Source organism: Camarhynchus parvulus, chromosome 9 (genome assembly GCF_901933205.1).
Source record: "Camarhynchus parvulus chromosome 9, STF_HiC, whole genome shotgun sequence".
NCBI lineage: Eukaryota > Metazoa > Chordata > Aves > Passeriformes > Thraupidae > Camarhynchus > Camarhynchus parvulus.
The window spans coordinates 6,185,370-6,257,458 of record NC_044579.1 but is presented as its reverse complement, the minus strand read 5'-3'; positions in this window follow the sequence as shown (position 1 = coordinate 6,257,458).

The window sequence follows — 72,089 nt, the reverse complement described above, 5'->3', positions numbered from 1 at the left end:
GTCCCAGCTGAGCATCCTGCTTCATCTTGGGCTTCATTTCAGGCTCAGGACAAAGGAGGATGACTCTTTAGCCTGGAGGACACACTTTAGTCTGTAAGAAGTTCAATGCTTTTTGCCTACACTAGAAACCTGTTCTAAAAACCCTGTATTTCAAGAGAGAAGAGCAAAAGAGATTGGAATGTCAGGGTGATGTTTGGAACCCAACAAATACTGGGAAGGACAAGTGTCTCTTTTCTACTGGTGACAGAATTAATATATTTTCATTGTTATTTAATTAATATATTTTCATTGTTATTTAGTTTAATAAATTGTTATTTAATGTGTAGGCAGGGAAGATGGCAAAGATGGGAAAACTCCCCTTGATCTCACCTGTGCTTTTTACAGTGCTTCTGGGTATCTTGCAATTTTTAATGTATTTATTTTTATAACACATACAAGACATAAGACATTTGTCCATGACCTGGAGAAGGAACTGAGTCACAGAGAGAGAGTACCAGCTCTTAAGGAAAGCTTGTTGGGAGAAGGTGCAATTTCTTGTGCACTGGGTGTTGGCACTCTGAAACAAATTCCATAAGGCTCCTGAAAAGTCCCTGTGATGATCCCAGGAGACACATCTGCCCTGGCAGACACTTGTGCCTGTCTCAAAGGGAGCTGGAGAGGGGTGGAGGCACAAGCTGCTGGATGGGACACCTCCACTCCACCACATCCCTGGCGCTCCGCCGTGCCCTGCTCCGCTTCCATCTGCCGAACATTTCCATGAGCCATCAGCACTGCAAGTGGATTAGGTTTCCCAGGCTCAAAAGAGAACTTCTTTGTGGCAGAAAAATGCCTCCATTTGTTAGTTAAACCTCAGAAGTTTTCCCCTGGCAGGAGTTCAAATATGTGCTGCAGGAGCGATGGTTTCACTGCTGTCTGTGAGGCCTCAGGTTTTCCAGGTCTCTAAGCCCAGCCGTATTGCTTCTCTTAGGTTTCCTCTTGGTATTTCCCAACATCTCTATCTGATTTTTGGAGACCACACCTTCTGAAAGCCATGCTTTTAACCCAGGAATCCAGCAAGTGCTGCCCCAGGTGCCCAAGCCATACAAAATGCCCAAAACAGAGCAGGGACCAGCCTGACCCTCCCAGGGCGTACATAAAAATAGAATAAAAGTCAGGTGGCTTTACCAGGGGTTAACCTCATGGTTTTTTGCAGTCCTCTAACCTTCTCCCTGCCTTCCTAGCCGCCTTGCTGCCTGAGAGGAAGCCCTGCCAAAAGCCTCTGGGGACAGCAGGCACTGCCACGTGCTGAGGCTGGCCAGAGCCAGGGTGATAGACAGTCTGAGATGCTCTCCTTCCCTCGGGAAGGGGATTTAGTGAAGCTCCAGTGTATCTGCCAAGGCCATATTTAGCACTGGGAGCTGATTGCAACACTCACACTGCTCACTGCAGTTTTATAAATAAAACCAGCCCAGACAGAATCTCTGCTGACAGTGAGGGAGGAGATGCAAGGAGAGGCCCTGACATCCTGCCTCACTGAGGTGTTTGGAGCTTTCATCTCTAGCAATGCTCCCTTAGCATACAGACCATGGGGGGTGGGTGCAGGGGCAGGAAGGAAGGCCAAGGTGGTCTCCTTTGCTTTCCCTGTCTGCCCAGAGCAGGAGGATTTTCTTGCTTGTCTTCCACATTGCTTGACTGGGTGTTTGCTCCTGAAATTTGCTCCTGGGCCAAGTTCAGAAGTCACAACCAAGATTCCCTTTCCCACATCCATCTGTGTCTGACCACAGGCATGTATCTTGGGGCAGAAACCTTGGGCTGTCCTAATGCATACTGCAGAAGGCACTCAGAGACTGCTTCCTTAAATACCTCCTGATCAGGCAGCACTGCTAATCAAGGGGAGCCCTTTCCCTGTACTAACGAGCTGACACTGTGACATTGAAGCATCTGATGCACTGGTGATCACACAGGGCTGAAGGTCTGGGAGAGACACTGCTGCCCTGGCACAGTACCAAGCAGGAGCAGGGTCCATACTCTTTTAAAAAGTGCAGATATTTTCCCTTGCAAAAGTCAGGGTTCGTCAGCAGCTGCTTGCAGGCTCAGCTACAGAGTATCCCAAGGTTTGGTCTCTTTCTCCTTAAGCTTAAAGGTGATTCTGGGCTGTATTGATTGCAGACACCAATTTCCAGTGGAGCTGCAGCTACAGTTGCAGTAAATTGAAGCCAACTGAAAGCAGAATCTGTCTTAGCTGTCTTTCCCAAATGCCCCCAAAGCAGTTGATGGAGCCCAAGGGGTCACAAGCTGTGAGCTGCTCTGTGTGAGAGTGGTCCCTGCTGGGGTTGTGTCCTTCCCAGTTGCCACAACCAGAAGGACCACAGCACTCCTGGTGCACCATCCACCCCAAAGTGTCTAAAACATTGTGGGATAAATGAGAACATTTAGGCAAAAAGGAGAGGAAGTGTCATGCAACCAGAGAAAGCTTCTTGCTCAAACACGCGTACCTGTTTGTAATGCCTAATGGAGATAGACACCTAATGGTTTCCAGAGCTCAGTAGCCAGACAAAAACAGAGTGCAGAGGTGGTGGAGTGACAATCTCTGTTAATGACAAACCAGGATATACAGCTGGGGCTGTTGGGCACTTGGCCCAGCACTTGGCCAGAGCAAACGGGCTGAGCCACGCCGGGATCGGCACCAGCACACTCAATTCTCCTCCTTGTCAAACACCATAAATTAAAAACAGAATAAAAAGCTTTTAAAGGATGTGCTCACTGACAGTTTAATATAAGTGGCTGTGGCATCATTTTCTACAGACAGGTTTATATGGGGAAAGAAATTGCAACTTGCTCCTAGCAGGTATTTTACTGTTATTGCAGAGTTCCCTGCCGCGCTTATTCATAAGGGGAGATGTCCCAAATGAGCATCGTGTGGAAGTGGGTGGGGAATGGGTTACTGTGACTTCTGCCAGGCTAGGATGGGGCAAGGGCAGCCTGAAGGTCAGCAGGGCTTCTCTTGCTCCAGTGGTGGAGCCAGCCTCTGCTCAGGGACACAGCTCAGCATGCCAGCTGACATCCCCAGGCAAACCTTCATCCCCAACCTCCTTCATTGTCACTTCCCTGCCTCCTGCCCAGCCCAGCTGACACAGAGCCCCTCACCCAGATGTGTTGCAGTGCGTAAATCCACTCCCCATCTTACAGTTTGGTTAAGACAAAAAAGTCCTCAGCAAACACAATTTAAATGAACAGAAGCTGTGTATGAAAATGAACTTCTAAAGTTTAAATGATTCATTTTGGCACCCAGACATGAAAATTTCATTCTTTTCTTTGCAGTATTTTAAATTAATTAGTTTAAAAGTTTCTATTTTTAATTCCCTCAGAAGCTTAAGCTGAAGATGGGATGAAACCAGCTTTAGTCAACCAAATATTTGCTTCTGGACCTTTGGGGTTTTGTTATGAGGGGTTTGGGGGGGTCAGGGAGGGAGAGAAGGAACAACTTCATGACAACCTAAAATATTTTCCCTTCAATTTTCCAATTTTAACATTTTGCAAAAATCACACGGTTGAGATTTCTGAATAATATTATTGCATTTTCTTGGCTGTTGATATCCAAGTCTCCAGCACAAACCACTTACAATCTGTGAGGCTCTGGTAAAGTAATTTGTGGTTTCTCTGTGGAACCTACTCCTTTCACTGTGTTTCCATTCAGAATAAATGGAATAGAAGTTCACCATTTTACCCACTTTCCTGCTGCTTTTAGCTCATTGTAGTCAACTCCATGGCTGAGCAGTGAGAGCCCTCTGGACCAAAATTTCAGGAAAACTAAGGCTGTGTCAAATTGAATATTATTGTCCCTGGATTTATAACTAAGGTGACACAACTCATAATGTTGTTATTACTATCTAAGAAATTTCATTAGTAGTATGGACTTGGCTCAGTGCTGATGAATGCCAGAAGAAATCCTTCTACTGAGTCCAGCAGGCTTCACATCAAATCATATTTGCATATGAAGATAGGCATCAGCTAAATACAGTCTGGGATAGAAAAGGGTCAGCTTCTTTGGAAGGAAAAGATTAAGGGAGTACATCCTTCCTTTTATGCCTTTGTATCCATAATATTTTAAAGCACCTCATAACTAATCTTGTTTACTGCAGATCTGACCAGCTCTTTTCTGCCGGGAATATTTTTTTTTCAAATTGGCATTAGGGGAAAAATATGAAGGGATATGTGTTAGAAGTGTCTAGCCAGCAACAAATAGAGTTTTGAGTTATTTTCCAGTAGATAAGTGCTGTAAGTGAAAATCCAAAGATTTCAAAAAATGAACCGGAGGGAATTCCCTTTGCAGGGAAGAGTCAAACCAGCCACCTTCCTTGGCATCTCCTGTAACTGCCTGTGTCACTGAAACGTCTGCTGACTGCCCTTTCTGAGCAGTGATGCTTCACCCAGGTTTGCATTTGAAGTGCTTTGGCTTTCTTTTTCACAAGTCTGAGCCCTAATAGCCCTTGCAATCCTTTCTTCTTTTTTAATTGAAACAAAGTTATTCTGACTGTTTTGTTGGCATCATGAATTGTGAAGTATTCCTTAAACACATGCTACAATCTGGATTTTATTTCCATTAGTTTAATGGAAGTGATGGTGCAAGTAGGGATTTGCAAGGAGACAAGTATGGAAAAAGCCAAGCTGCTACCAGGGATGCCTGGGTCTTGGTGGCATTTGTGCTGCTGCCATGGTAATTGTGTTATTGGAGAATTCACTGCTCATGCCTGACTTGTACCTGATTTGAATCTGCCTGGCTGCAAGTTAACGTTTTTGTCCCACAGTTCTGGTTTTGTTTTCCTGATACAAGTTTTTCTTTAGACTAAGCCTATTTTTGCCATCCATAGCTGCCCCTGCCCTGCAAGGCACCTCTCCCCCTTTGTTTCTGTGCCTGCTCACATGCCCAATTATTGCTCCTCCAGCTTTCAGCAGCCCCTTCACTCTTCCAGATGGGATAATCCATACTCAGCTGCTCTGGCAATGGCAGTGGTTGGCTGGGCCACTCTGCAATGTCAGAGGAACAGTTAAATACCTGTGTGTTCTCATCTGGTGCAGCCCAAGGCTCCTGGCTGCCCGCAGCTCCCAGCTCCTCGCTCCCCTGAACATGAATTTTCCACAAGCCTGTGCTCTGCAATGACCATTCAAGGCAGAGATTCCTTTGTTTCTTTTGTGTATCCTTATCCATGTTTGTTATGTATTACTCATTTTATGGCCATCTCTGTGTGATTCCTTCTATAAATAACATTCTCAAATCTCTCTCCTATCTTGTTTACCGTAGCTAATTCTTTAAGATGGGTGTCTCCACCAGAGCTGTAGTCTAAATGAATGCAGATAAAAATCATAACATTGGCTTGGTTGTAGTAAACCAGGATTTTCTTGGTTCTGCTGCAAATCAAGCCTTTCAAATAATCTTTTTATTCTATCTCCATAAATACTGTACAGGGGTGACAAAAGACAGCTGATAGCTTCAGCCTTAGTTATCATGTTAGTGGCTGGCATTAAATACATAATTCCTGCTGTGTCTGCATCGTCTCTAAATGAAAGTCTGCTGAAGGAGATGTCTCCAGGGAGGGGGAAGAGCTGTGAACCAGTGACTGCAGAGTGTGCCTTGGAGATACGGAGTTAGGAGGAGAAGCTGAAAACATGATATGTCTTTTTCAGTTTGACCTCAGCCTCTAATAGTGTTTGGCAAGTCAGCCTGGCAGATAAATTGGTTCATATTAGAAAATGGGGTTGATTTATTATGAAATTGATTGCAGCCCTGTCCTGTGCTGAAGGCATTAGTGATAACAGCATCGGGTGCCTCAGCTCTTAACTAATGGGTTTTCCCCAGGCTCTCCACTGCTGCCAGGCTTTCACCCACAGCCAGCAGCATCCAAACCACACACCTCTGCTGGTCCCTCCCCACAGGTGCAAACCCTTCCCAGGCAAGGCTGTGTCAGGAAGCTGAGATGCCCTGGAGGAAGCTGGCATTTTCCAGGACATGCAGACCGGCAGGAGCAGGGCCAGTGTGACATTTGCAGTCAGCACTTTAAAATATATCCAAGCCTGGTATCTCTTCTTCTTGTGACTGTCTTCTGGAGGTGGGAAGAGTTACGGGAAATATGGAAAACTATCCATCAAACTCATTCTGTTTATAGAATCACAGAATGGTTTGGGTTGGAAGGGACTTCAAAGATCATCCAGTTTCAATCCCCCTGGCATGGGCAGGGACACCTTCCAGTAGACCTGGCTGTTCAGGGCCCTGTCCGATGTGGCCTTGAACACTTCCAGGCATGGGGCATCCAGAGTTTCTCTGGACAGCATGTCCCAGTGTCTCACCACCCTCTCAGTAATGCATTTTTTTAAAAATACCCAATCTAAACCTACCCTTTTTAACTTTGAAGCCATTCCCCTTGTCCTATCATTACATGCCCATGAAAAAAAGGCTCTTCTTCCTTTCTTTGTTTTCTCTGGTGAAGTTGAAAGCTCTTTTTAGTCACAAAGAAAAGCCACCACCAAATGTAACGAGAGTTTCAGTACTTTTTGCAATCTATTGGTCTCTCTGCGTGTACATTGTATGTACATATGCCGGGTGTGTGTGCATGTGCACCAGAGCCCCTGTTGATGATGGCTTCTTCACAAATGGGTGAAAGTTTCTCATCCCAGAGAATTTATAGCTGGGCAATTAATTATTGCAGTCATTTTGCTTTCTTGCTGCTGCAGGCTAACTACTGCTCTTTAATTCCAGATGCCCTTGGAGTCAGAGCTGGACATCAACATTTCCCATGAGGAGGGTTCACCTGCAGCATTGCCCTGGTGCACAGGGGTGAGTTCTTATCCATCACTGAGCTGTTCCTTGGGTCCTGACTGAGGTACCCTGATCCATACCTTGTGCACCTTGTTGATTCTCTATATTGTCAAGTGAAAACAGGAAAACCACCCATGTTTCACTTGGCACCATGCGCTGAACAGTGACACATCCTTCGGCTTGGCAGTCGATGTTTGTGGTCAGCAGCAGTGTCTTCCTTGGTGCCCCACCTGACACAGAAGATCAGGATATGCCCAGGCTGGCTGGTGTTTCCCAGGGCAGTGTGAAATGGCTTTCTGCTGGCCAGGATCTCTCTGAGTCAGTGCATGCAAAGGACAAGCTCTGCATGGCAGCTGTAAAAGCAAATATATATGAGTGAAAGGACAACATGTGTTTGAAAAAGGAGTTCTGGGGTGGCCAGGTGCAAGTGGGGAATTATATCAACCAGCTTTAGGTAGAACAGCCCAAAGGCTTTTCTTCAGAAATCTCTGAAGTTTCATGGATCAGGTTTTCCTTTTTCTCAGTCATTCTCCTCCTGGCTGTTGATGTCAGTGGATTTGGCACTAGATCAACAGGGAAACAGAGGGACAGTTTCCCCCCCTACACACGCAGAATTAGAGACTCATACCAAGATAGAGGAGCTAGATTTAGATGAGAGGGAATTTCTGGTTGAGGGTGTTCACGTAAAAAGTATTATATAGTATTAGTCTTGTGTGAGATCCTAGTGTAATAAAGGAGAATTGCCTAAGCCTTGGCAGGAACATATCCCTAGGACTTTGTTTTGATGAAAAAAACCATTGGAAACCTGCACTTAGCTTTTCTGCTAGCTGTAATTATCTGGCTGTATTGATCATGGTGCTAAGGTTATCTGATGGGTAGGGCGTGAGCAAAGATCAGCTTCAGTCCATGAATTAAAGCTGCAGACTGTCAGCTCTAATTTACACACACACAGCCTGAAAATTGTCCTCCTGCAATGGCAGAGCTCCCTGAATTGACACAGATAGGCAGCATATGGAGCCTGTGCAGCAGGAAAGGAGGCACCAGCACTTGGCATTGCTGCTCTGCTTTATGCAAATATCTGGGTTACAAAAGCAGGGAACAAGGGCAGAATAAATTGGGGGGGATCTGGTACTGGCAGACGTAAAACCCTTGGTGGCATTAATGAAATTCCCAGGCTTTGGAAAGCAGGACAGGCTCCCCAGCTCTGATTTCAGCCCTACAAGCATGCAATACCTGGAAGGCAAGAGATGGTTGTAGCTGTGGTTCACACATGAGGATTGGCACAGCAGGGGAATCTGTGCAGCCTGCACAGTAAAATATGGAATTTCATGTTCTCCAATGCCACAACCAGAGCCAAGGCACAGGAACCAGCAGTTTCAGGGAGCAGGGCTCTCATTAACATACCATTATTCCCTTTGGAGACAAGCCTGTCCTTTCTGCTGCTGTGCTGTTAGATAGGGTGGGGACAGGAGGAGAAGCAGGAGATGATGCCTCTCCTGGCTGTGCTTTGTACCCTGCACTGCTGTCCTGAATGGATAAAATACAGAGGATCCAACCTGTCCCCCATCCTGTTCCATCAGGGTGCTCTGCAAGTGAGGTGTACAAGACAAATTAGATGTGAAAGATCCCCACAAAAGGCATTCACATCACCAGGAGAAGTGACAGAACAGACCTCAGACCCCACCCCACTGCTGTTATTTGACTTTCACCATGACTGCTATGCAGTTGCCTGTCCATTCACAAGCATTTGTTGTGGGCTTATTTGGGCATATCTTGGCATTTGAGAGGTGTCAATCCGCTAAAACTGAAGTGGCAATAGCTAATCACACTTTATTCTCTGCAGAACATAACAGGAAAGCATATGGCTCAACAGCACAACTTTCTCTCTCTGGGCTAACAGTATGGTCAGTTCTGCAAGAAATTAAAAAATCAAACTGACAGGGGGATACAGTCTCTGGTCCTTGCTGGAAGCTCCAGGGATCCTGTATCCAGAGAGACCTCTAATGAAGGTTAAAAAACCACCCTCCCTCACATCATTATTCATTCAAAAATTGGCAACACCAGGTTTTCTTCTCACCTCTGATATCTTGAGAAAACACTTTGCTTTCAAAAGTGAATTATTTTTGCTGGGCCCTTGAAATTCAGTGCCACTCATTTTGGATTTGAAAACTCTCAGTAAAGGTTTAGAGATGGAAATTTAAATCCCTGGACCCTGGAGGCCACGCAGAGTGGGTGCTGTATTGCATTCATTCAGAACACAGCCATCCCCACCTGTCCATCACAACCACAGGACTCCATGTGTGCATGTGCAGCACAGTAAGCAAGAGCTGCAGACAGTATTTACAAGATTTCCAGCATCCTTCCACAGCCAATTCTTTACAGCACGAATCTTTTCCATCATAATTTACATTTCATACCTGTTTTCCCAAATCTTCAAAGTCAGACGAGCAAATCCTTCTTTTAGCAAGGCTGTGATGAAAGGCACTGACTCACAGGAATAACCAGAGTGCAGGGTTTGGCTTAACTTCTTGGCTTGATGCCGATTTAACATTTCATAGATCTTTTTTAGGTGTTTCCCATTGTCATGGCAACTCTAATCAAAACCCTTTCCATGAATAGCCCTGTCAATTGCAGTACAAGCTCCTGGCTGACTACAACCTGCAGTTCTGCTCCAGTGTGGTTTCACAAGCTCCTCTTGCTTGACCTTTCATCTCTTGGCTTTCCCCAGATCCCTTATTGCTCAAGTCAGAAATATATCTTTAGTTTTGCAATAAAGCTTTAAAAAAATCTTTATAAGTGATAAGTAACAGCCAGATCTTGCAGCTGACTCCAAGGAGGGAGTTGCCTCAGGAGGGATTACAGGCTATAATAAGCACCTCTCCTACACAGCAGAGCATGGACCACAGTAAATCCCTGTGAGCACTGGCTCTGGCAGAGCCTTGAACTCTGCACCTGCCCAAAACTGCCCTCTAACACAGAGGAATGAGCTCATCTCTGGGGAGGGGATGGGCTTGGTAAAGGAGATTCCACTTGGGAGCCAAAAATCCATCAGCAGGATTCTCTGGCAGTGCTATGGTGGAGAAAAGAGACATCACCTGTGTCCCCAAAGTCTCACATCACCCTCCTTGCCCAGCTCTGGGGCAGCAGGGTGAGGAATCCAGGTTTGGCTTTTTCTATCTGATTTTGTTCCTAAGGTGTTTGAACAGCCCCATGGGAAATTGCATCGCTGTGAAAATCAATAGGAGTTTGCCCTTGGATTTCTATGGGGCCAGGATTTCACCAGCTCCCTCTAAGGTATCATTCTTTCCAGGTGCTGAAAGAGTTTATCAGAAATAATGCACATTTTGCATATGCATCTTGTCTGAAGTCAGTATCACCCTCAGGCATGGAAAATAAAGCAAAGAGAGGTGTAATCTCATGCTTTAAGGTCAGTCCATCCCTAACCCCAGGAACACAAAAGACATCTCTAGAGTTTCCACTCCCATGTGGCAGCCACTGCTACAATTCATTAGTTTTAAGCATTCACCAAAAAAAAAAAAATTAAAAAAAAAGGTAGGAAGGAAGGAGGAATACAAATTACAGGGATAAAACTCCTTCTTTATATATACATATATATTATGGATATTCTATATATATAGTTTTGTCTCGTCTTGTACCTTCAACCCTGCTTTAAATAAAAGCTCACAGACTTGTCGGTTTCCATCAGGCAAAAATTATTATTCGGCTTCAGAAAGAACATCTTGCCAAGTGTTGCAGTTCAAAAATAAGGAAAACAGCTCTGCCAAAATGCAGCAAATGTGATTACACAAAGCCAAGAAGACCATAATTAGATCATTACCATGGAAACAACCTAATTACATGTGTAATGCAGCAAGGTCTGAGCTGCGCATCCCAATGTGTTTTGCTATTGTCTAGCAGGGCCACAGCACTGCCATTTGCCTCGTGTTATTAAGCCACCTTGATCATTTTGGATCGGGTTTTCTTGGAATAAGTCCCCCTCCCCACTATGCAAAGAATTAAACTGTGCATGAAATTACTTGAGTGAGACTGCCTGAGGCTCACACAGGATCCTGCCTGTGCCACCACGGGCATGGGCAGCCACCACTGGAGAGAAACTCCAGATCTGGAGCTCCCCAGGTAACAGCCACGTGCAGGAGTTGACATTCAATCATAAGTGCAGCCCTGGACAATAAAGCTGAGCTCCCCAGGGACCTGCTGAGGGTTGCTGCCTTCCTCTGCCTTGTAATAATTTCCCCATTGCTGCAGTAATTCACCAATGGGACAGCGCCCTGTGGAGATGGCATGGACTGGCCAGGCAGAGATGCCCACAGGTCTCTGTGTACTGATCCATGTGTTGCTTTCGTGCATAACTGGACTGTTTTGTGGAAACAGGGATTCAGCAGAGCTGGGTTTTGATGTTGTCTCACCAAACAGTGTCATGGATCATCTCCAGGCAGACAAAATGAGGCAAGGTCAAAGAACATGTTTGTCAGCTTGGAGGATCAAAGCAGAATTGTGAATAAACTGTGTGTAATCCAAAACTGTTTCAGAGAGGAAAGCCAGACCTGTACATACATGGCTTCATGCCTTGCAGCATAAAATTAGATACACAGGGAGAGACTGGAGAGTCATCAGTGAACCTCTGCTATTATGTGCATAAGCCCAGAGCCCAGTGCTGCTGAACCATGTGGTTGTAGTAAATATGACCTGCAGGGTGGATACACAAAATGATGGCAAGCCCAGCCACCCCCTTTCATACACACTGGATTCCTGTGCCCGTTCTCAGTCAGACTGGCCTCACTCAGCAGGAAGGGAAGAGGATGGCTCATTAGCTGAGGGGCAGAGTAACAAGGCAAAAGCCAATGGGACTGTCTGGCAAAGCTACTGCTTCTGCTAATTAATGAGGAGAGGTGGTTGCTGGGCCAGCTGCAGATGTTGCTGCAAATGATGCCATTGCTATCCCTGCCAGTGAGCTCTCGCTGCAGCTCGCACATCTCCAGGTGTTCTTGCCACAACAATAGTCCCTGCTGTTCATTTTGTCTCCTTACAGGGAAAATAAAATACTTCCTTTTGGTGGGGAGAAATGCTCATTTTGAAGAGTTTATCAAGCCCAGACTACACTCCTTTAATTTCTGTCCCATTTTCCTTCCTCAAACTCGCTTCATTTTCTATTCAAATTGCTTTCCAGACCACAGAATAAGGCTGGAGAGAAGCATCCTGAGTGATGCCAATTTCCTGCTCGGATTCCCAGCCAGCAACACCAGGAGGGTGTCTTGAGGGAGCTGCTGACTCCTCTTCCCACCCCAGCTCTCTCCTGTCCCCCATGGGGCCATTGGCAATGTGGCCAGGCTGGTACTGGCTCTGGCTCTGATCAGGCTGTTTCTCCCCCACACATCTCTTATACAAACCCATGTCAGTTCACTGGCTAAAACCTGACATTCAACTTTTGCACAAAGTCAGCAGAATGAAAGGAAAAGAAGGAGAAGCCCAACCCCCACGGCGTTCTCCAGCTTTGCTCCGTATGCAAAACCTGTCTGTGCAGTTCTGCTGAGCGCTGGTGCCCTACTTTCATCCCTCACACAGCTCAACTAAAAATACACTGAGATTTCCAGCAAGGTCCCTGCTGTGCAGTGTCTGAGCGAGCAGGCATTGCTGCAGCCCCAGCCCCAGCCATGCCTGCACCATGCCGTGCTCCCAGCACGGTTTGTACCAACCCTGGGCATCACACAGGATGATAAAAAAAACACCAATCTGGAGAAAATCAATACCCCTCCTCCCCCCAGCTCCAGAAAAATGCCCTGATGTGGTGTTGCAAGGGCAAAATTGAAGGAGGAGGTGAGATAACTTAAGATCTCCTTGCCACTATTGCTACTATTAGTGGTGTTTGTAACAGAGAGGTACCAACAAAACCCTGCTGGTTTGGAGGGTGGGTTAGAGCAGCAACATCTGGAGCTCTGAAACAGTCATGAAAATAAAACCCTGGCCAAAGCTATTCATACTTGCTTTATGGGCTTAAACTGAAAAGAGACTATCAGGCTATTTTTTTGTCTGATTCGTGCAGTCCCGAGGAAGCGGGATAAATAAAAGTTTGTAGAAACCAAATTTAAAAACAAGGGGATCTAATGGTGATTATTTGTGTTGAAGATAGGGTCAATGCACTTTTCTGCCCTGAAAAAAGTGACTGAATTTTAGCAGCTGGTTTCTCAAGTTATCCTGAACAATGGGTTTTTTTGACAAGACTGTGGCTGTCTCAGAGGGCTTCAGCTTGAAATTCGCTTCAGCTGTCTTCTGCCTCATTTTCTGCTACATAGGAGGAAAATTTATTTCATGACACATATGGATTATTTGCAAATAAGGATGTACATACATGAGCCTAATTTATTTGAGGAATGGCCATTACTGCTGTGACAAGTCAGCTGTTTCCACATGCAGAGCATTAACCTCACAGATTCTTTGCATGGGGATGTTCCCTGGTTATGACCATCATCTGCAATACCTGGGATGTGACCCCAAATGTCCCAGCTGTGGGAATGTTAACCTGATAATCCCATGAAATGTGGCATTTGACTCCTGCTGGGGGCACAAATCTCACATGGAGCCACTGCCCACAGCAGGACAGGGGACAAAGGAGCTTCCCTGCCCCCAGAGAGGTGCCCAGGTCCTTGTTTAGGAAGAGGAATCAGGCTCAGAAGGAAAGCCTGATGGAGAGTGCCCTTCCCAGGGCAACACCCTCTGTTGCAGAAAACACCTCTGATGCAATTCCTTGGCAGACTAAATTATGAGTAAAGTACTTGCAAAAGCCATGAAGGCACACACATTTAATTTAGACTTCAGGATGGTGTTGCTTTTTTTAAATTAAATATTAATTCCCTTTAAAAGAGTACTTTTGAGCTGTTTTGAGAACACAACTGGTAATCTAATGTCATCTAATTAATTAAGAATTTCATACTCATATGTATTAACAGTCTGCTGCTATTGCTGAGGACATTTCACTGGTATTTAAATACATTGAAGCAAACATGAATTGCATTTAAATGGCAATGATCCATCCAGCTTCCTGGCAAGGCATGGCTGGGAGATAAAGTCTGACTTTGCCTCCCAGACCTCAATGTCCTGACAGTACACTCAACTTGGATTTCACTCCACAGTGAATCAAGAAATGGCAAGGAAACAACAGTGTTTCTCCCAAGACACAGCATAGACAGGGTGCTTTGTGAGCCCACGGGTGACAAACACAATCTGATCACTGACACCCTCATTAACAGGATCACCTGTCTTTTTTGCTATGCTGTCCTTTCCCACCTGCCTGGTTGATTCTTTTGACATGCATTTTATTGGAGATGCTGACAGGAGCCCTGTAGCCTCCAGAATCGCAGAGGCAGAGGCAGATCTGGTGGGAGGTGGAGATTTGAGCCTCTTTGTTCCCTGAGTCCAGCTCCCATCAAGCTGAGATGGGAACCTTTGGTGCATCCCTGTCTTCTTATGTCCCCAAGGGCGTGTTAGACAGCTGGAGAGAGAAAGGGTGCAGAAAGGAGAAGATGGGCTGTGGGGGTTTAACCACAAGAGATGCATCAGTGGGATGTGCTCTTCCTTCAGAACTATCTCAGCTGTTTCCATTTCCAGGATGAGTTCCCAGCACTTATGTATTACTCTTACACTTGTCTAATACAGCTCACATCGATTTTTTCCCCTTACTCTCTGCTGACTGCACAGTCTGAAACACCAAAGACCTTAAAGTCAAGGTCAAGTTTTTATTCCCTGAGTAAACAAGCTGTGGAGAAGGGGAAAGAGGGAGCAAGCACTTCTACAAAAAGATAGAAAGCTATTGAAGAAATATATTCCTTCTAAAAAACCTCTCCAAGGAAGAAGGCGTACAAAAGATTAATTCTTTCAGCCTGCAAATTCTGCAGGAAATAAAATCCTTACTCCTGAGAAATAAATGTTAAGAGCAGGCCAGTGTGCATGTGATCAAAACAAAGCCATTCTGTAATGCCTGAATTCAAACATGATGTTCAGCACTGTAGTCAAGCTACAATGAAGAATTAAAAATTGTTCCATCTTGCTAGCCAGGAAGCTTTTCTTTTGCCCATGCAATGAATACTTTTTATTCCTCATCATTGTATCTAAGCATTGATCCCATTACATCAAACTCCCAGTGTTATTTTTGAGCAATTAATGACTCCATCCATTATGTTTGCCCATTTGCAATTAGGAGCAAAGTTAGACAGAAAATGTCTGGCTGCTTATCTGTGATTCATGGACTCCCTTGAGCCTACAAATTTGGCTGGAAACTTGGTTAGAAATAATTTTGGCCAAAGATTTTTGGATGATTCTTGCTTGTCCTGAGCTGAAATACGAGTTCAAGCGTTTTGGGGCTTCTGCTTTGGGTTTCTGCCAGACAGAGAAATGGGTCAGTATGAAAATAACAATGCAGCAAGGTGGAGGTGCAGGAGCTGCCTCACTGGGACAGACCTGGGTCCCATTCAGACCCAATGCTGGCACCAAGAACATCCCATGCACAAGTAGGGCTGGACACAACCCTTTCCATCCTCAGCCCTGTCTCTCAAAGATTGATTCAAAGTCTGATGCTTAGTGCTCTTTCTGATTTTCATTATGCTTTATCTGATATTTTTCATTAAAATGAATTAATATATATCTGGTAATAATTGCAAGCTGCTCTTCCAGGTCTGTTTGGAAACAGAGGGTCTCAGCTGGAGCTGACAGCACAGGTTTGGGACAAAACAAATTATCTTATGCAATTTAGTTTAGCTGTTTTCAATGCTAATATAATTAAATTAGACAAATTCTACAAGGAGAGGTAATACATTTTACTAGAACAAACTGATGGTTTTGGGGGGAAAAAGCAGGTATGTTTCCAGGCACACAAACTCTTTTTCAGGCTTACATGCCAGAAAGCCTATCAGTGTATCAGCTCAACAAATGATATTACTTTTCTGTATAAACAGGGCTTCAGTCATATCCTTAGATGATAACAGCAACAATAACATTGCTAACATAATTAAAAGCAGTTGGGGATGATTGAATGCCATTTCACAGCAGCATTGGACATGAAGTTTCCCAAGAATAGCCGGGTGGAGCCATGCTGCAGACACGAAAATATTTGTACTTTTCTCTTTATCTTTACTCTGCAATTCTGATTTTACTCACACCAGTGTAAATGGGAGCCACGGCAGTGATCCCCTTTGGATTTTGCATGTGTTTTAGAGCAGCCTCACAACCTTGTATCTTTAATGCAGAGGATAAAAGTAGGTCATCCATTTTCTCCACCATCCTGCTCTCTCAGTAGCATTAAGCAGAAAGAACAGTTTGTGCACATTTTTAGCTGGCATCACCGTCACCAGATTCCATCAAATTATGACCCTTCAGTCCCACCATTGGAGCGACTCCCAGAAAACAGCAATAATGGAAATAAGGCAATAATGGAAATTATGCAAAAAAAGAGAAATCCTCCTAAGGTGGAAAATGGATTGACAATAAGCCAGCTTAGCTTTCCCTGATGTTGTTTATTTTCTTATTATGTTTTTAAAGCAAATTTCCCCCAGACACCTCACAACTGACTTCACAGACACAAATAGAAACAATTTGTACGTCGCGGTAAATCTCAAAAGAAGCAAATCAAGACTTGTAAGAAGGGAGTCAAGACAGGCAAGATAAGAAGCAGAGAATGATTAAACAAAATAATTTTGGAAATTTAGATATTAGAATTTGTTGTCTGGGTGAGAGCAAAGCATGCCATCAAAGAGCAGGAATGTAAAGGAGTTTTTGCATATAGGATTAGGCGAGGTGTGGAAAAAAACATCTTCCAGAGAGAGAGGAGACAATAAAATGTGCAACAAAGGGGCTGGAGATTTATGAAAGCTGGAGGGAAAAAAAAAAAAGACAAAACCAGGGAGAGAACTGAGGGCATGTGTGGAGGAGCACTTGTCTGCTGGCTGGGATTCAGGCGATGCTGTGGCACATCCAGCACCAGGCTCTGGCCCTGACTGCCCCAGGAGCCACCAGGGTGCCTTGGCTGCAGTGAACACCTGCTGCAGGTGTCTCCCGTGCAGCACTTTGTCTTATTTCCCCTTTTTTAAAATACAGTTTCCAAGCCTGCACTTTTGAGTCGCCAGAGAAAATTGCAAGCTCCACCAGCCTGGGAGAGAGCAGGGCGCGCTGCTGGCATGCGCAGAAAGGCTCCAGAGCGCCCTAAATGAGCACTGCCAATGTTTATTTCTAAACATCAGAGAACCAGGGAAATAGAGTAGCACTTTGACTGTTTTGATTTGGAAACATTTGTGCAGATTCAACACTTGTCTGCAGCACCCTTCTGGGATGAAACCACATAGGTACAGCAAGTGCCAAAAGTGCAGACACAGAATTTGGAGGGGAAATTCCAAAACTCTGTGTAATTTTGAAGAAAAGCCATTTAAAAGAAGTCTGATAAGGCAGAAAATTTGTATTTCAGATAGCTCACTCCCTCTGTAACCATAACTCTCCCAGGAATTTCATGCCTTTGTTTTGTCTTAACAAAAAGCCAGTAAAAGAGTCATGTTTAAAACTATTTTTGACCTAACTTCATTTTAGTTATTACCTACTAAATGCCACTGCAGGCCATGAAAATAATTTTAAATTATTGTTTATTTATATATAAATCCATATTAAATAATTGCTACCTTCATGTTTAAGGGAGGTAACATAAAACGAGGTTCCTGGTGATTCCTATTTCTTATTATAACATCAATTGTGAAAGCAGATCTGCCTAATGGAAGGCCTAGCAGTGAAATTCTCTATAAAAATGTATGAAGATCAGAAATAATAACCATAACTGTTAACATTGCATTATTAATCATTAATTTTCATTACCACTATGGATCATAATTATTATGTAGCCACAATAAACACATTGGCCCTGCCACATCCAGAGTGTGATGACAGGGGGTTTTCTGCCTCTTTTTAAGGACTTTGTTGTGTTCAAAGCAGTTTTTCCAGGTTTTCTTCCTCTGCAAAGGCAATTTGCCCATGCCAGGAGCTGAGCCTCCTCCTCCTCTCCTGGGCTCAGCCCCACCAGGGATGTCCTTACCCCACAGCAGCACACACAGCCAAGCTTGGCATCTCAATATTCTGGATTAGCACCAGGGCAAGTGTTGGGAAAGAGTGAGTTATTTGATGGTTTTTTGCCTCTTTTAAATCTATGGGTTACCCTGAGATAATATTCCTGAGGATGATCCTGAGACTGATGCGGGAAGTGGAGAGTGAAAAATCCCACATATCAAATCACAAACCTGCCCTCTTCTTTAGCATCCCCACACAGGAGCAGATGTTCATGGAAAACAAATAACACAGAGAATATCTTTGGAGGGATTTGTTATTATATATCTACAAATATGGCATTGAGGGGCTGCTCCAACACAGTTTGCAAAGGTGCAAGGAACATTTTGGGTGTTCATCCAGTGCCTGCCTGTCTCCAAACCCATCCTGACTCTGCTAAGAGCAGCAGCAGCACTGCTGTGCACATATCTTCTGCATCTATTTCCTCCTCCCTTGCTGGAGCCTGGATTATACTCATTCTTCAGTGCTGTGATCACAGTGGAAAGCCCAAACTCACCCTTTTCCCCTGAAACATAATTCAGTGGGATATTATTTCATCAAAAAATATGGCTGGTGTATTTTTGTTTCACATGAAAAAGACTGGGATTCAATAATGCAGACATGGTCTCACGGGAATGAAATCCCTGCTTATATTTGGCCATGCAAATTTAATTTTTGTTAACCCTGAAGTGGAAGGAGAACTCAGTATATTTAACAGGAGTGACTGGCAGAGCTGTCTGCACTGAAGACCACAGTACAGTTGCCTTGGGCTGAGAATAATAATAGAACTGGAAATTATTTTTGAATTGTGATGTCTTGGAGAAAGACTTTTTAAAAGCAGCTATGCATACTCTGAGTCACTGCAGCAAGGCCACCAGATTGCAGATTTGTCACTGCTCCATTCCAGCCGCTGAGAGTCAATCTGCACCTGGGGTTACAGGAAACAGAGACAGGTAGGAGGCAAGGGGAACAGACTAAAATATGGAGAAAGGAAAGCTCTGGGGACACCTCATTGTGGCTTTCCCAGGACTTAAAGCTGATAAAAAAGAGGGAGAGCAACTTTTTACATGGCGATGTTGTGATTTGAGCCTTAATGGTCTTAAACTAAAAGAGAGAGATTCAGATTAGATGTTAGGAAGAAATTCTTCACTGTGGGATGGTGAGACATTGGCACAAGCTGCCCAGAACAGTTGTGGATGCTCCATCCCTGAAGTGTCCAAGGGCAGGTTGGATGGGGCTTGGAGCAATCTGGGAGAGTGGAAGATGCCCCTGCTCATGGCAGAGAGAAGGGACAACGTGATCTTTTAAAGTCCCTTCCAACCCCATAAACAGAAAGAAAATGCACTAACAATACACAGTGAATCAGAATTTTCTAATCTCAGTTCTGGGCAGGGCACTGAAATGCATCTTGATCTGGTGCTCACTGGTGTAGCTCATGCATCTCTTTCCTCCTGCAGAGTCTAGAAACAGACAGGTGAAGGCTCTGGTGTCATGAAGGGCATGAGAACCACCTGTAGGAAATGACAGTTTGTTAGGAATTGCTCACTATCCTGATACTTGCAGCAAAATCCCTAAGAGCTGCAGGGAGGGAGGCAAAAAGCAGTGGATGTGCTCCTGGGGCAGCAGGGTCCAGCTACCCCATCATGACAATATTGTTGTGTCTAGATAGGCTCTGGGCAAAAGAACTTTTAGACCAGTTAGATGAGGAGGCCAAGGCCTAGAGAGAGTGAGATTGAAGAGGAGTTGAAGGCCCAGCTGCAGCCCTGGCTCCTCTCCATGGATTGGGATGCGCTTCCAGAGATGCTCACACTGCCACAACGGGGACGTGTGAGTGCTGCAGGCAGCTCACAGCCCTTTCCCACAAAACTGTCCTGTCTGTGGGCATAATAAACCCCAAATTCATCTGCTGCTAATGAAGGGACTTTAGAATAAGATACCCCAAGGCCCTGAGTGGCTTCAGGTGTCTTGGGGAGCTGCAGCATCTAAAGAGCTCCACCACAGGAGATGTCCCTGAGTTGTTTGGCTCTGCAGCACAGGGCTCACCCACCACAACCTCCTGAGCACAGGGATGTGCCTGATGGCTGAGAGGGTCCCTGCTCTGCAGTGAGCACCGTGGGGAGGAAGGTGAGCTTAAACACCAGCAAAACCATGGTCTGAGAGCACCAGAGCCAGAGCAGAAACTGAGCCAGCCATGAACAGGGCCAGTCCCAGAGCTGCTGTTTGATTAAGGCTGTTTTTGGAATCGAAACTCACGAATGGGAAGGGAAGCAGAAAGCAGATAAATCAGCCTTTAAAAGCCACACAGCCTCGTTGCTGAACCCTCTCAGCCATTTCAGGCGGTGAGGAACAGAGAACACAACAAATCCCTCTTTGTTCTTCCGCCCCCTCTGTGTGCCTGATCAGAGATAAGACACAGGCAAGGGTTCACTTTGCTGGTGAACCGTGGGGTTATTCATTAACCTGCTTGGCCAAATAAAACCCTGATAAGGGCAAACCCAGGTGCAGTGGGGCCTGAAGACAACCATGGGGTGGGCAGGAATGTCCATGTCCTGTGCCAGGGCCACCGAGTCACCAATGGTCACACATACCCAGGGTGCCACCAGCAAAAGCTCCATTTCAGCACCCCCTTTTTGCACAGCAAAACCAGGGATGTTGAGGAAAGGCAGAAATACACTGTTGGATGAAGGCATTGCTTCCTTTTAGCAGCTGGAGACGAGACAGGAGTGAAAACAGTGAGAAAAGTAGATGAATATGGATTTTTTAGATTGGTTGTCAAATCCAAAAAAAGGGAGAAAATGAGTAAACTCAAGTATTTTCCTCAACAGGAAGAGAGATGGTCTTTTTTTTTATTATATAATTCTGGTTTAAAAAAATCCTTCCCTAAAATTTAGGTCAGTTTTTGAACAACAAAGCTTGTTTCCAAACAAAAAGTCAAAATATTTTGTTTTGATGATGTTGAAACAAAATGTCTCCATATCTCCAAACCGTTTCTTTCTGACATGTCAGAATGAAACATTTGTACACTTTCTAATTTTTTTCGCAAATACCGTTGGTTCCTGCATTTTTCAGTGAACTTATCCATTCAGGGAATGTCACTCAACTCTAAAAATTACCATACATATAGAGCTACCTCTGTTGCCACATTATGTCTCATGCAAGCGTGCCAAATGTGAATTGCTCACAAGGGAGCTGGTGAGACTTCAAAGCTGACCGATAAAACCTGGGAAGGCACAGTGCCAATTAAAAGGGTCAAAATGTTCCTCAACTTTCCTTCAACCCTCCCCAGGGTCCCACGCTGCAGGTCAGTGCTGTGAGCCACAGGCAGGTGGGTTGTCTTGCTGTCTTTGAAGAGCACATGTCTGAGGGTCAAACCAAACTCAGATTAGTGCTGTAATTCTCATTAAAGCAGCCTGTGTAAATCAGAGTTCTGGGAAATGCATTTGGGGACCCTGTTGATCTGCAGGTCTCTGCAGGTATCTAAAAGAACCTCTCTGCTGGCTTCTTGTGGGATCTAGCCATGAAATCATGGACACACCTGGAAACCTGTGAGTCCTCCAGAGCCAGAAATTTTGTGTAAGGAACCATGAGACAGAAACATCCCTCTACACAGCCCTGAGGAAGGAGCCCCTCAGGAAGGCTGGTAGGTTGCTGTAACGCTTGGGATGACTCTTCTCATCTCACTTGTCTTCAGAAAGCATTTTCCAGCCTTCCTCTGGGGGTCTGGCCATCAGCTCCCTGGTTTAATATTATTAGACTGGGGGTGTTGCATGATTTGTATGCTCCTGGTGTCTGGGTGGGTGAGAGAAGCCCAGGTCCTGCTGGGGTGGTGGGGTTTTATGGACCGTGGCAGCCAAACCCTCCTCAGCACAGCACAGCACATCCATCTGAGGCCACAGCTGGCACACACCAGAGTTTCATTAGCTCCCACTGATTTAAATAAAACCCCCTCTTTGTTGCTAATCACTCCATTCAGGGTTGGAAAGTCCACAGAACCAAAAATATACCCAGTTAGTCAGCAGGTTTGTGAATATTTTGAGATAGTGTAGGTCAAAAGTCAATTTGCCGGCATTATCTTGATTATCCTATGGAAGTCTTCACTCAAAAATAGTCTCCAAAAGTGCAAGTCTAGCAAAACTTGGAGCTGGAATCATTGGAAAACATTAAACGTACTCACCAAGCTAAATCCACATGAGGGCAGTTACTGTGTAATAGACAGATGCTTTTAACTAACCTTTTATGTTTTGGTGCTTATTCACATCCAGGAGCAATATTATAGGTGCAAGGTTAGAATAAAAAATAATAACTTCTTAAAATCATAATGCAGGGGTTTGATATCCAGATCTACCAGGTGCATGCAGAATTACAGAATTATAGAAATCACAGGATGGTCTGGGTTGGAAGGAACCTTTAAAATTATCTTGTTCCAAGCCCCCTGCTGTGGAGAGGGACAACTTGCACTGGACCAGGTGGCTCAGAGCTGCATCCAGCCTGGCCTTGGACACTTCCAGGGATGGGGCATGTGCATTTATCATTTTTTAAAATAAATAATGGGTTAAAACAATCTACAGGGGTTGCTGGTGTCAGGACAGCTGGCAAGCAGGGTACATGGAGAGATTTTTTAGGGAATCTGTTCCTCCAGGGTTATTTTCTTGGTCACCCTTGGCGGTCAGGGATGCAGGGGATGCCTGGGCTGGGAGCACAGACTCCCTGTGCTCTCTGTGCACTGTGACTCCTGGCTGTGGAAAGCACCAAAATGATGCTCCAGCTTTCCTTATCTGCCTGCATGCACACACAGACAATTTGTACACCTTCATCTCATTCTGCCATGCTCCATTACAGTGATTTATGTGCTGTCTGTCATCTGGAGCACTGGAGGAACACAAGTGAGGGAAGAGCAATAAACAAATAATAATCAGCAGAGATAACACTGCAATGAGCCCACAAATGCTACCCCCAAACAGGCAGCAGTGTTAAGGCCCCAGGGAAAGGGGTATTAGGGGGCTCTTAGTTCTCCAGAGAAGGGCAAAAGAGGGAGCCTTGGCAGGGGGATAAATCCTATGGAGGAGTGATCCAGCTCTGCGCTCTTTGGAGGGCACAGGCAGCACCAGAATTGATTGGCTGTGGACATGGAAAAAGAAATCTGATGTTGTGAAATGGAAAAAGGAGAGCTCTGGTAGGGAGGTAAAGAGGGAGATGGATAGTGGCAGGAAACAAGGCTGGGTTGGGCTGCAGTGCTGAATGTGGTGTGAGCACTGAATCCCCCTGCCCAGCCAGGCAGAACAGGTGCTGTGTGTGCCACAGAGCTGATGAGGCCAAAAAACATCCATCCCTCGTACCCTTGTGACCATGGCTTTGATTGCTGCCTGTCACCTCAGGGCTCTTTGTCCCAGCCAAAGCACAGCGCTGTACTGGGGGCTTTGCCAGGGCTGCAGGAGGGTGACATGCCCAGGTCTGTGACAGCAGTGCAGGGAGACAGGTGGCTTTGGGAAAGAGTTTGGGCTGGAAAGGACATGGGAAAGCTCATCTGGCCCATGCTGGGGGGTTCTGTGCAGGGCTGGGAGCTGGACTCCATGATCCTTGTGGGACCCTCCCAGCCCAGGACATTGTGTGATCCTCTCTGCACAGCTTGTGTCACAGAGCACTGGCACTGTGCTGGTCCCCAGGCCAGGGCACACCCCTGTGGGGCCTGTGGGGCTGAACAGGGGCCTCTTGCTCAGCACCCAGCATCCCTGCATGACTGGAGAAGAGCTGGGGCCTTTTCAGATATTAGCGGATGGTAAATTTTTCCCTTCGTTTGTTACTCGTGATGAATAATGAATTATTCTCATAACATTTACTATGCTGTTCATTTATAATACAGGACAGGGGAATGTTTAGAGCTAATTATTGCTAGGAAGGCTCTGCACTTGCAAATATGTGACTTCTGCATGTTTTTGTATCTGTGCTTGAAGTGGGGGAAGGACTGTTTGTCTGTTTTGGCAGGGCTCAGAGCCAGGCATTGCTGGAGAAGCCAGACAGCCAAATCCTGGGGAGCAGGAGGAGATGGCCTCCTGAATGGGGAGAGGCTGGGGACACTGTTTGTTATGCTCTAAATACTGTATTGGGAGACCTAAGTGAGTAATATCCTTAACAGTGATCTACCAAGGGCTGTAAATTGTCACTTGTCAAAACTGACTCTGCTGTGCTGCTGCTCGCCAACAGATTCATCCTGGCCATTTACAGCTGGTGAATAATTTATCCATTATTTTGAGAAATGCTTTTAAGGAGCCTCATGTCCATCTCTGTCCCCTGGGTGCAGCACTCTGCTGGCTCCCCAGGGCCAGCTGTGTCCATGTCCTGCCCTGCACACGAGGGTCATTGTCCTGGTTTGCCTTGGGTGTCCAGTCACAGGAAGCAGAGCCGGCAGAAAGGTTGCAGTGTCCCCTAAGCTCACCCCTGCTTGAAAGGGAGCATCAGGGATGCACCATGGATGCCTGTGCCTTTCCAAGTCCTGTGTGACAGCTTGTGGGTCCAACCCCAGCTGGAGAGAGCTGGCACAGATACCACTGACCTTGGTGGAGCAATGCACGTTTACAGCAGGAGACAAGCTAGTTTGTGCTGTCTAATATCCTCCTTATCTTCATTATGTGCCTAATATCAATGTTCCCTTGTGGCTTCTAGAGATACCCTTACATATCTCTGGATAACTGTTACCAGAGCTAAGCCAGTGAGAGGTTTATAAACCCATGGGGAAAGATAGCTCAACACCATGTTTCTGAATAATTGATTATCACATGCTTCAGTATAAAACTGATCTCCAGTGATACCCTTTTGGCTGTGCCTCATCATCCCTTTTTGTTTCATTTTCATTCCCCAGCAGAAATCTCTCTCCACCAGCTGCCTTTGTAACCTCGTAAGAGCATTGTGAGCTGCCAGTAAATGATCTTTTATTTTATTTTTCATCCTTGTAGTGGTAAATTATTGTGTCAGCACAGAGATGATGCAGGTGACTAACCTCATAAAATGTAGTAAATGATTAATAAAACCTCAAATAGCCATAGCTCCATGGGCAGATCATAACTCGCCTCTCAAGCAGCCCCATGCCTTTAGAGGATACAGGCTGATTGCTCTGTGGGTGAGATTTTTTTTTGCCATGAGACAACAGAGAAATGCCAACCTAGAAACAGCTTGTGAGCACTAAGAGAGACACCATACCCTGATTTTCAGGCACAGGAACCCCTCCTGCTCTGAGCAGTGTCAGAGCAGGGGTCCCACAGGCAGGGGCTGTGCTCTGGTGCCACTGGGGACACAGGGACACCAGGGACACATGCTTCAGGGCAGGGGGACCCCTGTGGCCATGGCAGGATGCTCACACCTGTGGGTGATGGAGGGAGCCTCTGCTAAACCACAGCCATGATCCCAGAGACACAGAACAGCTGCTCCAGAGTCTGCTCCAAGGGGCTTTTTAAATTGTTTTTCTCTTCAGACAGGGACAATTACTTTTGGTAAGGCTAAATCAGCCACTTTGATGGAAAGGCTGCTGGGCTGAAGCCCACTCTCAGCAGATTTCAGAGGGGATGAGGGTTTGGCATGCAGTGACAAGAGTGGTTCCCACTCACTCAGAGATTTCTGGAGCAAAACAACTGTCCAGAGGCAAACAAGTGCTAAAGAGGAGCAGATCAATCCCTCCAGAAAAGCCTGGCCTGGATCCTTGCCTGTCCTTCCCAGTGCGAAGCTGAACCACCAGCCAGCAGGATGGGAAAGTTGTGCACATGAAGGCACATGAAGGCAATTTCTGTTTGTGTTTAGTTTTACAGGACCCACAAAACGCGGAGGCTGTGCCTCAGCTGCATCCCCATCACTTTGGCACTTACCTCCACAGACACAGAATCCTTGCAGCACACAAAAAAATGCTTTTCTTGAAGCAGCTCTTTATTCCCTGAAGGCACAATACAGGACAGAGACCTCAGAGAAAGGGAGACAAACTGTACTTTTCCATGCTACTCCAACTATTAATATTCCAGTATTGGCCAAGCACTTGTAGAGCTGTAATGAGAACATCCTCTTATGTGCTGTTTCCAGGATTTATGCACAACAAGCAATACATAAATATCAATTAATGAAGCAACTATAGAAAAATTAATTAAAACATGAGAGGATAGAAAAGCCCCCTGAAAAGGAACGACATGTTCACAAACCCCTCCCTCCTGCTCAGAAAAAAGCTCTCAATTCCAGAGGAAGGAAACCATTAATTTTTTTTAATTGCACAATACTTTTAAATTAATTTCCATAAGCACCACGATGGAAACAGCAAGTGGGGGAGGGAAAATCAAAGATTTCAGGCTTAAATTAGCACTTTATAGCTGTCTCTTGCCTGCTGGTTCTGATCCAAAGCCCCTCTATCCCTTAATTTCCCTTAATGTGGTGGCAGAGGTGCAGACAGCAAGGAGCAGCCTGGCTGGGGTCATCATGAAGTCCTTAGTGTCAGGGCTTAACTAATGGCACCTAAACCTATAAACCTAAAGCTATAACCATTAATGCATTAATTAGCCTGAATTAAAATTAAAAACTATTAAAGAAGACAGCTGAAGGTGAAACCCCCACATTCATGGTGAGGTTGCTTTTTTATTTCCTGTGCAGTGTTCCAGCCACAATCTGGACCTGGTTTGTTGGTAGAAAGTGGCAGCTGAGTTGCCCCTGGCTCCAGCACAGCCATGGGATTCTCTGCATTGGCCATCCCAGGATGAAGCTGATCCTGCTGGAAGGAAACATGGAACAAAACAGGGAAATGGGCAAGGAGCACCTCATGGGCCAGCCAGGCAAGGAGCCATGGACTGTACTTGCCAGGCACTGTGGGCAGCCTGGAAAACCTTTTGCAACCTGCTCACCCCCAGATGACATCTGTGACTGTATTTTCCTTTTTCTGCGTCACAGTGATTGTCCCTTTGGGTCCCACAGAGTCCTGGTGCCAAGGAGCTGCCAGTGGCAGGCACTGCACTTGGAGAACATTGGTTGCAAACTGTAAAAAACTCTGATTCTATTTTTCCTCAGGCTTTTCCAGTTGAGAGCCAGGGATATCTATTCACTTTCAGCGGAGAAAAAGTGGATCAGTGTGACTGCCTTTCATGGAAAAATAAATGGAAAACAGGGCAACTCAGCAATGCTTTTCCTGCTTTTCCAAGAAGTGCCCAAGTGCTCTGCATCCATGGAGGGGGTGAGCACAGCAGCACTAGGATAGATAAACTGCAGCAGTGTCTGCTGCACACATCAGTGCCCCACAGAAACACTGGCTCAGGGATGCATTGTGATGCTGTTCACAGGGGTCCCAGGATGAGGGAAGAGACGAGGATCTGACTCCGTGTTTCAGAAGGCTTGATTTATTATTTTATGATATATATTATATTAAAACTATACTAAAATAGAAGAAAGGATTTCCTCAGGAGGCTAGCTAAGAATAGAAAAAGAATGATAACAAAGGTTTGTGACTGACCGAGACAGTCTGAGCCAGCTGGGCTGTGATTGGCCATTAATTAGAAACAACTGACATGGACCAATCACAGACCCACCTGTTGCATTCCACAGCAGCAGATAACCATTGTTTACATTTAATTTCTGAGGCCTCTCAGCTTCTCGGGAGAAAAAATCCAAAGGAAAGGATTTTTTATAAAATATGTCTGTGACAATGCACAGCCAGTGTCTCACCACACACTCACTGCCTGTTATCCGAGGCACTGCCAGGGCTGGACCCTCATTAACACCACCAACCATAATAACATTTTCCTTTGCCAGCACCCAGAGCAGAACTTCATCTGACCTACAAAACACAGGGTATTTTACAGCATCTACCTCAGAGCTTGATGAACAAATGCAGATTTTCTAAAAATCACTGTGCCTGTGGGGCCAGGTGTCAGGAAGGAGCTGCTGAAGGCACCAACCTCCAGGCCATGCCTCGTCCCCTGCTGTCCCCTCTCAGGAAAGGTCACCCCTGCCTTCCTGACACTTCCCCCCTCAGTAAGGAGCTGCTCCTTTGAGTTGTTTTGCCTTCTGCATTTATCAAAAATGTCATCCGTAAGCTGTAATGGGTAAAAATAATATTTTGCACATGGCTGGGGGTGCCTCCTGGAGGCTCCTCACAAACAGTATGAAATCAGCTCTCACAGGGAGCTGGGCAGGTCAGTGCCTATGTTAATGTGTCTGTATTCCCACAGATGGCTGAGGATGATGATCAGAATTTACAACTGTGCAGCAGGGGAGCCAGTCAACATCTGGGGGAGGCAGTGGTGGGGTCAGGAGCAGAGCTCAAGGTCACCAGAGTCCCCAGCCTAAAGCAGCCTGCAGCCCAGGACAAGGAGCCCCACCTAACGCTCTGGCAGAGTGGTCTCAGCCTTTGGCTTTATTATGCCCAGACTATGTTGACTTGCCCTTTTCCCTTCTTTCCACCCTTCCAGCAATACTTAGAGCTCTGCTAACACAGCTGGTTCATCACTTCCCTCCATGCTGGGGGAAGGAGTTCTGCCCAGAGTCATGTCTGAGCATCCCAGTGGTGATCAGTGAGCACCACCACAGCCCTGCCTTGACCAGGGATGCCTTTGCTGCCTGCAACTCCACCTGGCATCAGCTCCCACACCAGGACAGGGCAGGGCACACAGCCCGTCTCCTCATTTAACAGAACTTGTTAATTTTTCTCTTTTATAACCCGCATCATTATCAGCAGCAAATTACGGCTATCGATAACTCATTAGCAACTAAAATGAAAGACAACGCTGCCGACATCTGTATGAAACCATGTCTGAGTGGCTCTGGCTCCTGCTTATTGGCCTTTTAGTATTCATTAGGGCTGGTAAACGGTGTGTGTTTAAAATGCTGATCCCTGCAGCATGTGCTGAGCTCTCAATCTGCATTAGCTGAGGCAGAGGCTCGTACCAGCTCTGCTGCCTAACGAACTTGATTTATCATCGTTTCCTAAGCCCTGTTTATGAGGCTGTTTTGTTTGTAATGACTTAATATTTTTTTCACATGGGAGAATTTATCAACATCTGTGCATCACATTGTCTCGGGTGTCCTGGTGGCCTTGGTTGCAGTTGTGGAGCAGAGCTGGGGCAGAGCAGCTCTGCTGGGAGTCCTGGGACTGCTTCCCAAATGACAGCTCATTTAAAAGGTGGTGCTTCCTCTGGCCGTTTGTATCAAAAGAAGGAAAAGCCGACTATCATTTCCTCTCCTGTCCTTTCCCTGTCTGGCTGAGGAAAAGCAGTGCAGGGTTTGGGAGCTCCCTGCCACGGGCTGCCAGCCAGGTCAGGCAGCACAAAAAAAGATGGGTTGGACGTCTGTGCTGTAAAAATGATATTTGTGCACGTCACCAGGCACTGAGCAAGGAGGAATGTTGTTCTGACATTGACTCTGTCCTCTCCAGCAGGCTTGACCCTGACCAGATAAGATGCTCCGTGTGGTTCTTTTCCTTATCTCTAAAGGCTGGAGCCCTGTGACATCAAAGATACACAGAACTGTTCCTTAGCACAATTACCCACAACATTTTCAGCTGGTGCCCTCAAAACCTGGCTCACAGTCATCTGCCAAAAGCATGACTTCTGATACTTTGTGCACAGCATGCTGCTGTTAGACAGACTGGCATCTTATAGCACCTTAATGATATTCTCAAGCATCTTCCAGTGGCCTCTGGATCTCCTCTGGTCTCCCTTTTGCAAACCAAGGCAGCTCCTGAGAAGGAATTCCCTTATGGAGGAAATGTCTCTATGCATTTGAGGCTTTGTTTGTTGTGTTGTTGTTTTTTTTTTTTTTTTATAGTCAGCTAAATAAATATAAATATTTTAAAGCTAAATATTAAAACATTAGAAGCTTTCTCTGATATGGGATTACATCCAGCTTTACTAGAAATATGTGTGGTTTCCTACTTATCTGTCTCTGAGGGTGGAAGTGTCTCCAGAGTGGAAAGTTACTTGTGAAACACTTGGGCCTTAGGGCACACAACCCCTTGTGGGCTTTGCTATGGCTTTGGGAGCTCAGATATGAACCCAAACTGCTGGACTCCCCACGGTGTTTCACTGTCAGGAAATTTCCCACTGCCTGGGACATTTCTTTGGCTGAACCACAGACAAAAATCAAAGAAAATGACTATTCTTCTGACTTGGAAAAATCAGTATTTGATGTTTCTGTTCAAAGGCCAATAGACTCACATGAAAAAGGCACCTCTGAGCTACACAGAGCAGCAACAGGGGGAATTGGGAACCAGGGTGCTGCTCATCCAGTTTCAGGTCTCCTTGTGCAGCAGAGCAGTGTTACAGCCGTGGTAGCAGTAGTCCTCTTGTAAACACACTTTACTGGGTCACACAGCACATTTGTTTCCAATTTGCTTATTGCTGGAATTTGGCATATAACTTCTCATCCACAGGATCTGTGGAAATTTTTATTAGAAGGGGAAAAGCAGTGGAAAAGATCCACCAGTCCTGGATTTGATTTCTGGCTTGGCCATTAACTCAGGCCACCACTGTGCACACAGCCACTGGGTTATCTGAATTCATGCATAAGGACTTGCTGTCATGAGGGGCTGGGGCAGTAATGCAGGACTTTGGGGGAACATCTCCCTGTCTCTCCGTCTCTCTGCATCTAAAATATCTCTAAGAATACTTCTCTCCCAAGGCTGAGCTGACTTTTATGGCTTTACTTGGAAATCTTGAAGGGGAAGTGCCATTAAAGAGCAGAGAATGATTATTAACTGATGGAGAGGTATTTTAATGAAATATGCTGGCAAGGTTCCCTTTACTGTGCAATGCCAGTGTTAAATAGGCTGCTTGAGGAGCAGCATATCTTCACTTTCTGAGTGAATGGCTGAGAAATCACCAGAGCTGCTTCCCCCAGTGCATTTGTTGCTGGGTCATTCTTTTTTTCTTGCCATCTCTCCTTCATCTCCTCAGAAGTAAATTCAGTGCCAGCTCAAAAGCTGAAGCAATCCACAGCATTCCTCTCCTGAGCTTCTCCGTGCTGGGAAGCCTTTCTGTGATCCAAAGAGCCCACATTCCCCTTGTGCAGCCAGCCCCAGGAACTCAGCCAGCACTGATTCCCCAAATGCTCCCTGGTAGCTGTGCTTTGGCTTATCCCACCCAGCAAAAATGGTGTGGGGGTGCAAAGGGAATCAGAAGAGATGCAGAGATGTGGGTTTGACCATGAAGAGTTTCTTGGAAAGCATCAGCAGCGCTGGACACAAAGCTGAGCTGGGCTCTGGGACCATCATCTTCATGTGGGGAGATCCTCACCCTGGGCAGGGACCTGCTTTGTGAGGTTTGGGTTTGTTGCACTCCAGTGGAGTTGGTTCTGGTTGTGGAAAGCAGGAGGAAGCAGGGACTGTTCACAAAGGCTGATGACCAGACTGGCCACAAGTGGCTGAGCTCTCTCCAGGAGGAAGCTGCAGCAAGATCTCCCCCTGAGCATGTTCGAGATACATTTCCTTGTGAATGACTTTTTGTGCTGGAATTGGACCAAAATCTGCTCTGCTGAGAGGACCATTCCCCTGAGCTGTCTTCATTCAGAGGCGACACGTCCTCACAGCCAACGACTGCTGTGGACTGAGAAGGTCCCTTTGCAACCTGGCCAAATATTCCCATGTTGCAGCCACATCCTCAGCACCAGCAGGGCTAGCAGGCATTTTCCTTCAGTTTTTACCCCAGATCTGCACAAGGAGGTGACTTTGGAGTTCCAGTTTGTCCTCCTGAGACTTTCAGGTTAGCTACAAATTCTGGATATGGGCTGGTATCTTCTTTGCTCATGCCAGTCCTGCTGGGTGCCACAGAGGAGTGAGAACCAGAACTTTGTTTTGTGGCCATCTCTAGCAGTTATCACATCTCCTGGCATGGGAAGTAGGTTGGCAATTCCCCCTGTGTTCATTAAGCCCCTGCCAGTGTGCCATGTGAATGGGAAACCAAAACAAGCCCTAAAACCCCTGCAAGAAGAGATTGGTGCAGGAAGATCCACTTGGGCAAGCCAGTGGTACCTTCGAGGAACACAGCAGAAGCCAGCCAAAGACACCATCTGTTTGTAGTGGAACGTGTAAATTCACATCTATTTCTGAGCTCCTGCATTGTGAAACTGGAAATGTCTCAGCTGCAGCGTGCACAGGACATGGAACAGCACGGGGATCCACTTGGTGTTTGAGCCCAGGACATGGGGAGAGCCTGCTCATGCTGAAACTAAATCAGGTGAGGCTGCAGCAGGCAGCAGGCAGCAGGAACCATTGCAGAGCTTCTGTGTCTCCCAGAGCCTGTGCAAAGCTCCTCCAAAGAACTCACCAGGCCTCACCACGGACGAGCAGCAAATACTTGATGAGCCAGTTTCCCACATTATGTATCTGGCATTTCCAGTGCCTTTTCCCCAAAAATAGTTGGATTTCTGTTTGTGAATCATTCAGATTTGCATCAGTTAGAAGCCTGGCTGCACAGTTCTATTTTTTGCTTCTTCTGTTATCTTCCAGGGGTTCACCTCACACCTCTTCTCCTTCTCTCAATGCCTGTTCCTCACACCAAAAAGGTGACTTTTTCATCTCCAACCTCCTTTAAATGTTTTGTAGGAATGCCTGAATCTCTGGGCAGGGGTCATCCACCACAGAAGGCCAGCACCCATGGCAGAGCAGGCAGAGGCTTTGCAGATTGCTCTGGGCAATCCAGAGGTGGATCCCACTTACTGACCATGGGCTGGAGCCCCTTGGTTTGGAGGGCAGCACTCGAGGTTACCATGGGCCCTTGAGCTGTGAGATCCCAGCCTTTGGGAGCTACCAGCCCCTGGTATTGGTGTGTACCAGCACAGTGAATGCACAGTGGTCATTCTACGGGGCAGGAATGCCTTTGGGACATTTTCTGCTGCAGAAAAGCCCAAATCCTTGTTGAATTTTCAATGTGCTCCTGTACAACAAACAGAGATAAAGACGTGAAAAAAAGGAAACTGCCACCAGAGTGTGGAGCATTTCCATGAACTATTCCAGAAATACTACATACCATTGGCACAGGATGATTAAGGTGAGGTTTGGAAGCGTGAATATCCTCGGATTTTGGTGGCCAAGGTGAACATTTGCTCAGCCATGTTAAAGCCTATTAGCCAAGTTGTGTGCTAGTAAGCTCTGTCTTTCTAATGTAACTTCCCTGCTCATTTGTCTCACAAAACCATTGCACCCTCCCCTCAATTAAAGTTGCATGGAGCCTTCAGCTCTGTCAATGGTGTAATTTGCATTTTCCCTGGCTTGTGAGCCTTGGGGCTTTGTCTGGTGTTATATAGGATATGCTATACAGCAATTAGCCTGGAACCAAGACAACATGCGTTTACATGATAATGAGCTATTTTCTTCTTCAAAGCCTGACTCGTGCATTCCAGCCATCTTCCAGTCATTTAGTGTGTTTCTAGCCAGTATTTTCAGGAGATTTTGGCCAGCCACACAGCTTTGGGATGGCAGGAATATGGCTGCTATGACCATTTGCTGCCAGTCCTCAAGCTGACAGGGCTGACTGAGGGTAATGTAGGACAGGTGAAGAACCCACTGGGTCCTTCAATTATCATTCTATGGATGCCTGACATTAGCATTTTGAACTAATACAAATTTTATTTTTTTAAGTAATATATTTTATAGTTTTAATGCATCAGCTGGATGCTGTGAAACTCTTTCAGCTGCCTTAGTGTATTCTTGCTGTTTTCTGATTTCACAGGGTTTGGGCTCATTCCTATTTATTAATGCTGCCCCTTGGATAATTACAGCTCCCCTCCTCTGTGATCATCTCTGATCATATTATAATTTCCTTTAATCTTCATATGAAACTTCCTTAGATTCAGTATCCAGAATGAATTTGAGTATTATTGATCAAAATAATGTGCCACATCTTAAAAGAGCCCTTACTCCATGGTGTATATTCTTGCAGCTCATTACAGCAGAATCACTTTGAAATGCAGTCTTGTCCTCTTCCCTGTAATGGGAAGAAATGATATAGTCTTGATGATACTATTGTTCCCCCTTTTGGTGCAGGATTAGCATCAATCAGCTGGACAGCATGATTGATTTTCTAATTAATAAGGCATTTGTATCAGCTTGCATAACCACACAAAGCTTAATGGGTTCCCTACTGTATCTGGAAAAGGATTTTGTGTGTGTGTGAATTTACTCCTGCACTTGGAAGCTTTTTAACCAGTGGCAAGGCTTGTTGTAGAATCCTTCACCTAGAGCTCCACAGTGTAGTAAAGGATTTAAAGCATGTTTCACTAATCACCACAACCAGATTTAAAAGCTTGTTTTGAATGAAGGCTTTTGTTCCAAGGCTCAAAAACAATTGAGAGGCATGGGAAGAGGAGAATTAACGCCCTTCAAGGTGAGCTCAGAATCCAGCTGGTGCAGCACTGCCCCACCAGGAGTGGGGGCTGCCCAGGGCACTGCCCTGCCCAGCTTAGCATTGCCTTTTAGCATTGTTTGATTTATCCTAAAACAACCCCTTGGCTATCAAAATGACCCATCCAGCTTTACGCTGAGCTCTGTGCGCTCCCCTAGCAGACTGTGCGTCACCCTGAACGCTGTAGCAGCTGTCACCTCAAAGGGATGCTTGAGTGGAGAATTCCCAGCCCCCCCAGATCTCCTAAATGTCAGAGATAGTGGCCAGGGCAGGGACAGGCCAGTCAGTACCCTTAACTGTGCCCCATGCCAGGGAAATCTGAGTCCAGCCGCCCCAGACACGAGACTGGAGAGTCACAGTGTGGCCAGGTGGTGCTGAGGAACTGGGGCATGTCCTCGGTGAATAAATAAGCAGAAAACCAGTGGAGAGCTGTCCCACTTCGAGCACCTATTCTGGGTTATGGCAGCTAATTGCTGTGATGGCATAAATGATTCAGGGTGTGAGAAGCTCCCACCTTGAAGGGCTGTTTGCAGCCAGAGGCATGGCTGCACCTGCAGCAATGCACCAGGGCCACGCTGCATGCTGGATGCAATTTCCCTGGGAAGATGGGGATAAACCATAAGGCAGAAGCTGAGCAGAACAGAGAGGGTGTCCTGTGGGACACCTGGCTGCAAGAAAAACACTGGCTTGAGAAATTCTCAGCTGATGCACCAGTTTCTTGCACATGTGGCCTTCCTGCACTGCCAGTCCCAGGGGAGCAAAGCTGAAATCAATGAGAAGAGCTGGCATCTCCTTCAGTTCAACTTTGCTCTGGCTGTACTGAGAAAGTGGTTTAATTCCCATTTTGCATTGCTGTGTCTTTCAGCAAAAGGAGAGGAACTGCAAGCTCTGCCCCTGGTATGAATCTCCCCTTGGCTGCTCGGTCCCCAGGAGCAAAAAGATGAAACAAAAGCTAAATCTTGCAGGCAACCCAAACTAAACGAGGTCAAAGATGTCCCATGATTTTAATCTACCCTGTAAATCAAATGCAGTGCAGATGGGAGCATGGTGAAGCTTCTTCACAATCTTTTGCCCTGGCTTACACTTCCCCAGCCCCTTGCACTCAATTATAAATCGGATGGAGAAAGCCATACATCAGCACGGATTTTGGCCCCCAGCCCTAACACACTGTCTGGAGAATGAACAAGCTTCACAGTGTTAAAATAAATAGACTCACATGCAAGCCTGGGATGATCTAAACCAGCTCTCAGTGCAAGAATCAGCGGCCACCCATGTGGTGGTTACAGCACCAGGGTCAGACAGGCGGGGATGGCAGCTCACAGGCTGTGGGGGGATTGGGGGGGTCACACCACTCACAGCTGCCAGGAGAATGGCAATGTAGAGCTTTGAGGGGAAAAAGACAATGGGAATAATCTGCTGTGTGAGCTGTGCAGGCTGCTACCAACCACACACAGGGCTGGGGGATTGCTGGCCTGGTCCTGCTGATGCTTTTTATTCCTTAAACAGAATCACAGAATATCCTGAGATGGAAGGGACACACAGGGGTCACCAAGTCCTGCTCCTGATTTGGCCAAAATGGTGATACTGTTTTAAAAGGACTTCTATTTAATTAAGAACACCCCAACCCGGCTTTAAACTGCACTAATCTGAAGTGATTTACTACATGTAACATGATGGCAGCTCATTCTCTGCTGGGATATAATTACAGATATTTGGAGCTACATGTCAGATCATCCCTTGTGTTTCAGGCCAGTTTTGGCTCCCAGAGGACAGACTGGTTTGCTGCTAAAGAGAACACCAGTCTGCGCCAGCATCTCCACACACCTCAGAGCTGCAGCTGAGGAGCCAAACTCTCAAAGCCTTTTGTAAAGCAACATCCCCATTCACATAATATAGAAAGTTCTGTGATTTCTCTACCTAGGATGAAAAAACAACAAAACAGTTTCTGGGGAGCTCTGAGAGTAATGAGGCAGGACAGACAGGTCGTGTAGCAGTATCCCAGGGCAGTGGGACTTCCACAGGAATGCTGCTGGTCAGCTGAGGCTGTGCAATCCCTTTAAACCCCCTAGGATGAGGTTTGCACTCAAATATTTCAGCCCTCCTCGATGAGGTTAGAAAAGCACACAGTTAGAATGACTCAGCTGATGTGCAATGAGGGAGGAGAAGGTGGAGTGCATGAGCTTTTTCCTTGTGCTCTATCATGAGAGACTGGTACAAACCACAGGCTGTGGGGACCTTTGCTGTCCTGGTGCCCCAGAGTGAATTTAGGGGCTGGAATTGCCCTGTTTGGCCACAGGCAGATGCCTCCCTGGCAGAGCAGTGAAAAGTACTGGGTGTGGGACCTCCTGTCCTTGTTCAGATGCTGGAGGAGGATTTCCAGCCCTTGAATCAACCTTGGAGGTTTTCCCAAGCTCTGTCGGGGCTGCTGCTGGAGGGGATCGGCTGCAGCAGCCCTGAGACACAGCACCCCATGTTCTGCTTTGGGAGAGCAAAGCCCCATCACCTGGGCAGGCTCCTGCCTCCCTGGCCCTCCCTTCACCTCCTGACATACCCCCTGATTGTTTACATCATGTATCTCACAATACACACGTCCATCTTGGAGTGCTCAGATTCCTGCTGTGATCTTTGATTGGAACATGGGATGCTGGAGCACCAAGTGCAACCAGCTCCTCTTGCAAGTTGTTAACTGGGTTCTCATTTAGATTTCATATTTATCCTATGTTTTATCCTTCTGGGGCATTTGTCATCCCTAATTAATCTTGGATCATATAGTATCTTGTGTAACCACCTTATTGATTGTTCTAAATGTGCAATCATTTATTATTTTGCTTACTCCATTGGCTAAATGTTTTGTTTTTTTGAGACCAGCTCATCCTTTGCTCATCAGTTCAAAATCACTGGAGTTATTCCATGAATTCACAGATTCATTATATCTTGTTAATACAAGGGGATAAAGCTGTCTTCTGTAAATAATTTTATTTCATTTGGTTTCCCCAGAATGAAACTCTGTGCACTCAGAGTGGGACAGGAGCATCCCTGGCAGCAGAGACTGTGTGACTGCTTCACAAAACCTGAGGGGAAAGCTGCTGGGAAGCAGATATCTCTGATCCTCCTCAAGAAGGCAGAGTTATGGCATTTGGACACCCAAGTTGTTTAGCACGTTCTGAATCTCAAATATTCCATCTGTAAGTAAAAATTAGTCCACTTATATGTTACACCACGACTTTTTTTTTTAACTTCATTTTTTCCTAAGGCTGTTTTCTCTGTGCAAAGTGAGGCTTGAGCAAGGTCCCTAGATGGCAGCTCCATGGTGGCAGCCCCAGCGCTGTCAGAGCCAAGGCACATTTAAAGTGAAGTTACAGTCTGTTACCTAACTCAAAGCTGAGAGTGGACAAGAAGAGAGATGTTTTCACCTCAATAACTGAAAACAACCTCACTTCTGATCTATAAATGCACTCATTGAGTTTCCCCTGCCTTCTCTGTGGGATTACACAACTCATGCTGTATTCCAGTTTCTGACTGTAGGGAAGATGTAGAACATTTTATGGTTCTCCATCCCCTCTCCAGGAATGAAACCCTGCTGGGTTCAAGCACCATGTGGCCGTGCTGTGTCTGGTGCAGCCTCATGTCACCGCTGATTTTGGGGGGTGTTACAGAGATCTCTGATCCCAAATATCACCCTTTTTCCAGTTCTTCCTTGTCCTTAGGAATTCCATTGCTTCTGTAGTGAGATCTGCCCATAACATCTCTGGCAACAAAAGCTTTGGGAAAGTGACCACACTTGGTAGTTGTGGTAGAGTGTTCACACATGGAGACCTGATCCCAAATCCATGTCAGCAGTGGGGTTATTCCCACAGCCTCTGCTGGCTGGAGTTCAGGAGCCTTTTTTGATCTACAGCAAGTCTTTCCCTAGAAGGGGATATTAGCTTTGAGCTGTCTCCTTCTGTCTTTCAGAAAAAAAATCCCAACCTCAAAGGTGAAATTACTTAACTCGCTCTGTGTCAGAGATCAAGAAATGCTACATCTGTTTTTTCCTCCTGCAGCCTGTAGCTGCAGAAAGGACAAATTATCCAGGGTCAGGCATCCCCATCCCCCATCTGGGGGAAGAGCAGAAGAGCATTCCCATCACTGCTGGGAGAGTTAAGGATGGAAGTATCTGAACAGCTGCCTGCTTAAAGCCTCTGCCTCAAGCAGACATCAGGGCAAGTATTTCTCATTTCTTGCAGAAATTATAAAAGGAAATAAAAATCCAAAACCATTTTGTTAAAGGCCAGCTAAAAGCAAAATACATAGTTTTATAATTATTTGTACTAATTCATTTTAATTGAATGCTGCCACATGCAGTCTCAGAGGATCTCTTGCCACAGCAGCTGAGAACTGGGGGGGCAAAGGAACCCCCAGCTCTGCTCACCCTCTGCTCTGTGCTCAGGTACTCCCCAAAACAAGCACAAGCATGAAGATACAGCAATTGTTTTCAGGCAATATTAGATAATTCGGAAAGCACTTGGGAACTTGGGAATGATTCATGCTGAACAAGGTGAGAAAGTGGCAAATTTCAGGGCAGTTATTTGACTTTTCAGCCTCAAAACAAGCGCTATTATTTTTAACATTATTCACTGATGTCATTGCAGCAGCTGCTTGAAATCTGGTGGGGTTTTAAATCACCTGGGAAAAGGGGAATATATTCAGGTGTGTGGCACGCCAGGGGCTGGGGGGCATGGCTTGGTCAGACAGGCTGTGGCATGGGGGGTTGGTAGCCCATGGCATGATGCCCACGGTGTGGGAGGATCCTCGGGCACAGCATGGACAGGAACTTTCCAGTTGCCATTTGGGAGAAAATCCTGAGCCTGCAGGGAGCTGCAGTGAGACTCAGGCTCTTGTTTTCTCTTCAGTCACCAGCCTTACGTGGCAGCAGCCAGGGCAAGAGAAGGGCAGAGGGAAGAGCTGCAGGATAAACCCCTCCAGGGTCCTTCTCTCTTGGATGGCCTCCTCCCCTCACCCCTGAAATGTTTCGGAGGAAGGTTTATCTTTAATTGCAGAACGTTGTGCAGAGCCTCTGTATTATTAAAACGACTCCTGATTTTCTAGGGGTATTCTGTTAATTAGTAGGTTTCTCCTCCCAGCCAGGCTGTAAATGGGAAGAATACATTCTAAACTGATTGCCCTACTTATGCAGCTACTCGGAGGAATGCTAAGATGGATTAACATGCATAGCAGAAGGCTTATGACCCTGGGAGACAGGAGAACCTGGAATAACCTTAATATCCTGTCAACTTGCATTACTGAGCCTCAGTGAACAAGAAGAGCCTATTTAGCAGTCTGTCTTGGAGGAAAAATTCATATATTTTATCTTGCCTTATTCCTCCCTCTTTTCAAATGGAAGTGGGGTTTTTTTTTATCTCTCCCGAATTTATTTTTATGAGGCACAATAAAGCTGTGTCACCCCCCCACATCTCCCCATCCTAAATAACAACCCCACTGCATGGAATGGCTCAGCTCTTGAGAGGTGCCTTTGTCATGCTGGTGTGTGCTGAAAACCATCTGCCCCCAGCTGGGCAGAGGATGCTGAGCTGACCCTCCCTGCTGCTGTCACCGATGCTGCCCACGTGTGACATCAGCAATGTCACCTCCCTGCCCCTGCCTGCCCTGGGTGAGCACCACGGTGACTGTGCTGGGCACACTGGGGAAGGTGAGCTGCCTTCAAACTGTATAAATCCCCCCTTCTAAATATTTTATTCTCCTCCATGAATTGCCATCGTGGATTTCAGATCTGCCCCAAGCTGAGCCCAATCACCCAAACCCCAGATATTTCACTGTTCCCAATCCTCCCAGTCTGGGTGTCTGGGTTCTTCTGGATGACTGATCCTACTGGAAAGATGGCAACCATCACACCCCTGTTAATGCACATCTCAGCCCTCCCAAGCCCCTTCCATCACAGAAATAACTGCTAAGGGTAGCAACACCTTAATGGAATGTCCATCCCCTCAGAGCTGTGCTGGACATTCAACACCTGTGAAGATCACTGGAATCCATGCAGCTAAACACGCCCTTTGTGCTGAAGTGACAACTTAAAAGTCTCTTAATTGCCCCCATGCTGGGGACAACCCAGCCCTGGCCAGCCCTCTCTGGTCCCAGGAACGTCACAGAGGGGGTTCCTGTGCTGCAGGGGTGAACTTTAATGGGAAATGCAGCAGTGCTCCCATGGCAGGCAGAATCTTCGTCATCATTAATTATTCCTCCTTCCCTCGCCTTTCCACCTGGGGCTTAGCTCAGCCTTGATAAAAGAGGGGGGTATTTCTTTAATGGAAAAAAAAAAAGAGTCAGAAATGCATCTCACAATTATGGAGTTCAGTCTAATTAGGACTGAAAAACACACATGTGATTGCCTTATGTGTCTGCTCCTGAGATTCCCTTCCAGAGTTAGATACGTGTGGAGCACCTTCCCTGATCAATGACAGTTTTCTTACAGTTCCCAGGGAGCAAAAGGAGAGAGCCCTGTGCCGCTCTCCTCCAGCCCTGCTCCAAGGGGCATTCCAGAGAACTGGGAGCAGAAAGCAGCCCCAGGGTTTGGGACAGCTCCTCATGTCCATGGAGGGGGAAAAATGTGCTGAGCATAGAAATAGGTCAGGGCTGAAGCAATGCATCCTCCAGTTGCTTTGCTTGCCTCCCTTTAAATAGAGGAAACACCAAAAGCTTCATTTCTATTCAAAGTGAGGGCCTTTGGGCTCAAAAACCCTCATAGCAAATGCATAAGGAGGGAAAGCAGCAAATACAAGTACTCCTCCTGTATGAAGGAAATTAGGGAATGTAGTGAGGGGAAAACCTCACCTGGGACACATACAGTATTTATTCCAGCTGCATTTTTCAAAAGCAGCAATCAAACGCTGCGCCTGCTGAAGGATATAATTCAGCTCTCACTGAGGGAAATAGTAAAACTCTCATTTAACAGGATAACTGCTGCTAGCCCAGTCATTGCTCTCTGCCTGTGGGTGCAGTGATCCCCTCCCTCCCCCTCACCACTCCATGCAGGGTCCAGTGCCTGATCGTGGTCCAACCTTGCCACTTCCCCAGCTTGTCCTTCCCCAAGGAAAAATGCACCCATGTGCACCAGCTCTGCAGAGGATGTGGTATTAATTTATAAATATATAAATCTGGAGCTGCAGGGTGTGCAGGCTCCATGTGAATGGGCTGGGCATTCAAGCCCCTATCATGCCTTTAACAGCCATGTGTGAAGAAGGGGTAGGGGGGATCCAGGATAAGTTCCAGCACTTGTCCCACAGTGGCAGGAGAAGGGACTGTGTGGGAAGAGGCAGAAGAAATATCAGAACCCAGTCAAAAGGTCAGCCAGGCTCTGGGTCCTCCCCCGGTGAGGAAATCATAACCTTCTTTGCACCACGACCTGTCAAAATATAAACATAATGTATCAGCCTGGATGTGTCAACTAAAGGCAGGGAGAAAAATGTCTCTGGGACAGAGCCAGACTCCAGGGAGTGCCTGGCTGCAGAGCCTGAGTCACGCCTGCACATTGCAGCACACACATTTCACTGAGCACAGCTGTCAGGTTTTGTGTTGGTTGTGTCACCCAGATGGGGGGATGGCATTGCCAGGAGAGTGTCCATGGTCTGGCCTGGCATTGAGGGCTCAGGGGTGGCACAGCTCATCCTGGGTCAAGAGCTGACTGCAGCAGGGTCTCACATTTATGCTTGAGGGTCCAGAAAACTGACACAGCAGAGAGAAATAATGAAAGGAAAATCACAATGAACGAGGACAATGCAGAGCTCAAATTATGAGATGTCAAATTGCTTGTGGAATTGCCCACGAGACAGAGGGAGATGGAAAAAGATGGAGAAACTTCTCTTGACTTTGGTTGGTTGGAAAGGAGGGGAAGAACTCAGCTGTTGATTCATTAAGGTTTCCTCCAGCATCTCGTTGGTTTTGTAGCTGCCCTTTCTGCTCAGATCTCCTTCAGAGACCCCACCAGGACTATGGGGAAAACCCTTTGTGAAAATTCACCCTAAGAGCATCATTTTCTGAGTTATTCTCATCTCCACAGCAGAACTATTGCTGGACCCCTCACACGGAGGGACATGTGAAGCCCAATTGTGGTCCTGTAAAATTGCTGGGAAAATTGGGAATGGCAAAGAGACCCTTATATGACTTTTCTCCTTTTTGTTTTTTTAAGGCAGCTGCTTGGCAAGGAGGGGCTGTGCACTCCTGGAAGCAGGAACACCAGAGCTGCTGGGAGACAAAGGCAAAGAGAGAAAGCAAAAGGCTGAGAAGAGGATGAAGCACCAGAGACAGCCCCATCCTGGCATACCAGTAGGCAACTAGATAATTGAAATATTTGCTGTCAAGTTGCCATGTTTTCATAGTGTCCCTTACAAAAAACACTGCACATTATGATGCTATAAATCCCTATTATCTCCATCTTCACAACCAGAAGTTTCCCATTACCCAAAAGAAGGGTGAATCCCATGAGACACATCAATGGCCTTGAAAACTCCTCCTGTTATCTTAAGCCTTGATTAATCAACCTTATTTAGTACATGATGGTGGGATAATTGAAGCCATCCCTGTATTTTTTAACAAGTGCAATAAGTGTGTTAGCATCTGCAGCTGCATTTCCTCGTTGCACAGATACGGATGGCTCCTGGGAGCCCTGTGCAATCCCCTGCCTGGGGACAGCTCCACTGCTCTGTATTTCCAGGGCACGTTAGCTGGGGGTTCCTGTTTGTGGCATTTTTAGCAGGAGAGCAGGATTGCTGCTTCTCACAAACCCATCTGTTCCTGCTGCTCATTCACAACCTGGAGCCACAGACTCCTGTCATCTCCCTGTCACTCTGGAAAATAATAACTGTGGGAGGACAATATAATGGATTGCTCACCGGCGTATTCCTAGATATTAAAAGTACAATTTGGGGGTTGGCTCCAGAAAAATGGAAAATTATTTCATATGGGTTTAACATAATTATGAGCAAATTAGGCCTGATCCTCATCTCACTTGGGTCTACATTCACTCACAGCTCATGGAGCTGGCTGGTATTTTTGGAATGTGAAGTCTTCTGTGACATTTTTTACAACAGAGGTAATTTGGAGAGAAAAGTTCTGTAATTTTCCTGGGCCTTTTTTTCTGCTTCCTTTTTGGCTTCTTTTCCCCCCTTATTTCAGTAAACACATGCAAAAAAAAAAAAAAAACCTTGCAAGAATTTTCCACAAAGAGAACAACATTTTGTGTTTTCTTGAGAGCATATTGTCAGGCAACAGAGGAACACAACAGAGGCAATTTGGGCTGAGGGAGCTGTTGCCCAGATAGTTTTCTGTCCTCTAAAGCTGCCTTTGTCCCCCAGTATCGTCAGGGTCCATCAAATTCTGCTGCTCCAACTGACTGCCAAGGGAAGCTGCGAAAAAATTTTTGCCAATGATGCTTTGCATGTAAAAAACAAGAAAAAAAGAGGAATTTCAGCAATTATTATTTTGGCATTATTAAAAATAGGTTTTGGATAAAATACTTAGAGAAGAACTAAGCTCCAACACTATAGGCCAGACAGAAAGCATCCTCTCTCCTTCCCACTGCTCTTTTTCTCCACTGTGAAAGTCAAGATGAACAAATTTCCCCTTTATTTCTCAGACAACATTTTCTCTTTGAGTAAAGAGATCACAGGAAGGTAAAAAGGTCCTTTTCAAAATTGCTTTGGCTTTTCCTAATGTTTTATAGTCTCCAATTAACATCATTGGCCAGTGTCCCCTGAGGCCTCAGGAAATGCAGTGACAGCAGCAATGATCTTCATGACTGATGGACTCTCTGGCAGATGCTTTTAAGCACCAAACCTTGGCTATGGAGGGCCCAAATGTGTTCAAACTGAGTGGTCCCCATGAGCTCCCACAGCTGTAACCAGGGCCCAGCATCCCAATGGAAAGCTCTTCTTTAAGCGCACCTCCAACACTTCAGAGCCTAACATGGGGGGGAAAAATCCCTTCCTGGTGATGGCGCCTCCCCTTTTCTTGCCGTTTTTATTCTCTCTTATTATTAAAAAGGAAAATGTTTTCAAAATCCCCCATTCTTTTCCAGGAGGTGGGAGCCTGTGTTGCCTGGAGCACAAACCCCATTTCACACAAACCATGGGTGCAGCTCCAGCTCAGGCAGGTTTGGGATGAGCACTGAGTCCCAGGTGAGGGTGGATGTGCTCAGGCTGTTGTTTCAGTGCTGGTGACTCATGCCCTGATGATCATCTCCACCTGCTGAGTTATTTACAACTGATTTTTCTGGGAACAAAAGTCCCTCAGCCCTTAATAGGAGCATTGCTTTGGGCTGAGCATGTGGGCACTGGGGGCAGAAAACAACCAGGGGGACACAGCAGCCATTCAGTGTGTCTCAGGACTTCAGGCTGAGGACAAAATGAAAGCCCTGCATCAGGAGAGCTCACTGCTAAATGATAACTTAAGCCAATTATATGTGCCCCATTCATCTTTTAGATAAGAAGCAGAGAGAAATAGTTTTTCTATTTCCATAATCATGCCACTAACCAGACAAAACGTGATAATCCATAATGAGCTAGGAAGAGAATTAAATGGAGAACAGGGTCTTTTGATGACTTGCCAGTTTTCTCTAACATCATTCATACGGGTTATTGACACAGGACCAATTTTTCATCCTCACTTTAACAGGACTCCCATTATTACCGTTGAAAAATGGCAGGCACAAATGTTTGCAGGCACATTTTGGTACCTTAATTTAAGATTTCCTCAGATTTACAAGTTCTTAATTGTAAGTACAAGCCAGGTGCCCAGGAAATAATGTCTTGTGCAAACAGCTGCAAATACTATTTCAGTGTGATTGGATCTGCTCTCCAACTCTGGCCCTCAATAACCACAAAGTGGGTTTTCCTCCTCGTGAAACACACTTTGTCACCCTTATTGGCCAGCAATGAACTGGAAATAAATTTCTGAGACGCCAACTCCAGGCGAGAATTTGAGGTGGTTTTACAAAGTGTCTGGGAACAGAAAGCCAAAAAAAATTTTGGAGGAGATTTGTGGAGGAAAATACAGCTTAGTCTGAGTTTTCTAAAACTTTGGGGGAAAAATTAAAAATACTGTGACTCCTGGAGTGACTTGGACACCTGTGTTTTCAGCTCTGCAAGGAAGAGCATGCAATTGGTCACTTCAAAAAGTCTGTCTTTTGGGCTCCTTTTCTCCCAGCCCTTTCCTTTGAGCCCAGACACCCTCAGCCCTGGCAGATCAGCCAATACCACATTTCCAATAGCATGTCAATTTTATGTCTCTCCCAGCACACCAGAACTTTTTCCAATAAAACCCCAATTTCATTCTAAAAAGACTTCTCCAGCTCTCACATTCATGAAAAAAAAAAAAAAGACATGCAATGATTAAGGAAGAACCCCAAATTTTTTTATTCCCTCTAAACTTCCCACAGTCCTTTAAAGGATGTTTTTCTCTGGATGCTGCAGTGCTGCTGTTGTGTCCCCCAGGGCTGGGCATCTCATGGCCATCAGGTCCCATGGCAGGAGGGACCACAGTGCTGATGGCCCTTGGGGACTGGGGATTCTAACAGAGCCACTGTGGTGCTCCACCCCAAAAATGGATCACCCCAAAAATGCATCACCCCAGTGGCCCCAGAGAATTTGATGGGAGGTGAGTCCATGAGCATCCTCCTCAGATTTTTCCTCATTCTTCTCTATTTTTTCAGTTTCTCAGCTCACTCGGTTTGAGGTTGGGATGCACAATCTGGTAATATGACAGCAACAAGGGACTTTAAAGTCTTTTCCTGGTCATTACTTATTGATTGCCTAACAGAAAACTCCACTGGGACTGAAAGGAGGACAGAAATTCTTTCTGAAAAGCATTAATTGCTATTTTTTAAGGAGATTGAGTTAGAGTTTTCCTTTTTTTCAAAGCAGAAGCTGCAGGGGTGGAGTTTTCTTCAGCTGAAACATCTCAGCTAGAGCCATTAAGAGATGAACAGAGGGGAAAAACCTTTCCAGAATTTTGTTTTTTGACTGACAGTTCCCAGAGGGTCCCCCTGTTTTCCCCAGCACTGAAGCTCTCGTTGCTGAGAGGGGGGCCAGGTTTTATATGAATTAAAATTTGAGAGCTTGTGCCCATCAGAGACCAGGTCAGCATCAATTTGCAGTTTGTACAAATTAATACTACATCACGAGAAAATTCAATACAGCAACTTTTGTGTAAAACCACCCCAGGGTGCATTGCAAATAAAACACACTAAAATGCCTTGTGCGAGGTCTGCTCTCCACCAAATGATAAATATTAATGCCCTAAGCAGAAGGGATATTTATGCCTCAACCTGCAAGCATTTATTGATTTCCTTATTCCATCCTGGCTGTTGAAATGCATGTTGGAAGAGCAGCCCCACACCAGTGGGATGTCCCCCAGCCCAGGGGACACCCTTTGGTTGGGGACACAAAAGGTGGGTGGTCTGAAGCACTGGCAGCACTGTGAGCATCTTGTGTAAGAACCTGGGTTTTAAAGGTCACACACTGCTGTGCAGTGCTCATCAAAATATCTGCTGTGAGGGTGGGCAGCCCCTGGCACAGCTGTGGCTGCCCCTGGATCCCTGGCAGTGTCCAGGGCTGGGCTGGATGGGGCTTGGAGCAACCTGGGATAATGGAAATGTCCCTGCCCATGGCAGGGGGTTGGAACTAATGATCCACAACCCAAACCATTCTGAGATTCTGTGAAAATACCTTTCAATCATTGAAGTTTCAATCATTGGAGGGGAGAGGGGTTGTTTGCACAGGCAGCCTCCAGGCTGCTGGGGCAGAGCTTTCCCTGGCACACCTGAACACACTGGCCTTGAGACAGCCTCGTCTAGCAGGCTGTAAAAGCATTCAAACCAGAGCAATAAATAGATCAGGAGTGATAAGAAATGTGGAGGAGGAGGGAAGAAAGGAGCCTGACAAAGTTCAGGGCCAGTGCAGGGTGGGCATTTCCTTCACCAGGATAACAGAATACACCCAGGCTCTTGGCAATGCCTTGCTGACTATTCCCATCCAAGCCTGGTCCAGAGTGGGGTTGATTTTTTTTTTCCCCTTCAAAAATATAATCTCCACACCTTCAGTGGAGGCTGTGGGATAAAATCACTGCCATTTTGGGAGTGCAAATCAGCTCTACCTGCCATGGAGCCAGCAGAGATTTAGCACTGTCATTTAGCACACCACTCATAGATTAAAGGGGCTTGTCCTTTTCACTTCACCTTATTTATGATTTTCAAACAATAAAGCATTCAGGGAGAAATTATGGCTCTGTTAAACCATAGATGTGTCCATGTTCATCCCCCATAAATGTACCTGAGGGCTGGAAGTTCATCAGTTCGAATTCAGGAATGAATCTGAACAGGAGCCAAGCAAATATTGGACCTAGACCAGCTTGGGTTTACAGCAGCTTTACAAAAACCCCTTTGCTTTGAGATTTCAGGCAAGGTACAGCCTGTTTGTGTTCCAGTCTGGGCTTCACACAACCCAGTGTTGCCCAAATGTTTATGAATGTTTAATGAAAATTTAGTGAGGCTGTGTTTTTCGAGGTTTTTTTTTTCATGCGGATGAGTTCCTGTGCAGCACTGGGGGTGTGCAGGAGAGACCCTCAACAGGGATGCATCTTTAGGGCTCAGAGCCCCCCTGCCTGCCAGGCCAGCAGCCAGCCTGGCCTTCCTGCCTGCATGGGCATGTTTAATTATTCCCAAGGGGTTGGGGGAAAAAAAAAAATTTAAAAAAAGGGGCCAGGGTGACTTTGTCCCTGTGGTGCATGAGAACAGCCAGACACGTGAAGGGTTCAGTTAATGCTGGACCAGCCTGGCACAGTTTGAAACCCAACAGTCCTTGCCCAGCTAAGGAGAGCTTGGAGTTTAGCGCCAGGGAATTAATGTGACATTTAAAAGCAGTTTTGCTCAGCTCAGACCTGCACCTTGGCTGCTCACCTGGGCTGCCCTCCCACCCCCTCAAGTGGTGACAGAGTGCCTGGGCCACACCACATAGCACTGACCAAACCCACAGCCACAAGGACACAGCCCTGCCCTCAGGTACACCCTGCAGAGTAGCTTTAGGAAGCCAGAGGTTGTTCTTTTTTCCATTAATTGTTTTTTTCCAGCAGACACTGGACTCCCAGGGACCCCTCCCTTTCAGCAGTCACATCACTTTTTAGAGGGCTGGACCAATCCTGAGTGCCAGTTCCTTCCTCTCACTGTCTAATACTCCCCCCTTTTGCCATGGACAATCCCATGCCTAATGTGTGCTTATTCCCATTGCTAGAAACTCATTTTCTCAGGCATGGTGTATCTGTAATGTGACTGGTTAAAAAGTGGATGGACTGATCACATTACTCACACAGGGGTGAGCAGGAGCTGGCACCCAAATATGCAAACAGCACACAGCCCCAAATATCCCAATGCATTTTACAGTGGTCATTTCTAATTAGCACTTGAATCCAACACTCTACTTAGCCTAATTAGAGACATAACAAAAAACCTGTTTGAGCTCACATGCACATTGAGTATGCAGATCTGTAACATCCAGCACTGCCCTGCTCCACAGACCAACAGCACGCAAAGCCTCTCAGCATCCAGCATGGATGAAAACTGGTCCCAGCATGGCCCTAAACCAGTCCCAGGAAGCCAATGTGTTGAAAATCCTGCACCATTAACTCCATTAAAATGCTTTAAATGTAAATCAGAAAGGTTTTGATGAGAGTTATGTTACTGGGGGAAAAGAAGGCAAACCCACGGTTTAGGAGATGCTGCATTTATTTCTTGCATCTTAATCCAGAAGATTTTGCAGTCTAATTTAAACCAGGAAACAGAAGGAAGATAGATGAGGAGGAGGAACAGCAGGGGAGAATCATAAAGTGGTTTAGGCTGGAAAGGTTGTTTAAAGGCCATCTAGTCCAACCCCCTGCAACAAACAGGGACATTTTCCATTGCAACAGTTTGCTCAGACCTCTGTCCAACCTGACCTCAAATGTTTCCAGGAATGGGTCATCCATGACCTCTCTAGGCAAACTATGTCAGTGTTTCACCACTTTAATCTCAAAAAATTTCTTCCTGACCTTTTTTTTAGGGTAAAACCATCTCCCCTTGTCTCCTATCCCAGCTTGCTCTTTCAAGCACTGAGCAGAGCCCAGTGCACAGGTGGCTGTGCCAGGGCTGGCACCAGCCGGGTTAAAGGCACCCTGTGGCTCTGCAGATCTACCAGGACAGACAAACCAGGCATCAGCCCCAAACCCGGCTGGTTTTAAGGGAAAACACCCCTGCAGCAGAGGAGCGCAGGAAAGGCGCTGTGCCCGTGTGCCCACGCCTCATTCGGGGATGGATGCAGGGAAGCTCCGGGAGGTTTCGTTGTGATGGAGACCAGGGGCGCTCTCAGCTCCATGGAAACCCGCCCAGATGGGCTCGGGCTCGGCACAGCGACAGCGCCGAAAGGACAAGCTCTGCTAATATTTAACACGGAGCAGGGACGTGGTAAAACCTAGCAACCCCTCGGCAGTGGTTATGCAATTCACCATTAATAGCTCGGAGGGATCCAGCATCGTCTGAACGCCTCCCCTCCCCCGTTTCTGTATGTGAGGGTTTTTTCTTCCCCTGTTGCTAAACCTTAAAGTGAGAGGAAACAAAGAAATCACTATTGCATAATACAGACCTACAGCCAAGCCGTATTCCTGCTGTTTTGGAAACATTTGGGGGAGGGAAATCAAAAGCTAAGAAGAGCCATGTGATAGGATCCTATCTTTTTTCTTCTTCCTTCCATTTTCTTATTTCCCACTTAAATACATTCACTTTCCCCAAGATCTGTTGGATCTCATCTAATACTGAGACATGAAGTAGGGTCTTTGGTAGTGATAATTATTGGCACAATATTATAATTATATCCCACGGGTCTACAAAACGTTAGGTTATGGCAGGATTGCATCATTTCTTAAAGAAAAAAATGGGGTTATTGAGAGTGAGGGTTTGCTTCAGGCAACCCACAGGCTTTGCACACCCTGCATCGCCACCAGGTCAGGGTGCTCCACATCAATCCATCTGCAGCCATGGGGGTAGCATCAGCAGTGTGTCACTTGTGGAGGTGCTCAGCTCCGGTGTGAAGCTGCCTGCAGAGGGATAATATATATATATAATAAGGGAATAATATATATAGAATAAGGGAATCCCTGAGCCCTTGGAGCTTGTTATGGCAGCCTCAAGGGCCCAGCATGGCTGGGCTGCCACCAGATGTGATGTGGAAGCCAACAATTGCTGTGCCACAGGTGTGCTCTGCTCTGCTGTTTATTCTCACATCTGGTGGCAGAGCACAGCAGAGCTGGGGTGGGATCACTCCTGGCACTGTGCTTCTCAGGAGGCACCTACTGTGGTTCAATGTTCCTGAACACAGTTCTCAGCAAAAGACAACCACTTGAGGAGGGAGATTACCCCAAAGCTGCTCAGGATCTACCAGAAGCTACCTACCCAAAACACAGAATTTTTTATATATATATATATATATATATATATATATATATATATAGGCTATATATGTATATAAAAATATAAAAATATATATATAAATAAAATATATTCTTATATATAATATATATATAATATTTTATATATATAATATATATATTTATATATATTCTACAGGATATATATATATATATATATTTATAATATAGGTATTTCTATAGGCGTTCCCATAGGAAAACACAGAAAAGAGAGGGCCTGTTGCTCCTTGGCAGATTCAGCCTTTCCCAGGACAGGGAAGCTCTGGTTTGAAGCTGTGCTTTGGTCAGGGCCAGGGAGCTCTGGTTTCTGGCAGGAAACCTTGGGTGTGCCAAGGTCAGGCAGGGAGCTGCAGTGGCACCTGGAGGGAGGACAGCAGTCACCCTTGGCCCTGATGCAGGATGCTCCACCTCAGGCAGCTCAGTGCTCTGCATTTCCCATCAGCACACCCTCACACACCTCCTCCTGTGCCTCAGTTCTCTGAGTGCAACGTGGAATCAGTAATTCCTCATTTCTTGGGGCTCTTGTGAGAATACACACCAGCCTGTAAGCTGCTCAGTGTATAAGGACATCTGAAGTTTGCACAAAGTAATTTAAAACACCTCCAGACCCCAATTCTCAACTCCCACAGAGCACAAGTACACTTTTCTTCCCACTTCATGTTTTTCCCACATGGAAGACGGGCCTGCCATTAGCCTTTGAGCCAAAACCCTTGGAAAGATCTTGAAAACAAGATAATATATGTTGTGTGGATCCTTTTGCTCTCTTCTGTTAGCTAGCTAACCACCCTAGAAAAACAAGCCATAAATCAATGGAAAGCTTAACCTACAGTCTGCCAATCTGAAAAGCAGACACTGCCCCAGGAATGTGACCACAGCTCACTAAAACAATAGGAACAAAGGGGAAAAAAAATCCCCAAACAATTCCAACTTTCACCCAGCAATTCAGCAGAGCTGCAGAAACACCAGGCAGGCAGGATCCCCACGAGCTCCACATCACCGTGAGCCCAGTCTCCCCCTGAGCAGAGAGGTGCAGGGGGCTCTGGTTTCTGGGTGAAGATGGTTCTCAGCCTCCAGCTCAGCAGGAGAGAATTAAGGCAGCTCAAATTCCTCCTATAAAGGGACTGAGGGTCCCTAACAGTGGCTTTTCTACTTTTCCTCTTTTGTTTTTTAGACTTTCAGTAGAATTAGGGCTCTTCTAGATTTTGGTTAAGTCAGCACTGCTTGACTTTGTTTTCAGGGTGTAAAGGCACTCTGTATGTGAGGCAAGAAAGCCCAGGGTGGGCGTTGTGGGGTGGTGTTTTCATGTTTCTGTCATTTTCGTGTTTCCTTGCATGAAGAGGTGCATGGTTCTCCTCAGAGACACAAAATTATCTTTACATAAACACAAAGAACCTTAAGGGCTGTGAGCCTCCAGATCATCTGCAATACTCAAGGCACTTTAATGAGCAATGCGAACAAAATGTCATTTTTGAACGTAACTGTGTCCTCAGTGAGGTTAATGTATCAAATCAGGACCAGTCTTCAGAACAAAATCCTGCCCAAAAGACCAGAAATTAGGAGGAATAAGGAAAGAAACCTAACGAGATTGTGAACTCAAAGTGAATTTATGAGCTCTGACCACAAAGCAGTATGGAACAGTAGCAAGACGCTCATTAACAGCTTGCAGTTGCTAATGGGTGGCTAAGAGAGAAAGTTTGCTGTAAATAAATGCTAGTATTACTTCAGGATTCCTGATTTTGTAACTGGGGCACTTGTAAATCAACATCAGAGCCCTGCAAGCTGTGGGATACCTGTTCTGAGATCAGGCCAGCTGGAAATGAAGCCAAAACCAACAATTTTCCCAGACTGGGGGTTGCAGGAGCTGTCTGGGGGAAGCAGTGCCTGGTGCTGCAGGCTGCCCTGTGCAGTCCTTTCATTATTTAGGCAGAAGAAAGAAACACCCCCTTCTCCCCTCACTTGTGCTAAAAACCAACCCTCAGCCAGCCAGAGAAGTGGCCTGTATTTTTAATACCTTTTTTTTGCACTTCATTACTGAGGGCCTGGAGCAAACTCTGTCATCAGCGATGACATAAGGAATAGAAGCAGTTGCAGGGCAGTAGAAGGGAAGGGGAAATTAAGCCATTTAACACACGGGCAGGAGACGTGGGTTTGGGTCCAGGCTGGGATTTTTTTCTAATTAAAAACCTGGAGAAAATCTCCTTTCCTCTAATGGAATAAGCACCAAGGCAACTTTATCTGGCCCACGGACTCCCCCCGCTGCCACTGTCTGCTGTGAGGAGAGCAGGAGGGAGGAGTGGGTGAGTCTGATTTCTATGTAAAGATTGTGCAGCCAGACCTGCCCTGGAGCTGCAAAGCAACCAGACACTGGAACCCAGCCAGTTTTGTGTCGTTTCTGCAGGGCTGGCCAAATGTGCTACTGCTATTTTGGCTTCACCCGCTTCTTTCCCATCTTCTAGCCTAATTGCTGTGGCTCCTTGATTTCTGCTTAATGGAAAGGGTTAAATAGTTTGTTATACTGGAATTTCATTTGCAGAAGAAAGCTTTGATGTTTTCACGTTCATGTTGTTTTCAATAAATTGTGATTTCTGCTGCCATGGTTAATATTTGGAAATAACCTTTACCTGTTTATGCAAGCACAGCTCGCCCTGTCCTTTCCTGTGAATCACTGAAGTCTGTGGAGTTAACCCTCAGTGCTGCCCCGTGACTCTTCACCAGGCTTTCTGCTCTGCTTTTATGATGAGGTGATGGAAAGTTTTTACATGTCAGGTGAAGTTAGAGATAAAGCACAAGAAATGCTGTGCTGCTGGTGTGAAATTATTCCTCATTCCTTAGACTGAGGGGACGCACAGAATTATTCAAAAATACAGGAGGAGCAGCCTTAATTTGTGAACACAGGAATGAGATTCCTGTTCCCATCTAGGAGAAAATGCCCTGACCACAGCAGTGTGGAAATTCCAATGCTTGGCTGGTTCTGCTCATTATCCCCCAAGGCTGTGGTGATGCCAACCTGTGAGGAAACCATAGTGATCTGACAGCTGGAGGGTTTTTATTTCCATTAATTTATTGTCCTTTTCTTTGGAGACATGTCAGTGCTGGGTATGGAAAGCAGGGATCTCACCCTAGTTCAGATAATATCTGTAGCACAGTGTCCACCTCCTCACTGAGGAGCAGGGAAGAGCCCTCCTGTTCAGGAGGATGTGAAGACTGGATGGAAAATTCCTCCATGCTCAGAGAAGGGACTTGGAAAGCAACTGCTTTCAGCAGGCTTTGAGAGGCAACATTCCTATTTCATGTCATCCTGTGCCACGCTTCCCACCTTTAAAGGTGTCATCCTCAAAAGCAGACACTGGAAAGCTCTTTAGGGACCTTTCAATGGTGGTGTTGGTTAATACACAAAGCTACAAGATGGAAAGGAAGAATTGGAGGTCAGCTGAAATCTTCCACAGCAGAGATGCTACAGCTCAACACTCACAGACTGAAAGACACCTTGTTTGGAAGCAGAACAGGATCACAATCCCTTCCTCAAGTTGTCAGCTGATTAAGACCCACATATTCCTTTTAGACTATATTGGTAATAAAACCTTTGAGGCCAGTGTGGGATTAACTCTGGATGTTACTCTGAAATCTGACATTGTGATAGAGAAAATCAGAAATGAGTGGTAGGGCTGGCAGGGAAGGTCTTTGCAGCCCTGTTCAGGAAAAAGTGGGGCTGGAAAATGCACCTCTTGCACAGGCAAGGTATTATTGCAAAAGCTCATTTATATCCTCTCTTTTTCAATGTCCTGTGCTGGGTGGCTTGGAAAGAGCATTAGGACAATCCAAAAGTGGTCAGGCAGCATCGTCCCAGCTGCTGGTGACCTGTGATGTTTAATTTTAATCAGTCTCACTGGACCATTTTTCAAGAATTCTACAGCTTTTTGAATTAATTTGTATTACTGGTATCCATAACATCTTGTGGCAATCACTGGTGGTTTCCAAGGTGCCATTGAACAAGAGTAGAGATATAGGCCAGTTCTGTTTTGGTAACATTGAGCAAGCCCTTGCAAATACTTTTCCACCTTAACTGGAGAGCAGACATCAAATGGGATCTGGCTGGACCCCAAAACAAATAAATAGTGCTGATGTTCAGAAAGGAAACACCAGTTGTCCTTAAATAGTCAAGCATTGTTCTCTGACTTCCTGCAATAATCTCAGCCCTTTTACCCAAAAAGATTCCTGACTGTGTGGGTCCAATGCTCCTCTGGTGTCTGCCTGCTGTGTGTTTAAACATTTGTGATTTTTATCCTTTTCCTTTGAACAATCCCGTGCCTAATACACAGCACGTGGCATTTGGTGGCTCTGGAGGGTATGAAGTGGATATTCCATGTCACCCCCTGGATAAGATATCCATGAGGTGGTACCTGTCCATAAAGCTTGGTGTCAGCAGCCAGGGAGACACAGGAGCTGAGGAGCTGCCCCAGTGATGGGGCACATGGGGAACAATGTGGCCAACAGTGCCTGAGGACAGCTGGGGACTGCTGTGTTTGATCAGCAGTGCCTGAGCACCCACAGCAGCTCACCAAGGCAACAGCCACTCCTGGGGAAATCCAGGTGATCAAACTGTGAAAGTGGCAGAGCAGCCCAGGAACACCTGGAGAGGTCCAGCGTGGCTGGGCATGGAGGCTTCAGTGAAGCTGACCTGCCACAGCTGCTCAAGAGCTTAGAGCAATATAAAATAGGGAATATTTTATTTATTTATCCTCCAGTGGCTGGAGGATGGGGCTGGCAGCTCTTGTACCTGATGGGAAGATGCTGCCAGCAAAGGGGAGGCTGAGGCATGGCAGGAGACATCATGACCATGGGAGATGACGATCTGGGACCCTGCTGGGGTGAGCATCCAACACCATGGCAGAGCATCAGTTGTTCTCTAGAGCTGTCTGGGAGAGAGGAGAAAAAACCTTTGGTCCATAGGGCACAAGTCCTGGTGGGAGCAGGGCAGTTTGTCTGTTGCTCCAGGGTCTGATCCCAAATAATCCATGGATAAACACCCTTCAGGAGCTGCAGGGCACAAAGTAAAGCAAGAGGGAATCCTCTGTTCCAATCTGCCACCTGTATTTTTCTCCTGGGAATTGTGGAGTATTTTCCCATCTTAATTATCCTCTTTCCATCTAGATCTTGTTTTTCTGTAAATTAGTGACTGCCATAAAAAGGGGCGGTGACAGACACAACCCAATTAACTTTTGCTGGTGATTCATCTTTTAAAATCTCTGCACATTCACAACAGGGTTGTGATGGGACATAGGTATGGAATCCTCTCCCCAGCACCTGCCAACTTGGCACACCTTTTTGTGGCACCTGATCCCTTGCTGAGGAAGGGTTCCTCCTACATTTCATTTTTGCTGAGGAGCACTGGCCCAAACCTGTCCTGTGAGATACCAGAAGCTCAGTCTGGCTCTTCTCCCCAGCTTGGGAGAACTTCTTGGGACATCCCTGTGTGGAGTCCAGGACCACAGTGCAGTGGCAGACAACAATGGATGTGTGTTACTGATAAATTGAAGATTCTGCCACCAAAATATATCTGCAGGCTAATTTGACATTTTGCTGATGGGCTGTCCAACCCGCATATCTTATTTAAGTTATGCTTACAAATACACCACGACCTCTGAACACTTCAGTAATGGGTTTGAGCCAGGAGTGAGTTGTGTTTCGCTGAAGTAATTATTTATTCACTTAATGGGGACTGATGGTTTTGCTCAGCTGGGAGCTGTACATAATTAAAACCATGGTCCCTGCCCCAAGAGGCTTCCAGTCTGAAAGATGAAGCAAAGGCTGTGCCAGCAGAAATTGCAGGAATGCTGTGTGCTCAAACTGGAGGTTTCAAAAAATTACATAAAAAAAAAAAAACCAAACGTGAGTTCTTTTCATACAGCTTGAGACAGGGCATTTGGGGCTAGCACGTATTTAACAGAGGTTTCTGCTTGCATGGCTGCAACACTGAGAAAGAGATGGCTGCTATAGGTCAGAGGTCCTCCCAAAAGCTGTAAGATAAATGCAAACTTGCAGGTAAAAAAAAAAAAAAAAAAAAAATATATATACCTAATCCTGAAACTATGCTCAGTGTAACCTGAGGAGAAACATTTCCCAAACTGGAGCTGCCCCCCTTAAACCCAGCCCAGGAAAGTGTGGGAGCCTGTGCCAGACACCTTGCCCCAGGCAGAGCAGGCTGATCAAAGAGACCTGGGCTGCAGCAATCCTGACATCCAGCTGTTCTGCAGCTGCCAGGAGCCAGTGCCTCTCCCCAGACCCGAGGAAGGGCTTGTGCTCCTGAAAGCTTGGCTGTTTTTTTACTAATTATATAATTTGGCTTAATAAAAGCTGTTACCTCTCCATACAAATCTTGTGTCTCTTTGAATAGGTTGGCACATTTCCTAATAGAACCAGAAACTGCTTCTTAAACAGAAGTTTGACCGTTATTGTTATTAAAATAGGAAAGGAAATGGAGGCTCGTTCACAACAAAGTGATATTTATTGCTCAGTTTAATTGCCTGATGTAAAGCACATGACTGGGGATTTGGAGGGGCTGATTTGCAGTTTGGTCACTTTGAAACAAAACCACTCAGGGTGAAATTGCATGCTAGAGCTCAGGGATTGAAATGGCTCAGGCAGCTGAGAGAGGAATAGAAATGTTACCTGAGCACTGGACCCCTCAAGCATCTCCTCAGACTGGGACAATCTCTGGGACATGTGCAGCTTTTATGGCCTTAAGACAAACAGGGAATGGCTCAAACAAGCATTTTCTGCCCAGCCCCTCCCCAGCAGGCCCTGAACCCAGCATTTTCCACGAGTGATTCAGCAGCTTTGTGCAGGGGGTGGGAGCTGCTCTGAGCTCTGTCAACATGTAATAAATCCAGCATGATGGCAATGAAATTACTTTTTTTTTTTTGCATGCCTAGAAAGCTGCTTTCAAAAGTGGCTGTACTGGCAGCATGACTTCAAGGGCTGGGGAGGTTTGACTCCTGGGCACAGGGGCTCATGGTTGTGGAGAGTGGGAATTCACCAGAGTCCATCACCTGTCCTCAGTGATGACCAGGAAAGATGCCCACACAAACCTGAACCCCGTACTTCAAACACAAAAACAGTCTTAAAGTCCTTTTCCTATCACTGAGAGCAAGGATTTCCCCTAAAGACTCCCTGAATATCAGCAATATCCTGCCATGCCAAGGGCTCCCAGCACACCCCTCTGCAGCCAGGCAGAGGGATGGGACCCCAGGGTTTTCCTTAAGTGGCATCTTGTTTATTCCAGTGTAACTGGGAGGCTCTGAGCTATTCCCACAGCACTCTCAGCAATCAGCCCTGCTATGCTGAAGGGCATATTTGTCATGTCTCAGCCAGTCTCTCAGAGAAACAGTCACGGGTCATGTTGGTTACCTAATTTATATGTCAGGGGCTGCAGGAATGAATCAACAGCATTTTTTTTTGTATTTTTCCAGACAGTAGCTTGATATTCCCGGCATGCTGAGCCCTAGGAGTTCCCTGGCTTTTGTGATCATTCGCAGTCCCTCCTCATTTGGCTGATGCTGCAGTAATTCAAGCAGGAAAATGTGCTGTGAGCACAGGGAGACAACACCTCCCTCATGGATGGCCCTCAGAGCAGCTCCTGTGTGTGCAGCCCGTGCTGTAAGGGTGTCCAGGCATCCAGGTGTGGGAGCCCAGGGCATCCCTCTGGCAGTCCAGGATGGCCAGGACCCCACCAGGGGGCTCAGAGACCCTGGCACAGAGCCCAAAACACCTGTGGGTTTGATTGTGACCTGTGGAGCAAATTACCAACTTTATATGAAGATCAGCAAGCCACAACAGTTTAGGTAGAATAATAGTGACGTTATCACGGGGTGGAAAAGTAGATTTTAGGGTTTTTGGTATGGGGCTTCAGGAGGCAAGATGGAGGGAACTGTGCGTGTCCAGCCTTTCTCCTTCTTCTTCTTGGCCTCCATCTTCTGCTGTGATGTTGGCACTTACAGATTGGTTTAGAGTAGAAGCTCACTGTCTAACATAGGTGATGGGTATTGGGAAGTAATTGTAAACATTGTACATGTAGATTTTAGTATAAAGACATAACCCTGCCCTGGGGCAGGCAGAGTGCCTGGAACTGTCCTGCTGGATGGACCTTGGCAGGGCAGGAGAAAAATTTTTTATAGATAAGATGCAATAAACAACCCTGAGACTGAGAACTGAAGAATTCCAACTCATTCTTGAAGTACCAGAGCTGGGAAAAGAGACCTTTGACAATCCTGGGGTCACAGCGACCCAGAAAGGCCCCGAGATCCAGGCAGCAGTGTGGGGGACCATGCCAAGGCCAGGCAGCAGCACCCTGCTCCCAGGCAGGGAGAGCGGGCAGAGGCAGAGCTGGGGGTTCTGAGCTCGCTCTGCTCTTGCACGCACAGCCACAGAGCAATTCCCCCAGTGCAAACGCAATTTGTGTGCTCAAAACAGGCGAGGAAATTCTGGCTGTGGAAAGCAGAATCTGCCAGAGCTGCACCACCCTGAGAGGGAAGTGGTGGAGTTACCATCCCTGGAAGTGCTGGCATGTGTGGATGTGGCACTTGGGGACATGGATTAATGGTGAGCCTGGCAGTGGGGCTGGGTTAATGGCTGGAACCGATGATCTCACAGGTCTTACCCCAACATTAATGATTTCATGATCCTTATTCCAATACAGCTCTTAGGGGGTGGCCAAAATGAAACCAGAGAGCTGAGGTGAGAGGCCAACACCTCCAGCCCATCCCAGCCAGGGGCTGCCCAGCACTTCCCCATGGATATTCCTGCTGGGACTGAACATGATCCCATCTGAGAGATTTCAGGCAGCTCTTCCCCAGCAGGTGAACCTGTGTTTGTTTATTTCTATCTGGCCAGATGTGTTTGGGAAGATGGCTATAGGAAGCAATGAGAGCAATATCTGCGCCAAAAAGCAGTGGCTGTGCAATTCCCTAAATCCCACAGGATCCCTGTACACCCAGCACGGTGCTGGGCCAGGCAGGTGCCCAGGGAAGGGACCCTGGCTGCAGTGTGCAAAGCAAAGAGCAAATGAGCCCAGGCCAGGGCTGTGGGGTTCCCCCACACTCTTTAGGGGCGTCCCTGCATCCTGGGGTGCACTGGGGGGCTTTAACCTGGCATGGGAGGAGGGGAGCAGGATTCCTCCCAGCAGGAATCACAGAGCAAGGAGGAAGATGTTTCACAAAGATCCCGTTCGGAAATAAAACACAAGGCTGTGCCCCCAGGGGCTGTGGGAAACACGGTCAGGTGGGGAGGGGAGAAATAAATCCCAGTAGGCACAGCCTGCCGTGATGGGGACACGCAGAGGAGCAAATTATTAGCTCGGGGTTTTTTTTTGCAAGGCGAAAGATCACCCATTAACTGTGTCTGAGAAATACTTTGCAAAGGTTTTTGTGCAGCAGTTTTCCTTAGAAGGGCTCTCCCAGCACCCCGGGCATGGCAGGGGAACGCCCCGGCCGGGGCTGCAGAGGTTTGAGCTTGAACTCCTTTATTCAGCTTCGACTTTTCTCTTGATGGAGTACCTGGACTAAGCCCAAACCTCAAAAGTAAGTTATAGCCAAATATTTTTGAGGTTGGTAATGAGATACCAAAGCTTTACTTTTAAAAAGAAAGAGCCCTGTCCCAAATTCCCCTGCAGCATGTGGGGCCGATGCTCCGTGGGGACGGGGCTGGCCATGGCCAGGCTCTGCCCCAGGTGAACCAAAGCTCACAATTTTCACTGCAGAACAAACATTTGGGCGTTTCTGTTCTCACACACCCACAGCTCGGGTTAATTGTGACAGATCATGTCCTTCCCTGCCCTAAATTCCTACTTGGCTCCTGGACTCTCCCACTTTCCAGCAGCCTAGAAGGATGGTGTGACCTGCAAAGGTCTGTATTTGAATGAAATCATGGGAAAGGATAAATGCCTTGAGATCTTCAGGCTCTGGTGCAAAGCAGCATTATAAAAATCTGCAGCTTCCCTGGGAGAATAGTCAGTTAGCAGCTAGATGCCCCCCTCTGCAAGGGAAAGGGTTAATTGCTTTGGTTTCCCCCTGATGCTTATGGTTAGTGCCAACCAGATCTGGAATGATAGGAATAAAATATGATTGAAACTTCTGGCTCTTCCAAAAAGCATATGTTTTAATTAAATTGAGAACTAGCTGGTTAATCAGCACAAGGACTAATGGTCTGATTAGCAGGAAATGCCTGGTGAAAAATAGACCCTCTGTTTGGCTGGGCTCGGGGAGATCCATGGGCTGGGGGCACAGCCCAGAGCTGGGGGCTGTGGTACTTTGCAGAGGGTATCAGGCTCCATCTGAGCATCCCCCCGGGAGCAGACACATGCCTGATCCCAAAATATGCCTCTGTGGGGAGGGAAGGATGTCCTTGGATGGAGCTGCCCCTCCTCAGAGTGTCCTGGCTGTTGAAACCCTTTCCAGGGAGCATCACAGGGGATGAGGGGATGCCAGGGTAGCAAGTGAAACCTCTGGTCTCAATTGCCTTTGAAAGGGAGAGTGCGAGGATGGGGGAGACAGGATTGCAAAATCAATTTGAAATTTACTGTGTCAAGGGGGAAAAAAATAGCCAAAGCGACAACAACAACAACAAAAAAATCCCAGAGCCATGCAAGAAATAAACTTTTGAAATGAAAGAATCAATGGAGAAATGTCCTTCTGGCCACCCCTTCCCCCACAGTGCAGAGCACAGGCTTCCTACTGATTAAAGCTCCGCCTGGAGCATTCTCGGTGGCAGGAGGCCAGGACAGAGCTGGAGGTGCTCTCTGCAGCTTAAGGTGGAGCTGCTCCCCTCCCCTTCCCCAGCAACAGCGGCTGTGGCCACCTCGGAGCAGCATCCTCGGGCTCACACGGTGACACCGCGGACACGGTGACACCCCAGACATGGTGACACCATGGACATGGTGACACCATGGACATGGTGACACCCCAGACATGGTGACACCCCTGAGATGGTGACACCCTGGACACTGTGACACCCCTGGCACAGTGACACTCCAGACACAGCCCTCCTGAATATTCACAGTGTCACCAAACCTTCAGTGTCACCCCCCCAGTTAAACGTGTCATTCAGCATGCTGGCAGCGTGGCAGTATCTCCCATTTAAATCTAAATACAGCAGACCTGGTCAGATCTGAACCAGGCTATAGAATGGCACCTGCAGTTCTTAAGTTGTGCCTGCTGTAGAATACATCTTACAGAGATTTAAAAAAAATTATTTTATTCATTTTCAAGTAATGTGAGGAACCAGGTGAAAAACACTGTGCAGCTCTCAGAAAGCCCCAGACCCATCTGCATGGAGCCACCATTGAGACTGGAGAGCTGCCAAGTGCAGAATCTATAAATCATGAATTGAGCCCCCCATTCCCCTCCCTAAATCACAATTGTTTTAAAAAGAAATAAAACATATTGGTTCTTTTAATTTGCCTTTTGGAGTCTGTGCCTGTAGGCACATTTTCCAGCTTTTCAAAAACACAGGCTAGAAACTTCTAATTTCTCAGTGAAAGCTGAGCTTCACTTAATTACTTGCATCCAAGAGCCACAGCTTTATGAAAAATTCCAGATATCAGAAGATTGGTATTAAAATCATAGGGACTGGCAGTGCTGAGATCCCAGTTAGATGCAGGATATTCCTTTTACAGGTGTCCAAGAAGAGTAGGCACCAATGGGATGCTGTTCTGCTACAAGAGTAACAAATATAGTGAATTTTGGTCAACTGACACAGAAAATAGACCTAATGCCTATGTTCCTTTGCCAGGTTGGTCCTTGTTTCACACTGACACTCAGGCCCCACTGGTTTTTAGTCATGGTGTTGGTGGTAATGCACACAGGGATTTAACTGAGGGCAAAGGTGGCTGGCATTTGCACAAGGGTTTTGGCAGTCTCAGGGCAAAGCACCTGGCAAGGGTGATCAGGAAGCAGGGAGGTGCCAAGAGGAGTTTGAGGGTTAGGAAAGAAAAACTGAGGCTTAGCCAGCCCTTCAGAGAAGAACCTGGTGAAATTATGTGATATTTGAGACATCTTTTGCTCAGGTCCCAACCTGCAGCCCCATCAAAGCACTTTTGTTCGCCTGGGCTGCTCTCCAGGCTTTGGGTTGAACATTGCAGCCCTGATCCACAAAAGCATCTCGGGGTCACAGAATCACTTTGGGTGGAAAAACAGACCTCCAGGATCATTGATTCCAACCACTAATCCAGCACTGACAAGTCCATCATCATCTCCTTAAATGCCATCTATGTGGTTTTTTAACCTCTCTAGGGTTAGTGACTCTACCACTGTCTTTATCAGCCTGTTCCAATGCTTGAACACTCTTTCCATGAAGACATTTTTTCTAATATCCCATCTAAAGCTCCCCTGGCACACCTTGAGGATATTTCCCCTTATCCTATTGCTTGTTATGTGGCAGAAGAGACCAAACCCTACATGCATCCTGTCCCACCTTGGGGTTTCTCCTTGGGCTTTCAGTACTCTCTGTGGTTTCTTCTGGATTTACTTCAGTGGCCATGTCCTCCCAGCCAGGCCTGGTGTCCCAGCAGCACAAGCACATTTCGTGTTGCTATTCACAGGGATGATGAGATAATGGCCTGAAATCTTGGTTCCTCTAACATAATTGAAAATGGAGCAAAACTGGAACTCTAAAAAGGAAGTCTAAATTAGGTTGCAGAAGAGAAAAGGATATTTGACATCAGGGGCAGGCTCTGGAAATGCAGTCATTGTTTCTACTTATGGGTTTTGAAATGTAAATAATTTAACACCCAGCTAAGCAGAGGAAAATCTGCTATTTTTGCTTTATTCTGAACAAAGACAGCTGTGTATTCTAAAACACACAGTTCAGCATTAAAAAAAAATAATAATACAGAAATAATGCTGTGGAGAATGTCTTTAGGTATTTAAGCCCCAGTGCCAGGGTCTGGGCTGGCTGTGCCTTGCATTACACAGGAGCATTTGCAGCAACCTCGAGTCTCACCAGGTCATTGGAATAAACCCATAAATAAATTATTTGGATGGGCTAATTCTGGGGGATCATTAAAAATTTCAGCTGGGGGATAAAAGCACAGGGAGAGCCTTCACTGAGGTGGCAGCCTGACTGAGATGGGCAGGCTGATTCCCAGCTGGGTGATGGATCTGGGGTCAGAGATGGATCCTGCTCTCCTTAACAAGATTCCCACAGCCACATCGAGGCACCGGCTCTGCTCAGTCCAAAGCAGCACTGAGAACTGGATTGCAATTCAAATCCTGGGCCCCATTAAAATAGCAACAGCTGAAGCAGGGACACAGACTGTTTCTGGGAGCTGAAGATGAAGCCTCTTCCTTCAGAGACCTTAACTGACTTGTTCTTTGGGAGTTGGTGCAATTAGACCTGGTTTGTTTTTCTGTTCTCTCAGTCCTCTAAAATACACATTTTTTAATAACTTGCTGAGAGAAATGGTTAAAACTCTCCCAGCTGTATAAAACCTCCTGCAAATGTCACTGCCTTTCCAGATGTGCTCGCTGCCTGCTGATAGACTCTGCACCAATTTGATCAGATTTTGGTGGGATCTGCTTGTGTTTTTCTGCTGGGTGAAACCAGATGAGATGATGAACCCATCCCTGCCACAACAAGAGTAACCACAATATTAGGAGTAGCTGCTGCCCTTCCTTCAGTGTTCACTTGGTCTGGCCACATGAGACTGGGAATATTGTGCTTAGGCAGGAAATCTTTGTAGCTCACAGATGTACAGCTGGGTCCTCCTCCTGTCCCAGACCCTGCAGAGGGGACACAGGGGCAGGGAGGAATTTTCCCAACACGAGGGCTGAGTGCGCACCCTGAGGAGGGGCTGCAGCTTTGTGGGCACATCCTGCAAAGGAGGGCAGGTCTCTCCTGGAGGTGCTGATCACTTCAGCCCCACCCCAGCTGGTGATGGTGGTGCAATCTGGGCTCTCCCAACAAGAAGACCTCACAGGCCTGGCTGGGGAGGGGAAACCTGTGCTGGCACCTGCCTCAGACAGCTGGGCACAGCTGGGCAGCATCTCCTGTGCCACGGATGGAAAGGTAGATAAAACTCCTTTAGAAATACACAGGTATATATTACAGGGGGAAAATGTATTTAAGCACAGTATATATATATATACACACACAGATATTTAGAAATACACAGGGCTTCCTACACAGCACAGAAACTCCCCCTGCCCTTGCCAGGCTGCCTGGCTGTAAACACATTACCGAGCTGGAGGGCAAAACACATTGGTGCTGATTCTTCTTGGAAAACCTGACTCTGGGTGTGGGGAGCACCTGGAAATCTTCCTCCCAGCTCTTATATTAATCCAGCCTCATGGGCCTGCTGAGGCTCATTGAAATTCAGGGGGAGTCTTCCCATTGAGCTTTGAATAAGGTCGTTTTTCTCTTCAATGTTCTTTTTTTTTTTTTTTTTTTTTTTTTTTAAAACCTATGCTCAGTCTGGGGGAAAATGTATTTAAGCACAGAAGTGCTGCTGTCTCCTCAGCAGCAATGTGGCTCTGTGAGAGGCTCCCACAGGGAGCTTGTCAGAGGCGATGGCCTCCAGTGCAAAGCTCCTCAAGCCATTTCACCTCGCTCCAAACCCACCCAGATGTTGTGGGTCCATCTGGGCTGATGTGGAGTCAAATGCTGCTTGGGCTGTGCTTGTTTTGCACATAAGAGAGAGACAGTGTGGGGAAGAGGAGGGCTGGTGTGTCTAGGATAAGATTCTTGTTGGCTTGGGGGTTGATCTGGCTCCTTTCAATGCATGCTTTTCATCTGTGTAACAAAATACTAAATTAGGTGTTATATAAAACATGTTACCCAGGAGTTTTGAAGCACCTCTCAAAGAAGAGAGGTTATTCCCAATTTACTGATGGAAATGAGACTTACCCAGAGTTGCACACAGCAGTGGTGGCAGAGCTGGGAATGTCCCTAAATGTGCTTGGTTCTCCCTCCCCAGGGCCACCACATTGTGCTATTCAGTCAGCACAAACTCTGCTGACCCTCAGACTTCCTTTTATCCCAGACCATCTCCCCTTCCACTTGACTCCAGGCATAAAAGGTGGCAACAACTGACATCCATCAGCCATGCTCCAAAATGTCAGATTATTGGGAGAAAAGTCCTTTTTGCCACAAATTTTCCCTGACTCCCCTGAGATTTGAAAGGGTGAAAGGTCCACGGAGAAGCCACAAAACAAAAAAAACCTTCACTATTTCTCCCCCAGCCCTCTTGGCAGCTTTATCAGCCTTGCCTGCTTTGGAGATATTTAGACTAGACAAGCAAGCTTTGAGTGCTAACTGCTTTCTATTTTATCCCATTTCCTGCTGAGCATCCCTCCATCTCCCATCCCTCCCTGGCACCAACACTGCAAACACAAAGGTGAGTGAGTGAGTGAGTGCAGGGAACAACGAGTGCTCCAGATATGAAGCAGATTCCTGTGAATGTGCGCTTGGATGCTGGAATTATTTCACTGGGTGAATTCCTCTCCTTTGTTCATGCTCCACCTTTCTTTGAGTGTTCATAGAGTGCCTCAACTGGAATTAATGTCTGCAAAAATTGACTTTTGTAACGGGATGAAAATCAATAGAAATTTTCAGCTTCTGTTTTCAAGCTGAATCAGATGAACATTTTGAGCCAAAGTACCAGAATGTGTCATGGATTGAAGAGAAATGGTCAATCAAAATTATCCAAAATCCATGTTTTGACATTTTCCATTGTAGTGAACTGATCAGGTCTTGCTAAATCCTGTTTCCTTTGACTATGAATCACAACACATAAGATTTCATTTCCAGTTATTTCTATAATGGATGTGTGTAGGGTCCTACAGGGCCTTTGAGGTTATTGGCAGCTGGATGCACTTGCTCCCCTTTTCCCTGCAGGATAAATTCCTTGGTTTTCCTATTTTTGTTGATACATACTCACAAGACTTGCATAATACAACACCACAGGCTGGAGGGTCTTTTTGACTTATGTGAGATTTCCTCAGGATAAAATTATAGATTTTGCAGTAGCTTATTTCTGCTAGAAAAATGTATTTTAATGGAAAATTCCCAAGTTGCTCTTGAGCTGTGATATTCAGAAACACAAATCAGGGTTCATGGAATGTACTTTTAAAGCATATACCGATTTTAATTCTTTTCAGTCATATTTTGATACCTGAGCCAGGAGGTAAATCTCAAATCCTGTGATCTACATTGATTAACCATCTAGCTCAAAAAAGTAACACTGAAAAACACGAATCAATCATGAGCATAATGAGTTAAAAGCATTTCAAATAATACCCAAATGTGGCAAAGTAACAACCTGCTTGCAGAGACTCCACAAGGAGAAGGAAAATCTAAATTCATTGGATAAATTATTTGTTGCAAATTATTTCTTCAGCTCTAATTAGTAATCTTCATTTTACACAGTAGGCCTCTAATGACCTGCTTGACAACTATGATGTCTGATAGACAGTGGGGATTTGCATGAAAATGAGTTTTGTTTTCTCCCATCCCAGCCATAAAATGACAACAGCGAGGCAGCTCAGCTTTACCATGCAAAAAGGGAATACCCAGGCACCCAAGCTCTGGGTAAGAGAAGATAATTCAGCTATATTTTGGGAAATAGAAGGAAAAATAAAACCCAGGAAGCACTAATTCAAAGAAAACTAGGAGGCACTAATTAAAAAAAATAATAGCACCTTTGGCATACAAAGACTAATCAGATGTGGTTGCTGAGTGGGTCATGTGAAGAGCAGATGATGGAGCAAAAGCAGAAGATCTCAGAAAATGTGGTGACCCAACTCTGAAGGGTCTAGCACTGCTGTTTTCCAGGACTGAATAATCCCCTGCCTTTTTATGGCAAGGGTTTTGAAATGTTGGACGTATTTCAAGAGCATTATCGTCTCCTGTCTGCTGGAAATCGACAAGATTTGGATCTTTGGCTTGTGTATCTTGAGCCCAGACAGATTCAGGCAGAAGATGATGCTCTTGCCAGTCACGAGCAGCTCAAATAAGGTTAAAACAGAGCAAGAGAAAACCAGGGTGAGGCAACAAAGCTGATGCCCCTCCTTGAGCTCCATGGATTTATTTCTCTGGGATTTGCAGTATTTTTTTTTTTTTTTTGTGATTTCAGCAATGTTATTCCCAGCCCAGTTCAGCACATCTTGTGCTTTGACAGCTGACTGCACCTGGAAATTATTATTTGATAAAAACTGGCAACCTCTCTCATTTTGGAAGGCTTTTCTTTGGAAATGGGACTTTATTCTTACCTGGCTTCTGATCTTCTGCTGGTGTAAAAGGAGGTGGCAGTGGATGTTGATGTAAGGTGGTGCAAGCAGCACTGCAATACTGCCTGCACAATGTTCTTTCAGTCCTGATCTGGGGGGGCAAGCAGGGAAAATGTTGATGCTTTGTATTTTGGCAAGTAAGCACTGGGTGCGCACACACAGTCTGTCATTAGACAAGCTGCCATCAGAGTTCTGTCCATTTATTTGATGGAAAATGTGAACATGATGGCTTGAATTGCTACAGTAAATCAGTGAGCTATTGGGGTAGCTGAGTCCAGAATCTGACCTCACAAGCAATCTCATCCAATTTTTCTTTCTTTCTTTTTCAAATTATTTTCTTCCAAATAATATTGCAATCATACAAATTTGTTAAGAAAAGAGCAGTTTTTAGTTGCTGGTCATCCCATTCACTCGATTCTTCCCTTTAATGATTTGGCAAATGATCTCCCAGAAAAAAAAAAAAAAAAGATAAAAGATGTAATAAACTGCTTTCAGCCACTTCTCTGTGAATTGATCCTGCTCCTTCTTCATGTATTGTTGATCTTCTAATTTAATCACTTGTCCAGAGGGCACATGCAATTTTTTAGGAAGTAAAAATGTCACACAAGAAAGAAGAAAGAGGATGAGAGTGCAAATATCTTCCCTTGCCAGGCTGTGTGTCCTATATGGGAAGCATCACCCAGCACAGGCACTGCCTTGGGCTGGGAACTGAAGCGATGAAGAGGAGCTGCCTTCATCCTGCCAGCATCAGCATCACCAAGCCAGGCCAGGGGAAGCATAAATCATTCAAGGGCCAATGGACAGGCAGCCAGAACACATCAACACTGCCAGAATGCTGAGTTCTATTTTACCAAAAAACCAACCTAAAAATAGTCTGGGGAGGGCAGGGGGGAGTGCTCTGTGCCAGCAGCCCCAGCCAGCACTGCCAGCTCTGCAGGGGCAGCAGCAAAAGTGATTTTCCTCAAGTGGGAGTGAAGAAGGAGGTGTGTGCAGTGCTGGCTCACAGGAGCAACCACTGACCACCATCTGCAGCCTTCAGGTGGTTGGCCATGGCAACCTCTGCCTTTCATGTAGCCAGAAAGGCAGGAGCTGAAAGGTTAGGCATGGCTGTGCTTGTGGATGCAGCACTTTAATGATTTATTGAATTCTTCTGTGTGTTGGTTGGGTTGGGGATTTTTTTGGGTCAGGAGTTGCTGTTTTAAAATGCTCTGTAAAAAGCAGATGTGTGAATTGATTAACTCCTCACGTCCATTTTCATGAGTGCAGAAAACCTGCTCAGCTCTGCCAGCCCGAACCTGCAGCCCTGATGGTCACCCCACAAAGGTGCTCAGCCCTTCAAAGCTTCCCCTGTGAAACTCAGCCCCCTCTGGGGCAGCTCTGGGACTCCCCAGAGCTGTGTGGAGGGGACACAGCACAGCTCCTCACTTTCAGTCCCCAGGGCCCTCTGCCAAGGGACCAGAGAAGATCTGCATCCCTGGGAGAGGGGAAGCAGCAATGGGCAGCAATTTCTGCACGTGGATGCGGAGGGGAGCAGCTGTGGGGTGGCCAAGGGAGGGATGGAGAGCTGCAACATACCGCAGTGTGGAGCAGGCAGTGCAGAAGGAGAAGTGGCCAAGGAAGTCCTTTCTAGGGAGTTTCCATGAACATCTGCAATGTGCAAAGCCAAGGTGAGACACGTGCCCACAGCCCGGTGTACAGACCTCATCCAAATCTACTCCTGATCTTCTCCAGGCTTAGCTGGGCTGATCCAGGCTGCACCATCCGACAGCTTGTCTCCTGAGACCCAGCAGAAAATGGGGATGTCCTTGGGCTTTCCAAACCTGGGACTGCTCCATGTCCCCATGTCCTCCCCAGGTCTCTCCTGGGCACAGGCTGGAGCAGTGAGTGGGGCTGGAACCAAAATAGAAAGTGCCTAGAAAGTGATGGTGGCAGGGTCTGAGTCTGCCTCCACAGGGTTTGGGTCATGTCTCCTGGGGTTTTAAAAAAGAAACTTGACTGCAGGCCAAGTCCTCTGTTGGTATAAATGGCCACGGTCCCCCTGAGCAGAGTTCAATCTATTTATACCAGTGAAGAATTTGGCCCATTGGATAGAAGAAATCCTGTACTCTGCTTTGCTCTTTGAGTTTCTGCCCTGCAGAGCCACAAGACTGTGTGTCCACAGAAAGAAACAATAAAAGGGAGCCTTTCCACTAGCACTGTTCTGCAAGAATTGTGCACACAGGGAAAGTTGAAGCTTTCACAGGAACACACCCATCCTTTTTCTTTGGAAACTGTTTTTCAGCAGGCTTGTACCATAAAATTCTCCCCGGCAAAATTTGTCCCCTGCTGAAGCAAACAGCTGAGTTCAAACCACGCAGAGCACCAGGGATGGGGAAAGAATGAAGGGCAAGAAACCCAAATTCCAGCTTCTGCTCTGCCTGTGGGACTTGCACCAGCAGGGAAGCATCTTACTAAAGGGTGATTTGCTCATCCAGGGTGTTCCTCTCTCCAGGAGGGTGGAGAGGGAATTTGATTTGCTTGTTTGTTTTAGAAAAGCTCTGAAAAGCTTTGGCTTCCTCTCAAATTCAGGGGAAGAGCTGCAAAAATCTCAAAAAAATCCCAAAAAAACAAACAAAAAAACCCAACCCCAAAACCTCTTTGGGTTTTGAAAGCTTTTTCCTACCCTGTTCCAGAAGGGGCCGTTAATCATAGAGCATTTCAATTGCAGAAAATCTGACTATTGAGTCAAAGAGTCTTTTTGAGCCTAACCAGATGTGTGGGGCTTTTGTAAGTCACTCTCCACATCACAGCAGCTCAATATAGTTAGCATTGCTCAGAATATTCATTGCCAGTGGCTGTAAATATGTCTGTATGCGTTTCATTGTAGAGACCCCTGCAAGCATCTCGGAACCAAAACTTTCCCTCCACGCCCCAGCCACCGAAATGAGATTATGCACTGATTGCATAATTACTGCATAACAAGGTTTGCTCAGCCCCTCTGTGCACAATGCCTGTTTGCAGAGCATTTAATGGGAGAGGCATAATGGGCACCAGCTTGAATAGCCTGATGCCAACGAGGCAGTGCATTTCCCAAAGCAGCTTGAGTCTGCAAAATCTGCTCCAGCTGCTCAGCACACAGAAGGGTGACAGGGGAGGACTCCCAGGAATTGGAATGTGCAAGGGGAAACACCCCCTGCCCCACTCTGAGGTGGGCTGGCTGGCTCCTAGCACTGGCTGGGTTGCTTCTTCAGGCTACACGAGCCAGCTCCATTAATGCTGTGACCTTCACATGTGTTTTGCCTGCACCAGCGTTTGCGAATCTGGACTGATAATGCTCTCACTAATTTTGCTCTGTCTGCTGCTGCTCTGGTCTTTCCTCTTTGCTCTGAGTGAATGGTTTAAAATGGCTCAAATCCCACACAAGGCTTGTTTTTGTAATGAGTTAGGCAGCAAATTTGCTCATGTATTCAGGCCTGGCTCTGTCCTGAGTGGTATGGATCTGGAACAGCCCATAAACAGCAATTTGCTCATCTTTTAAGCTCTATTGTTTAGGCAATGGGTTTTACTTGGATGGTTGAAGGCCAGCCCTCTCTGTGCACAAAATGTTTTCTCTGCTCCAACAATAACTACAACCCTTTCTTTCTGCTTTGCATTTATTTGCAATTAAAATAAATGGACCAAATGCTACCAGATGAAATGAGCACGACATTCCTTGTTGACTTACCCACAGCTCCAACAGGTCCCCTGGCCCCGGGGTTGCTGCTTGTCCTCTGTGCCCTTGCACACTGCTGATGTCCTGGCTGTCCTTCACAAGTCCTTCAGGGACTTTGGGGGTCTTTTCTCAGCCTGGAAGGGGCATGTGGATGGTGCACAGTACTTACAGCAGGGTGGTCTCCAGTCCTGCACACACAGGTTTATTCTGGGAATGTGAAGGAGCACAGCTGGGACCTGTCTCCCTGTGACAGTAGAGCTGTCCATAAGTGCCTGCCTGTTCAAAGAGAGTGGCAAAGCAAAGATTATGGGCCTGAGCTGATTGAGGGTAATTTTTTTAAGGGTTAGGTTGAAACCCTTAGGTTGAAACATGCTGTCTGGGAAAAA